Genomic DNA, 72,089 nt, shown 5'->3' on the forward strand with positions numbered 1-72,089 from the left:
GCAAAATCACGCAAGCGATCTTCGGCGATTCGGGTCATTCGGGTCACAAGTGACCCGATGACCCGGTAATAAATGGTGATCGGCGGTGTACAATTCACCGCCAATCACCTGATGTTGCTGGGGAGCGGTGACAATACTGTCACCCCCCCCCAGCAATGCTGCTATTGGCCGGCGATCGTCCAGCCAATAGCAGTGCGGCAGAGGAGGGGTTAACGTTCCCTTCCCGCTGCTGCACCCGCTCTCTGTGTTCAGTCAGTGGGTGCAGCAGTGAGGAGAAGACCCACTGACTTCTCCCCCATAAATTACTAAATTGCCCCAAAAAACCTTAAAAAAAAAAAAAGAAAAAAAACCTGATAAGACCTCTGGGGGTGTTTTGTCAAAAATGGGTCATAGGTCACTGAGTCACTATCATCGGGGACTTTTTTATGTTGCCTCAAATGTGCACCGCTCTCTCTCCACCTGAGCGGGTGCACATTTGAGGCAACAGGTTAGGTACGGCCACACACATTAGATTCCCAGAATGATGATTCAGAGCATAGGGTTTGGGGGGGGGGGGCATATTTTTTTTAGTTTTGGCTATGCTCTGGGTCATCATTCTGGGAACATATCCTGTTTTATAATTTTCTGGCCCACTGTTTCGGGCCTCTGTACCCCACTTGTCTACCCCAGTTACGGCCCGTTGTCCCCCATATTGTTCCCCTATTTTAGGGCTCAGTGCTCCCCCCTGTTACGCCGAGCGCTCCGGGTCCCCGCTCCTCCCCGGAGCGCTCGCAACATCCTCGCTACGGCAGCGCCCCGGTCAGATCCACTGACCGGGTGCGCTGCGATACCGCCTCCAGCCGGGATGCGATTCGCGATGCGGGTGGCGCCCGCTCGCGATGCGCACCCCGGCTCCCGTACCTGACTCGCTCTCCGCCGGTCCTGTCCCGGCGCGCGCGGCCCCGCTCCCTAGGGCGCGCGCGCGCCGGGTCTCTGCGATTTAAAGGGCCACTGCGCCACTGATTGGCGCAGTGGTTCTAATTAGTGTGTTCACCTGTGCACTCCCTATGTATACCTCACTTCCCCTGCACTCCCTCGCCGGATCTTGTTGCCATCGTGCCAGTGAAAGCGTTTCCTTGTGTGTTCCTAGCCTGTGTTCCAGACCTCCTGCCGTTGCCCCTGACTACGATCCTTGCTGCCTGCCCCGACCTTCTGCTACGTCCGACCTTGCTCTTGTCTACTCCCTTGTACCGCGCCTATCTTCAGCAGTCAGAGAGGTTGAGCCGTTGCTAGTGGATACGACCTGGTTACTACCGCCGCTGCAAGACCATCCCGCTTTGCGGCGGGCTCTGGTGAATACCAGTAGTAACTTAGAACCGGTCCACTAGCACGGTCCACGCCAATCCCTCTCTGGCACAGAGGATCCACCTCCTGCCAGCCGAATCGTGACAGTAGATCCGGCCATGGATCCCGCTGAAGTTCCTTTGCCAGTTGTCGCCGACCTCACCACGGTGGTCGCCCAGCAGTCACAACAGATAGCGCAACAAGGCCATCTGCTGTCTCAACTGACCGTGATGCTACAGCAGCTACTACCACAGCTTCAGCAATCATCTCCTCCGCCAGCTCCTGCACCTCCTCCGCAGCGAGTGGCCGCTTCCGGCCTACGACTATCCTTGCCGGATAAATTTGATGGGGACTCTAAGTTTTGCCGTGGCTTTCTTTCACAATGTTCCCTGCACTTGGAGATGATGTCGGACCAGTTTCCTACTGAAAGGTCTAAGGTGGCTTTCGTAGTCAGCCTTCTGTCTGGGAAAGCCCTGTCATGGGCCACACCGCTCTGGGACCGCAATGACCCCGTCACTGCCTCTGTACACTCCTTCTTCTCGGAAATTCGAAGTGTCTTTGAGGAACCTGCCCGAGCCTCTTCTGCTGAGACTGCCCTGCTGAACCTGGTCCAGGGTAATTCTTCCGTTGGCGAGTACGCCATACAATTCCGTACTCTTGCTTCCGAACTATCCTGGAATAATGAGGCCCTCTGCGCGACCTTTAAAAATGGCCTATCCAGCAACATTAAAGATGTTCTGGCCGCACGAGAAATTCCTGCTAACCTACATGAACTCATTCATCTAGCCACTCGCATTGACATGCGTTTTTCCGAAAGGCGTCAGGAGCTTCGCCAGGATATGGACTTTGTTCGCACGAGGCGTTTTTTTCTCCCCGGCTCCTCTCTCCTCTGGTCCTCTGCAATCCGTTCCTGTGCCTCCCGTCGTGGAGGCTATGCAAGTTGACCGGTCTCGCCTAACACCTCAAGAGAGGACACGACGCCGCATGGAGAATCTCTGCCTGTACTGTGCCGGTACCGAACACTTCCTGAAGGATTGTCCTATCCGTCCTCCCCGCCTGGAAAGACATACGCTGACTCCGCACAAAGGTGAGACAGTCCTTGATGTCAACTCTGCTTCTCCACGTCTTACTGTGCCTGTGCGGATATCTGCCTCTACCTTCTCCTTCTCTACTATGGCCTTCTTGGATTCCGGATCTGCAGGAAATTTTATTTTGGCCTCTCTCATCAACAGGTTCAACATCCCGGTGACCAGTCTTGCCAGACCCCTCTACATCAATTGTGTTAACAATGAAAGATTGGACTGTACCATACGTTACCGCACGGAGCCCCTCCTAATGTGCATCGGACCTCATCACGAAAAAATTGAGTTTTTGGTCCTCCCCAATTGCACTTCCGAAATTCTCCTTGGACTACCATGGCTTCAACGCCATTCCCCAACCCTTGATTGGTCCACAGGGGAGATCAAGAGCTGGGGTACCTCTTGTTTCAAGGACTGCCTTAAACCGGTTCCCAGTACTCCCTGCCGTGACCCTGTGGTTCCTCCTGTAACCGGTCTCCCTAAGGCCTATATGGACTATGCTGACGTATTCTGCAAAAAACAAGCTGAGACTTTACCTCCTCACAGGCCTTATGACTGTCCTATTGACCTCCTCCCGGGCACTACTCCACCCCGGGGCAGAATTTATCCTCTGTCCGCCCCAGAGACTCTTGCTATGTCTGAATACATCCAGGAAAATTTAAAAAAGGGGTTTATCCGCAAATCCTCCTCTCCTGCTGGAGCTGGATTTTTCTTTGTGTCCAAAAAAGATGGCTCCCTACGTCCTTGCATTGACTACCGCGGACTTAATAAAATCACGGTAAAGAACCGCTACCCCCTACCTCTTATCTCTGAACTCTTTGATCGCCTTCAAGGTGCCCACATCTTTACCAAACTGGACTTAAGAGGTGCTTATAATCTCATCCGCATCAGGGAGGGGGACGAATGGAAAACTGCATTTAACACTAGAGATGGACACTTTGAGTATCTGGTCATGCCCTTTGGCCTGTGCAACGCCCCTGCCGTCTTCCAAGACTTTGTTAATGAAATTTTTCGTGATCTCTTATATTCCTGTGTTGTTGTGTATCTGGACGATATTCTGATTTTTTCTGCCAACTTAGAAGAACACCGCCAGCATGTCCGCATGGTTCTTCAGAGACTTCGAGACAATCAACTTTATGCCAAAATGGAGAAATGTCTGTTTGAATGTCAATCTCTTCCTTTCCTAGGATACTTGGTCTCTGGCCAGGGACTACAAATGGACCCAGATAAACTCTCTGCCGTCTTAGATTGGCCACGCCCCTCCGGACTCCGTGCTATCCAACGTTTTTTGGGGTTCGCCAATTATTACAGACAATTTATTCCACATTTTTCCACCATTGTGGCTCCTATCGTGGCTTTAACCAAGAAGAATGCCAATCCTAAGTCTTGGCCTCCTCAAGCGGAAGACGCTTTTAAACGGCTCAAGTCTGCCTTTTCTTCTGCTCCCGTGCTCTCCAGACCTGACCCATCTAAACCCTTCCTATTGGAGGTTGATGCCTCCTCAGTGGGAGCTGGAGCGGTCCTTCTACAAAAAAATTCTTCCGGGCATGCTGTTACTTGTGGTTTTTTTTCTAGGACCTTCTCTCCGGCGGAGAGGAACTACTCCATCGGGGATCAAGAGCTACTGGCCATTAAATTAGCACTTGAGGAATGGAGGCATCTGCTGGAGGGATCTAAATTTCCAGTTATTATTTACACCGATCACAAGAATCTCTCCTATCTCCAGTCTGCCCAACGGCTGAATCCTCGCCAGGCCAGGTGGTCTCTGTTCTTTGCCCGGTTTAATTTTGAAATTCACTTTCGCCCTGCCGACAAGAACATTAGGGCCGATGCTCTCTCTCGTTCCTCGGATGCCTCGGAAGTAGAGCTCTCTCCGCAACACATCATTCCTCCTGACTGCCTGATCTCCACTTCTCCAGCCTCCATCAGGCAAACTCCTCCAGGGAAGACCTTCGTCTCTCCACGCCAACGCCTCGGAATCCTCAAATGGGGTCACTCCTCCCACCTTGCAGGCCATGCGGGCATCAAAAAATCCTTGCAACTCATCTCTCGTTTCTATTGGTGGCCGACTCTGGAGACGGATGTTGTTGATTTTGTGCGGGCCTGCACTGTCTGTGCCCGAGATAAGACTCCTCGCCAGAAGCCTGCTGGTCTCCTTCATCCTCTGCCTGTCCCCGAACAGCCTTGGTCTCTGATTGGTATGGACTTTATTACAGACTTACCCCCATCCCGTGGCAACACTGTTGTTTGGGTGGTCGTTGATCGATTTTCCAAGATGGCACATTTTATTCCTCTTCCTGGTCTTCCTTCAGCGCCTCAGTTGGCAAAACAATTTTTTGTACACATTTTTCGTCTTCACGGTTTGCCCACGCAGATCGTCTCGGATAGAGGCGTCCAATTCGTGTCAAAATTCTGGAGGGCTCTCTGTAAACAACTCAAGATTAAATTAAACTTTTCTTCTGCTTATCATCCTCAATCCAATGGGCAAGTAGAAAGAATTAACCAGGTCCTGGGTGACTATTTACGGCATTTTGTTTCCTCCCGCCAGGATGACTGGGCAGATCTTCTACCATGGGCCGAATTCTCGTACAACTTCAGAGTCTCTGAATCTTCTTCCAAATCCCCATTTTTCGTGGTGTACGGCCGTCACCCTCTTCCCCCCCTCCCTACTCCCTTGCCCTCTGGTTTGCCCGCTGTGGATGAAATAACTCGTGATCTTTCCACCATATGGAAAGAGACCCAAAATTCTCTCTTACAGGCTTCATCGCGCATGAAAAAGTTTGCCGATAAGAAAAGAAGAGCTCCCCCCATTTTTTCTCCCGGAGACAAGGTATGGCTCTCCGCTAAATATGTCCGCTTCCGTGTCCCCAGCTACAAATTGGGACCACGCTATCTCGGTCCTTTCAAAATCTTGTGCCAAATTAATCCTGTCTCTTACAAACTTCTTCTTCCTCCTTCTCTTCGTATTCCTAATGCCTTTCATGTCTCTCTTCTTAAACCACTCATCATCAACCGTTTCTCTCCCAAACTTGTTTCTCCCACTCCTGTTTCCGGTTCTTCTGACATCTTTTCTGTAAAGGAGATACTGGCCTCCAAAAAGGTCAGAGGAAAAACTTTTTTTTTGGTTGACTGGGAGGGCTGTGGTCCTGAAGAGAGATCCTGGGAACCTGAGGACAATATCCTAGATAAAAGTCTGGTCCTCAGGTTCTCAGGCTCCAAGAAGAGGGGGAGACCCAAGGGGGGGGTACTGTTACGCCGAGCGCTCCGGGTCCCCGCTCCTCCCCGGAGCGCTCGCAACATCCTCGCTACGGCAGCGCCCCGGTCAGATCCACTGACCGGGTGCGCTGCGATACCGCCTCCAGCCGGGATGCGATTCGCGATGCGGGTGGCGCCCGCTCGCGATGCGCACCCCGGCTCCCGTACCTGACTCGCTCTCCGTCGGTCCTGTCCCGGCGCGCGCGGCCCCGCTCCCTAGGGCGCGCGCGCGCCGGGTCTCTGCGATTTAAAGGGCCACTGCGCCACTGATTGGCGCAGTGGTTCTAATTAGTGTGTTCACCTGTGCACTCCCTATGTATACCTCACTTCCCCTGCACTCCCTCGCCGGATCTTGTTGCCATCGTGCCAGTGAAAGCGTTTCCTTGTGTGTTCCTAGCCTGTGTTCCAGACCTCCTGCCGTTGCCCCTGACTACGATCCTTGCTGCCTGCCCCGACCTTCTGCTACGTCCGACCTTGCTCTTGTCTACTCCCTTGTACCGCGCCTATCTTCAGCAGTCAGAGAGGTTGAGCCGTTGCTAGTGGATACGACCTGGTTACTACCGCCGCTGCAAGACCATCCCGCTTTGCGGCGGGCTCTGGTGAATACCAGTAGTAACTTAGAACCGGTCCACTAGCACGGTCCACGCCAATCCCTCTCTGGCACAGAGGATCCACCTCCTGCCAGCCGAATCGTGACACCCCCATTAACGCTCCTTGAGGGGGGGGTCCCACATCCTGGCTCCATATCAAGCTCAAGGTCCCTGACTGCGCTCCCACTCAAGCAAGACCTGCTGTGCATCCGCCAAGCCTAAATCATCAAAAAATAAGGTATGTCCTTACTCCAAAGAAATGTACCGTATTTATCGGCGTATAACACGCACTTTTTAGGCAAAATTTTTGAGCCTAAAGTCTACCTGCGTGTTATTCGCCGATAAGCTGCTGCAGTTCAATGATTTAAAGCGGGCGTTTTAAATCAATGAACTGCAGCGGCTTTGCAGGTGCAGAGACCTGCCGTCGCTGCCGGCTTCTCTGCCCCTGCCTGTCCTGGGGTCTAGAGCCCTGCTGCCGGCCCTTCTCTCCCCCTGGCTATCGGTGCCGCTGCTCCTTCTCTCCCCCTGGCTATCGGTCAGGGGGAGAGAAGGGGCAGCGGCACCCATTGCCGACGCCGCTGCCCCGTTGCCTCCCCCATCCCCGGTTGTATAATTACCTGTTGCAGGGCAACAACGCATGGGACGCACACCGGAGGCCTGAAGCAGCGCGGACCCGACCCCGGCAACAGGTACATTATACAACCGGGGATGGGGGAGGCAATGGGGCAGCGGCGCCGGCAATGGGTGCCGCTGCCCCTTCTCTCCCCCTGTTGCCCCATTGCCGGCGCCGCTTCTCTCCCCCTGGCTATCGGTGACGGCTATGGGGCGCCGGCACCGATAGTCAGGGGGAGAGAACGGGCAGCGGCGCAGATAGCCAGCGGGAGAGAAGCGGCGGCAGCAGGGCTCTAGACCCCAGGAAAGGCTGGGGGAGAGAAGCGGGCAGCGACGGCCTCTCTCCCCCTGCCTTTCCTGGGAGTGTATCAGGGTATACGAATGCACACACATGCACCCTCATTTTACCAAGGATATTTGGGTAAAAAACTTTTTTTACCCAAATATCCTTGGTAAAATGAGGGTGCGTGTTATAGGCCGGTGCATGGCATACCCCGATAAATATGGTATTTACAAATTGTGGGGTGTCTTTTCTGCTATTAACCCTTGGAAAAATGTAACATTTGGGGGGAAACACACTGTTGTGAACCCCCTGTGGGGTATTAAGGCTTACTTTACCCCTTGTTACATTCTTCAAGGGGTCTAGTTTCCAAAATGGTATGCCATGTCCTTTGCTGTCCTGGCACCATAGGGGCTTCCTAAATGCGACATGTCCCCCCCCCCCCCCCCCCATTTCAGCAAAGTTTGCAAATGTGACTCCTTCTCTTCTGAGCATTGTAGTTCACCCGTAGTGCATTTGACATCCACTTATGGGGTATCTCCATACTCAGAAGAGATGGGGTTACAAATTTTGGGGGGTCTTTTCTACTATTAACCCTTGCAAAAATGTGAAATTTGTGGGGAAACACACATTTTACATATGCAAAAGTCGTGAAATCCCTGTGGGGTATTAAGGTTCACTTTACCCCTTGTTACATTCCCCAAGGGGTCTAGTTTCCAAAATATAATGCCATGTGTTTTTTTTTTTTTTTGCTGTGCAGGCACCATAGGGGCATCCTAAATGCGGCATGCTCCCAGAGCAAAATTTGCTTCCAAAAAGCCAAATGAGACTACTCCTCTTCTGAGACCTGTAGTGCGCCAGAAGAGCACTTTTCACCATCATATGGGGTGTTTTCTGAATCAGGAGAAATTGGGCTTCAAATTTTGGGGGGTATTTTCTGCTATTACCCTTTTTAAAAATGTAACATTTTTGGGAAAACAAGCTTTTATGTAAAAAAAAATTATTTTTTTTACATTTGTAAAAGACATGAAACACCTGTGGGGTATTAAGGCTCACTTAATTTCTTGTTACGTTCCCCGAGGGGTCTAGTTTCCAAAATGGTATGCCATGTGTTTTTTTTTTTTGCAGTTTTGGCACCCTAGGGGCTTCCTAAAGGTGACATGCCCCCCAAAAACCATTTCAGAAAAATGTTCTCTCCAAAATCCCCTTGTCGCTTCTTCCCTTCTGAGCCCTCTACTGCACCCGCCGAACAATTTACATAGACATATGAGGTATGTGCTTACTCGAGAGAAATTGGGCTACAAATACCAGTAAAAAATTTCTCCTTTTACCCTTTGCAAAAATTCAAAAATTGGGTCTACAAGAACATGCGAGTGTAAAAAATGAAGATTTTGAATTTTCTCCTTCACTTTGCTGCTATTCCTGTGAAACACCTAAAGGGTTAAAACACTTACTGAATGTCATTTTGAATACATTGGGGGGTGTAGTTTTTATAATGGGGTCATTTATGGGGTATTTCTAATATGAAGACCCTTCAAATCCACTTCAAAACTGAACTGGTCACTGAAAAATAGTGAGTTTGAAAATTTTGTGAAAAATTGCTGCTGAACTTTGAAGCCCTCTGGTGTCTTCCAAAAGTAAAAACTCATAAATTTTATGATGCAATCATAAAGTAGACATATTGTATATGTGAATCAAAAAAAAAATTATTTTGAATATCCATTTTCCTTATAAGCAGAGAGCTTCAAAGTTAGAAAAATGCAAAATTTTGGGATTTTTCACCATGAAAGGATGCAAGTTGCCACAAAATTTTACCACTATGTTAAAGTAGAATATGTCACGAAAAAACAATCTCGGAATCAGAATGATAACTAAAAGCATTCCAGAGTTGTTAATGTTTAAAGTGACAGTGGTCAGATGTTCAAAAAACGCTTTGGTCCTAAGGTGTAAAATGGCCTGGTCCTTAAGGGGTTAAAGGGGTACTCCGGTGGAAAACTTTTTTTTTAAATCAACTGGTGTTAAACAGATTTCTAAATTACTTCTATCAAAAAATCTTAATCCCTCCAGTACTTATTAGCTGCTGAATACTACAGAGGAAATTCTTTTCTTTTTGGAACACAGAGCTCTCTGCTGACATCATGAGCACAGTGCTCTCTGCTGACATCTCTGTCCATTTTAGGAACTGTCCAGAGCAGCATATGTTTGCTATGGGGATTTTCTCCTACTCTGGACAGTTCTTAAAATGGACAAAGATGTCAGCAGAGAGCACTGTGCTCGTGATGTCAGCAGAGAGCACTGTTTTCCAAAAAGAAAATAATTTCCTCTGTAGTATTCAGCAGCTAATATGTAAGGATTCATATTTTTTTTAATAGAAGTAATTTACAAATCTAGAATTAAATAACAGTAAATACCAGCACTATGAGAATTTATTAAATAGATAAAAAAATTAAATGGTCAATAAAAAATGGTCACTCAAAAAAGTGATGATAAAAATCCTTGAAGTTCACTGGCATTCCAACAGGTAAAAAGAGGACGAGGAAACTGAAAATACAAATGTAATAGGTAAGAGACCTTCAGTTGCAGTGATCTGGCGTATGTGGATGGTGCTACTATGTCTCACATACCTAAAGAAGTGGAGGAGTTGAATGCAGGTGACAGAGGCAAGCGTTTGAGCCTATATTGATGAACAATCAAATTGTGTATAGTTAATTGTACTTGTTATGTATACATTAATAGATGGTGTTGTACAGTATTTTTAAATTCTAGCACTGAAACCTCTTTATGGTATACAGGGATCCATAAATAATACCGAGAAGCTGTATTTCTTAAATTCTTGGAAGCGCTGGTATACATATATATTGTTTAATTTACAAATCTGTTTAACTTTCTGGCACCAGTTGATTATAAAAAAAATATATTTTAAAAAATTTCCACTAGAGTACCCCTTTAAGCTAGGTTCACACAGAATTTCCGACCGGAATTCTGCTCAGGAAATTTTAGTTGGAAATTCCGATGCAGCCCCATTGCTGCACAGTGCATAGTATGTAATTTTGGTGGCGGACGTTCCGCCTCTGAAATTCTGCCTCCAAAAAAGGGTCATGTTCATTCTTCAGGTGGAATCCGCGCTGCAGACTTTGCCGTCTATGGGGGCGCCAATGTCTGTGCGGTCCTAGTGCCGGGCTCACCCAGAATCTTCGGGTAGATTTTGTCCAGCCGGATTTTTGGTAGTTGGAACCTAGCCTAATTGTTAAAGGGGTACTCCGGCAAAAACCTTTTTCTTTTAAATCAACTGGTGGCAGAAAGTTAAACATATTTGTAAATTACTTCTATTAAAAAATCTTAATCCTTCCTGTACTTATTAGCTGCTGAATACTACAGAGGAAATTCTTTACTTTTTGGAATGCTCTCTGATGACATCACGACCACAGTTCTCTCTGCTGACGTTATTATAATAATAACGCTTTATTTATTGTTGTCCTTAGTGGGATTTGAACCCAAGTCCCCAGCACTGCAAGGGAGCAGTGCTAACCACTGAGCCACCATGCTGCACTGTATTCGTGATGTCATCAGTGTTCCAAAAAGAAAGGAATTTCCTCTGTAGCATTCAGCAGCTAATAAGTACTGGAAGGATTAAGATTTTTTAATAGAAGTAATTTACAAATATGTTTAACTTTCTGCCACCAGTTGATTTAAAAGAAAAAAGGTTTTCACCGCAGTACCCCTTTAAGTTTCACGCAGTAGTTGATCAGTATTTTTTAGCCATTGAAGGGTAATAAGGCACATCCCTGGGAGTCTATGGCAGGGAAAGGTTCATTGGCAGATTGTTTTGTGGTTCAGGCAGGACCGGTTAACAAGAAAATCCTTGGTGTGTCCACATATTGCAGCTAATAAGCTTTACCAAAACAAATTACCAAATTCATTTTGGCTGTGGTTTACCACAAATGCCCAAAATAGTGGTAAATATGATGCATTTTAGCATGATTTCGCATGATGACGATAAAATGCCTCATTTTTACAGCAATTTTGGGAATTTGTGGCAACAACGTATATGGTTATTAGTTGCGGTATTGCAAATTTTCCTCAACGTGTAAACACAGCCTAAAGCTGGGAAGTGGTTAATTGGCAGATCCATGGTGGTCTAGTACAGTAAGTGGGAATGAAGCACAGATTTGGTTATCTAGAACAGAGAAAAGGTTAAAGGGTTTCTCCGCTCCCCAGCATCCGGAACTCAATGCTCCAAATGCTGCGTGTGTGCTTCTGTGTTAAAGCCCACCCCCTCGTGATATCACGCCCCGCCCCTTCAATGAAAGTCTATGGGAAGGGGGCGCGACGGTCGTCACGCCCTCCTCCCACAGACTTGCATTGAAGGGGCGGGATGTGACGTCACAGGGCGGGGTGTGACGTCACCAGGGGGCGGGCGTGAACGCGGAAGCCTGCACTTAGCGTTCGGAACAGTGAGTTCCGGACGCTGGGGAGCGGAGTAACCCTTTAATGGCCAAATCACTGGTGGTGTTATGTGGAGAAGGGGATTATGCCCCTTTCACACTATGCATTCATCCATTTTTAAAGATCTGTTAATGTATTTTTACCGTTATTTTGTGACGGGAGTAAGAACAGAAGAAATAGTGCATGCAGTAGTTCTCCCGTTACTTTCTCCTGTCACAAAATAACGTCTTTTATTAATAAAGGGCTATGATGGGTTAAAACGGATAAAGTAAAAATCACATAGACTATAACAGCCATTTAACGGCCGATTTTCAGGGTTTTCATAACGGAACATATAACGGATCTTTAAAAACGGATGAATGCATAGTGTGTAAGGGGTCTTATTGGACAGATCTCAAGTGTACTTGTGCAGATTTTGGTTCCATGGCAGCAAAGAGATAATTGGGATCATTTATGGTAGTCTAGGCTAAAGAAGTGGTTAAAGGAGTATTCTGGTTTCTGAAAATTTTATTTATACGAAACTCTCACCCCAAGGTATCCTGTATACTTCTATTCTTCTAAAAAAATTTAACATATTGTGATAAAGTTCATTATTTTCCATAATGTAATGATAAAAATTTAACTTTCATTTATTTTAGATTCATTGCATACCAACTGAAATATTTCAGGTCTTTTCTTGTTTTAATACTGATGATTTTGGCATACAGCTCATGAAAACCCAAAATTCCTATCTCAAAAAATTAGCATATCATGAAAAGGTTCTCTAAACGAGCTATTAACCTAATCATCTGAATCAACTAATTAACTCGAAAAACCTGCAAAAGATTCCTGAGGCTTTTAAAAACTCCCAGCCTGGTTCATTACTCAAAACCGCAATCATGGGTAAGACTGCCGACCTGACTGCTGTCCAGAAGGCCATCATTAACACCCTCAAGCAAAAAATTCTCAACAAATAGGCTGTTCCCAGAGTGCTGTATCAAGGCACCTCAGTGGGAAGTCTGTGGGAAGGAAAAAATGTGGCAGAAAACGCTCCACAACGAGAAGAGGTGACCGGACCCTGAGGAAGATTGTGGAGAAGGACCCATTCCAGACCTTGGGGGACCTGCGAAAGCAGTGGACTGAGTCTGGAGTAGAAACATCCAGAGCCACCGTGCACAGGCGTGTGCAGGAAATGGGTTACAGGTGCCGCATTCCCCAGGTCAAGCCACTTTTGAACCAGAAACAGCGGCAGAAGCGCCTGGCCTGGGCTACAGAGAAGCAGCACTGGACTGTTGCTCAGTGGTCCAAAGTACTTTTTTCGGATGAAAGCTAATTTTGCATGTCATTCGGAAATCAATGTGACAGAGTCTGGAGGAAGACTGGGGAGAAGGAAATGCCAAAATGCCTGAAGTCCAGTGTCAAGTACCCACAGTCAGTGATGGTCTGGGGTGCCATGTCAGCTGCTGGTGTTGGTCCACTGTGTTTTATCAAGGGCAGGGTCAATGCAGCTAGCTATCAGGAGATTATGGAGCACTTCATGCTTCCATCTGCTGAAAAGCTTTATGAAGATGAAGATTTCATTTTTCAGCACGACCTGGCACCTGCTCACAGTGCCAAAACAACTGGTAAATGGTTTACTGACCATGGTATTACTGTGCTCAATTGGCCTGCCAACTCTCCTGACCTGAACCCCATAGAGAATCTGTGGGATATTGTGAAGAAAAAGTTGAGAGACGCAAGACCCAACACTCTGGATGAGCTTGGGCCTCCATAACACCTCAGCAGTGCCACAGGCTTATTGCCTCCATGCCACGCCGCATTGAAGCAGTAATTTCTGCAAAAGGATTCCCGACCAAGTATTGAGTGCATAACTGAACATAATTATTTGAAGGTTGACTTTTTTTTGTATAAGAAACTTTTCTTTTATTGGTCGAATGAAATATGCAATTTTTTTTGAGATAGGAATTTTGGGTTTTCATGAGCTGTATGCCAAAATCATCAGTATTAAAACAATAAAAAACCTGAAATATTTCAGTTGGTGTGCAATGAATCTAAAATATATGAAAGTTTGAGAGGAAGTGACGGCGGCATGAGCTAGGGCCGCGCGCTCCGGGGCTCCGCCCCCGGCCCCTGAGCCCTCGGGACGTGGAGGCGAAGTGGACCCCGAGATGCCGATGGAGTAATGCTGCTAGGGCTGCATGCCTACCTAGACAGCCTGTGTGAGCTGGGAGCGCTGTTCCCTGGACGGGTCGTAGGAGGAGGGAGGAGCGACGCGAAGGCGTCTGCCAACTCGCGCGACGTGATGAGACGCGATGTTCTCCATGGGAGGCGATGGCGGTTTGCTGCCCGGCAGGAAATGGAGGTGGCATGGCTGATGCTTTCCCTCCCTTCGTGTGGTGTGGGGAGAGGCGACGGAGAGAAGGTGAGGGAGGTGTGAATTTCTTCAGCCAATACAGGAGAGAAGTGCCGGCCCTGTTCCGGAAGCCCACCCATGTGTTGAAGTTTAATATGGCAGTACGGTGCGGCGGCTTTTAGGTGGAGAAGCGCACATGTGGGGTCCTGCTGCTCTTTGCTGGGACTCTCTTAGGCTGGGCCAGACCCTCTCCTGTGGAAAGGAGAAACGATAAAGATCTGATGCCACATTGATAACAGTCACACGAGATCTAGCTTGGCAGCCTTTAAGCCGGTGAGTTATCCCCCCCTTCTGGGGTGGTGGGACATTTAAGTAGCCAGTCTCCCTGGATAGAGGAGCCTAACACAGAGAGAGACTGTTATGTAATCTATCCATGGATTTCCTTTAATAGGTTAAATCAGTCATTAGCATATCTGCATATTATGAACGGCAGCGGCCCTCAGTAATGGTCCCAGGTGGAATGGACAAAATTGGACGCCAGATATCCTGCCTGGTTATTCCTTTTGGTGACTTGGTGAGTGAAAGTCGTGGCAATGTATATGATGTACAAGTCCTTCCTCTCCCCCCCCGTGGTGGTTGGCACTGATCTCCCTTGTGATGTTCCTTGGTGGTTATGCATCGGAAGGGAGTTATAATATCTATAATCACAGGGGTAGTGGCGTCCCAACCCTGCCTTACCGAGGTCAAGCCCTAATGGACAATAGGGGGTCTTGGGGAACTGAATGTATTGTGTGTTGTGGGACTGGCGCCCCCCTCCCTCCTCTAGACATATTTTTAAACCACGAAAACACTGCTGCCCATAATGGAATCTCTATGGAATTTTAAGGAGTATGGCTAATATAACTATGGCCACGCAGATGTATCCATGGCCTGCTCTATTGCTAAAGTGATGTCCCTAGAAGACTTATCCCTCCCTCTCTCTCGCCCATATACAGGACTAGTCCGGATTCACGGATATAATCGATCGGTTGGGCCTTGGTAGATCCCCTTTTCCATGAAATCGGACTCTTGCTCTGGATCCAACAGAGGGCTTACAAGATCAGTGACTTTAGGGGGAGGCTGGACTATCTATCAAGGGGAGCTTGAATATGTTAATGATTTCTTAGTTGTATATTATTATGTTATATTTGGCGGTGGATACTTGCAGATCTAAGCGTATCTCAGAACTGTGTGGAGTCACGAATCCTCACCTTTGTATGTTGTAAATAATTGGATGCAAATTATTGGATGGGAGGGGCTTATGGTGTATAATTTTGTTAAGATAATAGGTGGCATCTGGGTGGGGATTCGTACACCTTGTAAGTATAAACCGAAGAGAAAAAAAACGGGAGAAATGGCCCCTAAGGTGAACCCCAGAAGATCAGGGGGTAGCTCGCCACAGAAAGATAAGGGGGCTATGGGGAAACTGGATAAAATATGGAAATCTCCAGCTGTGGGTATTAAAACCAGAACCCAGAAGGATCTCTCCCCTAGCAAAACAGGCTCTAGATACTCAGTTCTGGAGGTGGAAGAAATGGAGGACAGACAGACCGTGCCCCCTATGAGAACCCAGTTGTTGGAGGAGATCTTGGGAGGGGTAAAAAAAATCTAATTGTGCAATTGAGGAGATAAATAAACAACTGGGTGTGGTATCTACCGAGGTATCACTGATAAGACATGATATGTCTAAGATGAGAGATAGGATTTCCAGACTAAAGGAAGAAGCCCCAAAAATTGAAAAAAGGATCAATGTTCTGGAAGAGGAGGTCAATGATTTGAAGAAGGATAAGATATCCATCAAAGATAAGCTCACTGACCTTGAAGATAGATCTAGACGCTGTAATATAAGGATGGTGGGGTTCCCTGAAGGGGCAGAGGGGGGGGGGGACTCTGCTATCCAGTTCCTCAGTGGATGGCTGAGGGACGCGATAGGTGAAGGGCACATCGAACGAGCTCATCGGGTCCCAAGGCAGGATACCCCCTCCGGGGGGTCCCCCTAGGACAATCCTAATCAAGTTATACACCTCCCAGGATAGGGATATGATTCTTAGGAGGGCGAGAGAAATGAGGGACTTACAGTACAATGGGCAGAACATTTTTGTATATCTGGATTTCTCCTGGGAGACCCAGAGGAAAAGGGCATCCTTTCGGGAGATAAAAAGGCGGCTAAAGAGTGCGGGGGTGCCTTTTTCTCTTTTGTTTCCAACGAGACTCCGGGTAAGGTAATAATATTTGGAACCTCACAGGAAGTCTCAGATTGGATGGATAAAGAAGGCATGTAGTATAAGATATTATTGTGGCATTAGGGGTTGGAAGTATTAGTTGAGTATTAAATGTACGTCTCGGGGGGGAGGGGGGGGTGGGGGGGGACCTTTGGGGTGTCACTAGGATAGGAATGCATAGTAGAAGTACGGTGCATTACAGGGAGGGGGGGTGTGGGGGGGAAGGGTAGGGGGAAGGGGGAGGGATGGCATGGGAAGATGGAAAGAGGTGTTCCTTTTTTTTATTTTTTTTTATTTTTTATTAGGTTAATATGTCTATGCTTAAATTGTTAGTTTGGAACGTGCGAGGCATGTCGGATAGAATTAAAAAGTGTGCAATCTTTGATTATATTCGGAGGTGCCTTCCTGCGATCATATGTTTAGTCGAGACCCATAGGTCAAGAGATGAGCAGATACTACCAAGGAAGTGGGCCAAAGAAGAATACCATTCCAGACTCTCTTCGTACTCTGTGGGAGTATCAGTATGTGTCCATAGGAAGGTACCATTCGAAACAAAAAATGCAAAGGTAGACAAGTATGGTCGATACATATTTCTTCATGGAATGTGGGAAAATAGGGCCATTATTTTGGCCTTTGTTTACATTCCCCCACCTTTTAGAGTGGATGTTCTGAGGGACCTCGTGAGTTATAGCGAAAGTAAGACACATGCGGCATTATGGATAGTTGGAGATTTGAATAATGTACTGGACCCTAGTATGGACAGATACAAACTAGGTAGGAATGAAGGGGGGAGTGAAACCGCATTGGCGAGGTACTGTGGAGAGATGAATTGGGTTGATGGGTGGCGGAAATTAAATCCAGGAGTAAGACAGTACTCATGCTTTAGCACTTCCTATAACACTGCTTCCCGAATTGACCTATGCCTTTGTGATAAGAATGCGATGACCTGGACCAGTAGGGTGCAGTATAGAGCTAAAACCCTATCGGACCATTGCCCAGTGGTGGTGGAAATTGGAGGTAAGGCAATGGGTGGGAATAGGTTGGGCTTTCGGCTCAACCCCCACTGGAGAGAATTAGTGGGAGACCAGGACTGGTTTAGACAGGAAATAGAGGCATTCTGGGAGATTAATCATAAGTCAGCGAATCCTCAGGTAGTGTGGGATACCATGAAGGCATACTTGAGGGGCCTATATATAGGGCGAATTAATAAAAAGAAAAAGGAATTTTTACAGGAAGAATCAACACTGAATAGTAAAGTGGCAACATTAGAAGCAGGGATAGATGAGGATAGTGGGGGTGAATGGCTGTTAGAATTGAAGGCAGCCCAAGAGGAGTACAAAGAATATCTACTTAAAAAGGCACAAAACAAACTATTTTTTAGTGTGCAGTTTAACTTTTTGAGAAAGGGAAACCAAATAAGACATTGTCAAGATTACTTAAAAATCAAGGAGAGGAATGTGGTATTATGGCTCTGAGGAGGGTGGATGGCAGCATAACCACAGAAAGAGAAGAAATAGCTCAAATGGTTAGCTCTTTTTTCTCCAATCTCTATATAAGCAGCAACATTAATAGGGTTGATGTAGTGGAATTTTTGAGGGGAATTAATATTCCAAGTCTGACAGAGGATGCCAGGGATTCCTTGGATGACCCAATCTCCCTCCAGGAATTGGAGGAAGCACTGGCTTCAATTCAAGGGAATACATCCCCTGGGTCCGATGGTATTCCATTCCAGATATATAGGATATATTCAACCCTGCTACTTCCAAAACTGCTGGGTATCATTAATGAATCCTGGGGGGTGTTCTCCCTAAATCAATGTGTGAGGCTAATATCAGACTCATTAGGAAAAAAGATAAAGATCCTTTGGATCTGGGTTCATATCGCCCTATCTCCTTGCTTAATACGGATATAAAGATAATAGCGAAAGTATTGGCAAGGAGATTAGATAAAGTGGTGGAGGTAGTGGTGGGGAACGACCAGGGAGGATTTAGGTCAGGAAGAACGGTCCACGACAATATCCACTAGGTGTATGAGGCAATCCAGAGTGGATCCCGGGGCCCCCGCTCCATTCTGTCACTGGACGCTACTAAAGCTTTTGACAGGGTGGAGTGGGGATACCTTTGGGAAGTTTTGAAGAGGGTGGGGGTGGGCCCGAGACTTTTGAGTTATATTCAGTTATTGTATACTAATCCGGAGGCGAGTGTAGTGGTGGATGGAATCCCCTCCTACCCATTCAAACTAAGTAGAGGAACAAGGCAGGGCTGCCCCCTCTCACCCTCTTTATTTTTAGTTTATATTGAACCCCTAGCGGCTTGGATAAGAGATAACAATGTCTATGAGGGATTTGGAGTAAACGTAGAAATGAATAAAATCTTATTATTTGCAGATGATATCCTCCTTTTTGTAACTAACCCACAAGAAAAAATACATCGTATCATTAAGCTGTTCGAGGTATTTGCCCCTCTATCTGGGTTGGAGATAAACTGGAGTAAATCTACTATGCTCCCCCTGGATGAAGATATGGGGGAGATGGCGGGAAAACTATCCGTGCTAAAAAAAAACGAATGTTTCCCCTATTTGGGAGTAAAAATAGCAGCCACAAATGATAGGTTTGTGATTAACAATATACGCCCCCTATTAAATAGTCTAGTGAAGAGAGTAGAAGTATGGATTAAAATTTCTCGATGTCAGAAAGGATGGCGATAGTAAAAATGGTGGTCCTCCCACAGATCCTTTTTTTCCTTAGTGCCTCGCCAATGTGGATCGGCAAGGGCTGGTTCCGGAAGATAGAAGTGATACTGGGCAGATTGTTATGGGGAAGAAAAAGGGTCCGTTTTAAGTACAGATATTTTATGGCCCCTGGAGATAGGGGGGATTGGACATGCCCAACTTTCTTGTTTATTACTTGGCCGCGCAGTTGGTACGAGTCGTGAATTGGAGGAATTCTAGATATCTGGAGAAGATTGTAGTAGATAAGGAGAAAGAGAATATATATGAGGTGTTGGAATTAGATGATTATGAAGGGAATGGTTCAAATAACACGACGCTACTGCACAAATACAGAAAAGTATGGGAAAGATTAAAGGAATAATTACATATAGAAAATAGTTTTGGGTTCACACCTGTTGCGCCGAGCGCTCCGGGTCCCTGCTCCTCCCCGAAGCGCTCTCTCCCTGCAGCGCCCCGGTCAGACCCGCTGACCGGGAGCGCTGCACTGACATTGCCGGCGGGGGTGCGATTCGCATAGCGGGACGCGCCCGCTCGCGAATCGCATCCCAAGTCACTCACCTGTCCCGGTCCCCGGCTGTCATGCTCTGGCACGCGCGGCTCCGCTCTCTAGGGCGCGCGCGCACCAGCTCCCTAAGATTTAACCTCTTAAGGACCAAGGGCGTACAGGTACGCCCTTGGTCCTGCTCTCCTGATATAACGCGGGGTTACACAGTAACCCCGCGTCATATCGCGGCGGGCCCGGCGTCATAGTGAAGCCGGGACCCGCCTCTAATAGCACGCAATCGCGGCGCCCCGCGCTATTAACCCTTTAGCCGCGCGCTCAGAGTGAAACCAAAAGTGGCCGGCTAGCTCAGTCGGGCTTTTCGGGATAGCCGCGGCTAATCGCGGCATCCCGAACAGCTGACAGGACAGCGGGAGGGCCCCTTCCTCCCTCCTCGCTGTCCGATCGCCGAATGACTGCTCAGTGCCTGAGATCCAGGCCTGAGCAGTCATGCGGCAGAATCGTTGATCACTGGTTTCTTATGAGAAACCAGTGATCAGCATAGAAGATCAGTGTGTGCAGTGTTATAGGTCCCTATGGGACCTATAACACTGCAAAAAAAAAGTGAAAAAAAAAAGTGAATAAAGATCATTTAACTCCTCCCCTATTAAAAGTTTGAATCACCCCCCTTTTCCAATAAAAAAAAAAACACAGTGTAAATAAAAATAAAAATAAACATATGTGGTATCACCGCGTGCGGAAATGTCCGAATTATAAAAACATATAATTAATTAAACCGCTCGGTCAATTGCGTGCGCGCAAAAAAATTCCAAAGTCCAAAATAGTGCATTTTTGGTCACTTTTTATATCATTTAAAAATGAATAAAAAGCGATCAATAAGTCCTATCAATGCAAAAATGGTACCGATAAAAACTTCAGATCACGGCACAAAAAATGAGCCCTCATACCGCCCCATACACGGAAAAATAAAAAAGTTATAGGGGTCAGAAGATGACAATTTTAAACGTATTAATTTTCCTGCATGTAGTTATGATTTTTTCCAGAAGTCCGACAAAATCAAACCTATATAAGTAGGGTATCATTTTAATCGTATGGACCTACAGAATAAAGATAAGGTGTCATTTTTACCGAAAAATGTACTACGTTGAAACGGAAGCCCCCAAAAGTTACAAAACTGCGTTTTTTTTTCAATTTTGTCGCACAATGATTTTTTTTTCCGTTTCACCGTAGATTTTTGGGCAAAATGACTGACGTCATTACAAAGTAGAATTGGTGGCGCAAAAAATAAGCCATCATATGGATTTTTAGGTGCAAAATTGAAAGAGTTATGATTTTTTAAAGGCAAGGAGCAAAAAACGAAAATGCAAAAACGGAAAAACCCCCGGTCCTTAAGGGGTTAAAGGGCCAGTGCACCATTGATTGGTGCCTGGCCCAATCTGTCTGATTAGCTTCCACCTGTGCACCTGTCTATATAACCTCACTTCCCCTTTCCTTCCTTGCCGGATCTTGTTGCCTTAGTGCCTAGAGAAAGCTGCCTTCTGTGTTTACCATTACTGTGTTCCTGACCTCCTGCTATTACCATTGACTATGAACCTTGCCGCCTGCCCCGACCTTCTGCTACGTCTGACCTTGCTCTTGTCTACTCCCTTGTACCGCGCCTATCTCAGCAGTCAGAGAGGTTGAGCCGTTGCCAGTGGATACGACCTGGTTGCTACCGCCGCTGCAAGACCATCTCGCTTTGCGACGGGCTCTGGTGAATACCAGTAGGAACTTAGAACTGGTCCACCGACACGGTCCACGCCAATCCCTCTCTGGCACAGAGGATCCACCTCCAGCCTGCCGAATCGTGACAACACCCTTATGGGGTAACAACAAATATAAAGAATTGGTGGATTGTGAGTCAACTTTTTGGGATAGTAAGGGTATAAAACGATTGGAACAAATATTTGATAAAGGACAACTTTTTTCATTTGAGCACATAAAAAGGGGGTATGACATTAGTGACAATGATTGGCTGTATTACTGGCAGGTTAGCCATGCAGTCCATAACACGATAGATAAGGAGGTATATGTAGCACAGAAACACAATTTGATAGAAGCACTAACCCAAATAGAACACTTTAAAAAAAAAAGGAATATCCATTTTGTATAAGAAATTAAATAAGATTATTGGAGTAAGGGGGACCGATAGAATTAAAGAAAAATGGTCTGGGATAGTGGGTACTGTGTCTGAAGATGAGTGGGACATTATGGCCCAAAATATAAGTAAGGTTTCTCGTAATATGGAACATAAAATTACACAATTTAAGATACTACACAGGACCCACTATTCCGCGCTTCATTTATATAGGATAGGGGTGAAAAGTACGTCAGTGTGTTAAATGTGGTTTGGAAGAAGCGGATTATTTACATAGCTTTTGGTCGTGTGAGAAGATATCTGTTTTCTGGGAATCTGTAATAAAAGAGGTAGAAAGTAAAATCCCTGTGAAGGTACCTCGTACGATAGAGTTTATACTGCTGGGAGCTATTGGTAAGATGGGGAAATTTGAGTGTCTGCTACATCGGATTTTGTTCTTCGCCAGACTGACCATACTAAGAAATTGGATATCCCCTAACGAACTGCAGATAGAGGAATGGAAGGAAAGGTTAAAAATCATGAAAGATAAGGAGTTTAGATGGATGAGGAGTAAGAAGGGCCAAAGAGAATGTCGAAAAATTTGGAATGTGTGGTAGACTTAAACATAAACAATTATTTACTAAAAATTATTATTATTATTATTTTTTTCCCTCTTTCCTTTTCTCGGTGCCAGTAGGTGGGGTGGGGGGGTGCTTTAATAATGATTAGGTATGCTTCTCAGATGTAAACAAGTATAAGTATGGCTATTTGGCCGTTTGTCTTTTTTCTTTTCTTGATTGGTGACGTTGTTATATCTGAATGGTACAATGTATTTTTGAAAATTTTTATTATTAAAATAAAGGAAATAAAAAAAAAAAATATATGAAAGTTCAATTTTTATCATTACATTATGGAAAATAATGAACTTTATCACAATATGCTAATTTTTTTAGAAGAACCTGTATAGCTCACTAATATAGTGTTATCACAAATTGTACTGCCTCACTATGATTTTGCATTATAAGGCTGCATTCACACCACGTTTTGTACATATGGGTGCCGTATCCGGCGGGGGGAGGGGAAAACCGGGCGCTCCCGTACCCCAGCCGGATCAGCCCATGACTCCATTTACTTTAATGAGCCCACCAGAGTCAAACGGTGACTCCGGTCGGCTCAGTTTTGACCCGTATGCGGTTTTGTGACCGGACCTAAAACCGTAGTATACTACAGTTTTAGGTCCGGTCCAAAACCGCATACGGGTCAAAACTGAGCCGACCGGAGTCACTGTTTGACTCCGGTCGGCTCATTAAAATAAGAGGAGTCACGGCTGATCCGGCTGGGGTACGGGAGCGCCCGGTTTGCCCCTCCCCCCGCCGGATCCGGCATCCATATGTACAAAACATGGTGTGAATGCAGCCTTAGCCCCTGACAAGAGGTTGTGTCCTTTCATTGTCACTATCATATGTCTCTGGCACCCAGGCTCCTCCTACTCTCGCAAGCCAATGCATAATCATCTGCTCTCCTAGGAGGCTTGGCTGGATCTTGTCTCTGAGCTCTAGACCCTCCCCATGAGTGATGTCACTACCTCTGACCATACCCTACAGCTTACATCATCTTCCGGTCATTAACACATATACATCTTTATAGGGCTTTAGTCAGACATGGTGTTTTACTAGCAGTAATGTTATGTTTTTGCTGCAATTTTACAGAAAATGACCAGATCATTGTAAAAATATTTTAGCGCTATTTGCATAATACAGCCACACATTTTTATTTTGTGCTCCCTCTGTGTGTATCTTTGTCCTTCCTTACCTTATGTCTATCAGAGATGACCAGCTTTACAGAAAGCTGATTATATTGTGCCACTTATCTCTGGATATCTAATGCCAAGAGAAAAGGTAAGGAAGTGCTTATCTGTGTAACATATATTCAGCCTTTTCAGCAATTTTGATTCCAGCTTAGCTACCTCATCTCCCCTTGTAATGGGGAGTATTCAGACGAGTTATAAATACAAGCCTGCATTTAGGTACATATACACCCCTGTTAAATGTCAAAAAAAAAAATACAGGGTAAGTTCAGGTTTTTTATTTTTTCAAATCCTGGCAGCCTGGGCAGGATTTTAAAGAAAAGTTCTTTCTCACTTAAGGGTAGGGTCACACGTGCCGTATTTTGCTGTGTATTTTCGTACCTATTGAAGTTAATAGGAAGCAAAATCAGCTAAATAGTAATTTGCTACCCATTGACGCAGCAGCAAAATATAGCATGTGTGACCCTTAATGTCTTTCCACCTGTATATCTAAGGCTAAGTGTGTGATGTCCCAGTACGGGATATGCATGTCACAGTCGTATCAGCTTGAGTCCCTGCACGTCCCCAGGGCTCACCTGCACTGCACCCCCATAATCTGTATAGTTGTATATTATGTGTAAAGGACCTTTGATATGGTCACATGATAATGTTGTCACATGTTTTGTTACCCAGAGAGCACCAGACGACCTGCTGCTAGCCTATGGGCTCCTTGCTCAGCCCCCCTTTATAAGAGGGGAGGTACTACAATCTCTCTCTTGTGAGTCTGGTCAAGTCCAGACATCTCAGAGCCAGTGTCCAGCACATCTGGAGGCCTCAAGCCTAAATTACAGCCAGAAGTCAGTAAGTCAAGTAATCGCTGTCTGCTGTCACTATCTTCAGTCAAGTCTCTTCTAGTCAGCGTGGCTGTCCTAAAGTCTTTCAAAGTCACTGCAAGTCCCAGCAAGCTGTGAGGTCCCTGTTACTGGTCACATCTCTGGGATCCTGGCCTAGCTGTAAAGACTGTACCATCTGTCTAACTCATTAAAGCTACCGGTAACCCTGACCTGGCCTTGGAGTCTTATTTGCCCTACCTAACTAGGACTAGTGGTGCTACTGTTCGCTTGGTTCTCAGTAAAACCATGCCCTGGCATCACGAACATTTAGGGGTTAACATCATCTGCCCATGGGCTACAACATCTGCCCCATACACCTCACATCGCACCCCGCGGTGCACCACAAGTGCGCATCACTGAATGGTCTGTTGCACAACAGACACCAGCAGGTCCTGACAGGTCCCATTGACTTAACTGGGGTCTGTCTGGTGTCCGTTGCTTTGCACGATTTGAGCAGAGAGAAAAAAAATAAAAAATGTTTACAATATTTTTTCTCTGCTCAAATCCCACTATTTTGACAAATTTAGCAAACAGAGTTCTAAGGCTGATTTGAACAAGGCCATAGGGTTGGAAGGGGTTAAAGGTGTACTCCGGTGGAAAACTTTTTTTTAATCAACTGGTGCTAGAAAGTTAAACATATTTGTAAATTACTTCTATTTAAAAAAAATCTTAATCCTTCCAGTACCTATTAGCTGCTGAATACTACAGATGAAATTCTTTTCTTTTTGGAACACAGTGCTCTCTGCTGACATCTCTGTCCATTTTAGGAACTGTCCAGAGCAGCATATGTTTTCTATGGGGATTTTTTCCTACTCTGGACAGTTCTTAAAATGGACAGAAGTGTCAGCAGAGAGCACTGTGTTCCAAAAAGAAAAGAAATTCCTCTGTAGTATTCAGCAGCTAATAAATACTGGAAGGATTAAGATTTTTTAATAGAAGTAATTTACCAATCTGTTTAAAGGGGTTGTGCTCTGCCCTGACTTTCGGAGCTCCGCTCACAGCGTCCGTAAGTTCATTACTCCGAACGCTGTGTGTGGGCTTCCGTGTTCACAGCCACTGGGCGTGACTTCACGCCCGCCCCCTCGCGACGTCTCGCCCGCCCCCTCAACGAAAGTCTATGGGAAGGGGGTGCGACCGCTGTCACGCCCCCTTCCCATAGACTTTGGTAGAGGGGGTGGGCGTGACATCACGAGGGGGCGGGCGAGACGTCACGAGGGGGCGGCCGCGAACACGGAAGCCCGCACACAGCGTTCGGAGTAATCAATTTCCGGACGCTGTGAGCGGAGCTCCGAAAATTAGGGCAGCGCACAACCCCTTTAACTTTCTGACAACAGTTGATTAAAAAGAAAAAAAGTTTTCCACCAGAGTACCCCTTTAAAGAATCTGGTGTTGATACCACTGGACACCTTGAGGCCTGGATGGGCACAAGGGGACCTACACAGTAGTAGGCCGGAGGTTGCACTGTCATGGTGGATCAGCATATGTACGTGGGTTATATCATGAAGCGCACCAGTGCATACAACTTGCGGAGGGAGATTTATGAAAAACTGTAGGGAGAAACAGTGGAGCAGTTACCCATAGCAACCAATCAGATTCCAGCTTTCATATTCAGGGACCTTTTCAAAAATGAAAGCCGGAATCTGATTGGTTGCCATGGGCAACTTGTTTGTTTACACAAGATTTCATAAATCTCATTTACCTGTGCTTCACCAACATGGACGGCTGTTATACTACAAGTCATTTTAAGCATTATGAAAACCCTCAGTTTTGTGTCACAAAAGTTATATGACAAAACTCCGCTTATCAGTTCATGTTCTCCCTGGAGTCTACATCATCAACCTCCTGTTATGCGGAGCGTGCCCATAACCATGATGGCCGCTCAGCGACTTCCGGTGTACCGGCCGTCAGCTGGGGATTGGTCCGCAGCGCGCCTGCGTCACTGTATCCGTGCAGCTTGTTTATCTGTGACTGGGATCGGGCAGGTCAGTGTTGTTCATTGTTCTGTGTCTAATACTAATAATTGTGGGGTTACCTGTCGGAGTCACGTGGCTAATAATGCTGTGGGCCCTTTGTGCTGTAATGTGGCTAGTAACGCTGGGGACCCTCTGTGCTGTCCTGTGGCTAGTAGAGGTGTCCCTTTCCCTTTGTTATGAGACTTACATAGCTAAATATAGATACACAAGAGTGTAGGGGGGACCATGGGCTCATGTCAGCATTGTTCTAGGACAGGAGGTGGCATGTCTCCGGTGATGACAGGGTTAACACAGTATTTCCATCTGTGTCTCATGTAATGCACGTTTAACCCTTTATTTCCCAATGGTATGACACACCGGACCGCTGCCCACCCTGTGTATATGGATCTTTATTTGTTTGTGTATAGTAATGGCTTTGTGTAATACTTATACAGCGTATTGGCTTTTCTAGTGGTCATTTCTCCTAGTCATGTGATATCATGTGAGGGAATTAATCACATGAGCGTCCGCTCCTTATACCAGGAATCTTCTGATGCTATCACAGTTTGACTTGAAAACACGGACAAATGAAGTGTAAAATCTGCCATTTTTATTTGTCGCCTTTTAAAATACCGTATTGCTTGGTGGCTGTTGGCTGACCGGGCATGCTGGGAGTTGTAGTTTTGCAACATCTGCAGGTCCACAGTTTAGAGACCACTGTCCTACATGAATTGTATGAACAGCATCTCCCTCATAAATGCCTTTTATTGAAATGTTTCCTTTTAGAAGACTTTTTTTTATATAAAGATTACAGGGATTAAAGGGGAAAATGTAACTACAGACCCCCTAACTATATAACTACAGACCCCCTAACTATAGAACTACAGACCCCCTAACTATAGAACTACAGACCCCTAACTATATAACCACAGACCCCCTAACTATATAACTACAGACCCCCTAACTATATAACTACAGACCCCCTAACTATATAACCACAGACCCCCTAACTATATAACCACAGACCCCCTAACTATATAACCACAGACCCCCTAACTATATAACCACAAACCCCCTAACAATATAAGCACAAACCCCCTAACTATATAACCACAAACCCCCTAACTATATAACCACAAACCCCCTAACTATATAACTACAAACCCCCTAACTATATAACCACAGACCCCCTAACTATATAACCACAGACCCCCTAACTATATAACCACAAACCCCCTAACTATATAACCACAAACCCCCTAACTATATAACTACAGACCCCCTAACTATATAACTACAAACCCCCTAACTATATAACCACAAACCCCCTAACTATATAACTACAGACCCCCTAACTATATAACTACAGACCCCCTAACTATATAACTACAAACCCCCTAACTATATAACTACAGACCCCCTAACTATATAACTACAGACCCCCTAACTATATAACTACAGACCCCCTAACTATATAACTACAGACCCCCTAACTATATAACTACAGACCCCCTAACTATATAACTACAGACCCCCTAACTATATAACTACAGACCCCCTAACTATATAACTACAGACCCCCTAACTATATAACTACAGACCCCCTAACTATATAACTACAGACCCCCTAACTATATAACTACAGACCCCCTAACTATATAACTACAGACCCCCTAACTATATAACTACAGACCCCCTAACTATAGAACTACAGACCCCCTACCACTCCTGTGTATGGCATTATCTGCACCGCGTGATGGAAAACACTGACAGTTTGCATTGCAGGTTCCCATACTACGATTAATTTCTTCCATTACTTACCATTGCTAAGGGTGGGTTCACACCACGTTTTTGCAATACAGTTTTTTTTCAGGTTTTTGATAAAAAAAAAAAAAACGGATTCCTCAAAACCTGACTAAACTGTATCAAAACATGTGTACAAAGTTTTATCTGTATGCGGTTTGAAAAGTGATGTCCGGTTGCATCCGTTTTTTAAGAAAAAAAACGCATACGTTTTGAACTTTTCACTCCTTTCTGAATAAAGTTTCACTTGTTTGATTGAAATTCCAAGAAAAAAAACTGTGCAAAGTCAAAAACCGTATGCTAAAAACTGGATGGAACTGTACACACATACAATTCTGTACGGTTCCCATTGACTCCCATGTAAAAAAAAAAAACGTATACGGGTCAATACGGTTTTTCACCTGGATCAAAAACCGTGGTAGGCCACGGTTTTCTGTCCAGAAAAAAAAAGTGAAAAACCGTGTGGTGTGAAAAACGGAGACAACCGTATGCAATATGGTGCATACGGTTTTGAATGGAAAGTCTATGGCCACGGTTTGCTGTACAGTTGCATACGTTTTTTTTTTTTTTTTAAACCGTATCCAAAAGCTGTATAGAAAATCGTGGTGTGAACCCACCCTAACGTGACATGATGCGTATAGCACCTGCTATGCCACACAACCCTATAATGCGTTTTCACCCTTATCCCTATGTTCTGTATGGATCATATAAGGGGTTAGCACAGGCGCGTTCACTTTACTGTCTTCCCATACTTGGTCATCACGCCATAAACTCTTCTCTACTGTTCCAGCAATTGGTGAGGACCAAGCAGTCAAAATGGAACCTCTCACCTTGTTCAGTGTTTCCTAACCAGAGTGCCTCCAGCTGTTGCAGAACTACAACTCCCAGCATGTCGGAGTTGTTTGACTGGCTTTTTCTAATGAAAGCAATTGCAAAACCTATTGGTTATACACGCTTTACAACATATCAAACGTTTTTGTATCTGACAGTGCCCATTTAAAGGAGTAGTCCAGTCATGAAAAACTTATCCCCTATCCTAAGGGTAGGGGATAAGTGTCAGATAGCGGGGGGTCCGACTGCTGGGACCCCTCGCGATCTCTCGTACGGGACTCCGGCCCGATAGCGTGTGTCAACCACTGCACGAAGCGGCGGCCAACACCCTCAATACAGCGCTATGGCAGAGCCGGAGATTACCGAAGGCAGTACTCCGGCTCTGCCATAGAGTTGTATTGAGGGTGAATGTCAGCCGCCGCTTTGTGCGGTGGTCGACAAGCCCCCTTCCCGCGGGCTGCCAGGGCCCCATACAGGCCCCAGCGGTCGGACCCCCGCTATCTGAAACTTATCCCCTATCCTTAGGATAGGGGATACGTTTTTCAGGACTGGACTACTCCTTAAAAGTCCTTTTTCATTTTGTGGTTGCATACATTATTTTGTATGTCTTGCATTGTGTGGTATAAGTTTTGTAATATTAAACATTGTGTTTTTACTCGTAGGCTGGTCACAATGTCTGGTTTTTTTGACGCCATGCGCTGTTCAGAGTGCATAGACTGGGGAGAAAAGAGAAACACAATTGCTTCTATTGGAGCCGGAGTACTTGTAAGTTAGATTTATTAACCTTAGGGAAAATAGTGATGCATGTGGCACTAATTTTCTTTTCAGGGGATTGGGGTCCAGTGGGTGCCACCAGTGTCCACTATATACAGAAGCCATAGCACTGATATTAAAGGGGTAGTTTCACATTTTACTTGTTATCTCCTATCCAAAGGATAGGTGATAAGTGATTTTTTTTTTTTGATTGAAAGAGCTTTATTTTCCGTTCAGTCATTACAAGTCATACAATAAATTACAGTCACACAAAGCATGATAGTACAATACTCAGCAAAGGTTCCCTAAGCTATACATCGCACATCATGCTACTCTAACACTCCGCTCAATCCTGTAATAGAAAGCACAAGAGATCGAACAACAAAACAATACAATCTGTGATCGGGGTAGGGGTGTGGGCCACTATGTGGGGGTGGGGGGGGGGCGGATCACAGGGCCAAACTGCTGGGCTGTATCTTCAGGGAGACATGGGAGAAGGAGAGGGGTCTTCACTCCTCTTCTTCCTCATCAACGGCCGGGCTGTCCAAGATGGAATAGTCTCTAAGCAGGTTCTTGATGAACCTGCGGCAGTCCCGGACGGACATGTTTTCCCTGTTGATCACGAGGCGGTTCCTGGCAAGCCACACTGCGTCCTTAAAACAGTTCTTAAGGCGCCAGGCCTCCTGGATGGCCTCCACGTCGTGGGTCCCAGGTGTGAACAGACCTCCAACACGGTAAATGCTAGGCTACTTTTTAGGTGGTGCTATCTTGTGGTTCACACAAATCAATATGATCCAAGAAAAGAAAAGATGCACTCACCACGACCGGTAGCAGAAAAGCTTCTTTTAATATTGCAGTGTAGTAACAAGCAAGACCCTGGGAGCCAGTGCGGGAGTATGTGCAGGACGCTGCAGACGTCTCAGGTGTGACAGCTGTTTCACCCGCGCATGCAGACTTCGTCAGATCACTATGGGTGGTCTGACGAAGCCCACATGTGCGGGGGAAACAGCTGTCACACCTGAGACATCTGCAGCGTCCTGCACATACTCCCGCACTGGCTGCCAGGGTCTCGCTTGTTACTACACTGCAATATTAAAAGAAGCTTTTCTGCTACCGGACATGGTGAGTGCATCTTTTCTTTTCTTGGATGTTAAAAATATATAAATATTTATCCTTTTTATCCCTGACCTGCAGAATAAGGCTAACTCCCTGACCTGAACGGCCCTAAAAATGGGTCGGAGCACAACAGACTACACTGTCACCAACGGGTCCCAACGGATCCTATTGACTTGAATGGGGTCCGTTGGGGATCCGGTAATTTAGCAGAATTTATTGGAGAAAAAATGTAAATGTACTATTTTCTCCACATCCGTCATTTCAACAGACTTGCCGACGGAGCTCTGTATAACGGAGCCCAACGGCAATGTGAACGACCCCTAACCATGCCATTTTTTTCAGTAAATTCTGTAAGGTCTAACCCCAACAAATGCAAGTTTTTTTTCTATGTTACCCCACAATGAAAAGCACTGTTTAAATGAACTGTTGCCAAAAAAATCACTAGAGTAGGAAGGTGTCCGGGTATATGCTGCAGTCTGCGGTAGGGATCGACCGATTATCGGTATGGCCGATCCATCCATCCTTCCTGTAGTGTCCGGCGCCATTCCGGGTGGAGGGTGAACCGGTCCGGGCTGTCCTTCTCCGGGGGTCCTCTTCTCCACTCCGGGCAGGCTCCAGCCTAGTATGCTGCATAGACGCCGCTACGCTGTGACGTCAGGTGCGTCGCTGCGCATGGGCGTCACTGCGCAGCGGCGTCTATGCTGCGTTACTAGGCCGGAGCCTGCCCGGAGTGGAGAAGAGCACCCTCGGAGAAGAAGGACAGCCCGGACCGGTTCACCCTCCACCCGAAATGCCGAACACTACAGGAAGGATGGATGGCCCGGACCACCCTGACAGGTAGGGGAGAGAAGCGGGTGGCGGTGGCGGCCTATGGCACCGCAAAAGCCACTGCAGTGCATTGATTTAAAGCGCCCGCTTTAAATCAGTGCTCTGCAGCGGTGTCGAGGGGGGATAAATAGCCGATAACTTATACCGGAATATCGGTATAAGTTATTGGCTATAGGCCCTAAAAAAACGATATCGGTCGATCCCTAGTCTGCGGTACTTCCATCCTCTTGTCTACCATGTACACAAGCTGTAAAAGAAATTTCTATCTGTAGTGGAATCCGCTGCCTCTCTATCCATCAGATTGGTTGAAGTCTGGCTCACATAGACACCAGAATAACATATATAAAACAAGCAAAGCACTGGGGGGGGGTGGAGTATTTATAATACAAGTACAGCATTAATGTGATTATGGCATATGTCTAGTTTTTCACAGGTTGGTGGATCATCATTGATGCTGCTGTTAAATATCCTAATGAAAAACAACTGCATCACTCATACCATGCCTGCGGGGTCATAGCGACTGTAGCATTTTTAATGTAAGTCACCACACTTTTCTTCTTTTGTTTTAAAAGTTGTTTGTTTTTGTCATTTAAAAAAATTTTTTTTTTTTTTACATCATTCAAAATTTTTACTGCATACATCCATCATTAGAATTGAAGAATGTTTAAAGGAGTATTCCAGAGAAATGTGTTCCCTATTTAAAGGAGATCTGTAGTGCAATATAACTTATTCCCTATCCGGGGGGTCTGAGCGCTGGGGCCCCCTGGGATCTCCTGGACGGGGCCTCAGCAGTATGCTCGAAAAGGGGCGTTCCGTGACACGGCAGCCGTCACGCCCTCTCCATGTACCTTATAGAGATACATGGAGGGGGCGTGTTTGCCGCGGCTTTCTGCTGGGGACGAAACTTCACTTCCTGCAGACTGCAGCGGCCATGTCCAGGAGATCCCGGGGGGCCCAGCACTCGGACCCCCCGCGATATATGACCTATCCCCTATCATTTGGATAGGGTATAAATTATTTTGCACTGGAATACTTCTTTAACTGTTCAGGGCAGAGTTGAATGGGGAAAAAAACTATGAGTAGGATTTTAGCAAGAGAAAAAGAACAAACAAGTCCATAAAGAACATAAATAAACAAATCATCAGACATGTTCCAGTAAACAGCGTAAAGTAGTATAAAATACAATAATAATAGGATAACAAGGCATGAGTACAGTAGGTTCTAAAATGTAAGACATTGGGAACTACCATGAATAATTGATCTTTGTGTTCTCAAGTATATGGGTAAAGAACAAGGGGGAGGCACAAAAGGGAGAAAAAAATATGGGAATAGAAAAAAGGATGTTTACTGAATGAATCTACCAATTAGATACCCACAACATTCTCAAACAGTGGGGACATCCATGACCTCTGCTACTCAAAAAGTCACTTACTCCGCTGCTCAGCGTTTGGAACAAACTGTTCCGAACGTAGGAGCCGTCCCCGGGAGTTCGTGAGGTCATAGCCCCACCCCCTCATGACATCACACCCCACATGGGGGAAAGCTATAACGTCACGAGCTCCTGGCGCCGGCTCCAGCGTTCGGAACAGTTTGTTCCAAACGCTGAGCAGCGGAGTACTCCTTTAACGTTACAAATTCATGAAGTTGATCATCCTATTTTGCAGGATAAATGCAGTGTCCAATGGCCAAGTTCGTGGTGACAGCTATAGCGAGGGATGTATGGGACAAACAGGTAATAACAAGCATTCTGTATGTTGTACATTTGTTTGTGTATATGGTTTGTGACATAAAACTTTATCAATTAGCTTCATTTATTTTGTACCAACTTGTTTAGCACCAAAAACCTCATGTGTGATCTTTGGGCCTGTGAGCATTCCTGTTATGTAACTTTTACAATGCGGGAAGCTATTCTCACTCATGCAGTAAATGTATAGTGCAGGAAAGGTCCAACTCCTGATATTCCCATCAGCTGATTGAAGGGGCCATGATGCTTTGTTTACTAGAAATAACTTTAAACATTTGTAGTGGCTGTGCCTGGTACGACAGTTCTGTCCCATTCACTTAAATGTGACTAAGTTACAGAGAGCTGCAGTACCATGGCCTGCCACTACAAAATGTATGAAGCTATGCCTAGTAAACAATGAAGAGGCTGAGCAGAGCACCATGGCCCCTCCAATAAACTCATCAGTGGGGGGTGCTGATTGTCAGGCCCCCACCGATCGAATATTTATCTCCATCAATACAAAGTTTTCAGAAAACCCCTTAATATGTGCATGTTCTGTACTATGGATAAAGCATCAGTTCATAAAGTGAACAATATTAGTTAGAAGCCATATTTAAAGGGGTACTCCGGTGGAAATTTTTTTTTTTTTTTTAAATCAACTGGTGGCAGAAAGTTAAACAGATTTTGTAAATTACTTCTATTAAAAAATCTTAATCCTTCCAGTACTTATTAGCTGCTGAATACTACAGAGAAAATTATTTTCTTTTTGGAACACAGAGCTCTCTGCGGACATCACGAGCACAGTGCTCTCTGCTGACATCTCTGTCCATTTAGGAAGTGTCCAGAGCAGCATATGTTTGCTATGGGGATTTTCTTCTACTCTGGACAGTTCTTAAAATGGACAGAGATGTCAACAGAGAGCACTGTGCTCGTGATGTCAGTAGAGAGCTCTGTGCTCCAAAAAGAAAATCATTTCCTATGTTGTATTAAGCAGCTAATAAGTACTGGAATTTTTTAATAGAAGTAATTTACAAATCTGTTGATTTAAAAAATAAATAAATAAATAAAGTTTTCCACCGGAGTACCCCTTTAACCCCTTAAGGACACATGACGTTCTCATACGTCTCCATTTCCGAGTCCTTAAGGACACATGACGTATGAGAACGTCATGTGTTTTACCGGCCCCCCGCAACCATCTGGAGCGGAGCCGGTCCCCGATGCCTGCTGAAATCGTTCAGCAGGCATCGGGGCATATCGCCCAGGGGGGTCATGATGACCCCCCATGTCGGCGATGGCCGCAGATCGCTGGACAATTCAGTCCAGCGATCTGCGGCGGATTCCGGGTCAATCGGGTCTCCAGTGACCCGGTGACCCGGAATTATTGGCTGATCGGGGCCGTCAGAGACGGCCCCGAACAGCCAGAGCCAGCAGGGGTGAGGTAGCACTGGTGCCACCTCACGATCGCCCTGATTCGTCGGCCAGATTACCGGCCGTCCAATCAGGGCGCCTGCTGCGGGTGTCACTCCCGCAACCCGCTCTGCCCCTCTTCCGGAGGACGTGAGCGGGTGCGGGACGTGCACCCCGGGTGCTGGGGACCCCGATCCCCGGCGCCCCTGTTGGGATCGGGGCCCCAGGAGCAGCGGCGGCGGCGGAGACGACGAGGGACTGACCTGTGCGGCGAGGATCGTTGGAGGTGAGTGACAGCCTCCTGCTGTTGCTTAGCAACAGCTCCCAGCATGCAAAAAGGGCATGCTGGGAGCTGTAGTTATGCAACAGCAGGAGGCAGACCACCACAACTCCCAGCATTCCCTTATGGGCATGCTGGGATTGTAGTTTTGCAACAGCTGGAGGCACATTCTTTCTATGGAAAAGTGTACCTTCAGCTGTTGTGTAACTACAACTCCCAGCTTGCACAATCAGCTAAAGTGCATGCTGGGAGTTGTAGTGGTGCATCTGGTGGTTGCATAACTACAACTCCCAGCATGCCCGTTGGCTGTCGGTGACTGCTGAGAGTTGTAGTTTTGCAACAGCTGAAGGCACACTGAGTTAAGTAGCAAACCAGTGTGTCTCCAGCTGTTGCATAACTACAATCCCCAGCATCCCCAGCCAAAGTAGTATGCCTCCAGCTGTTGCATAACTACAAGACCCAGCATGCCCTTCCGCTGTCCGTACATGCTGGGGGTTGTAGCTTTTGCAACAGCTGAAGGCACACTGGTTGCAAAACACTGAGTTTGTTACCAAACTCGGTGTTTCACAACCAGTGTGCCTCCAGCTGTTGCAAAACTACAACTCCCAGCATGCACTGATAGACCGTACATGCTGGGAGTTGTAGTTTTGCAACAGCTGGATGTTCCCTCCCCCCCCCCCCCCCCAATGTGAATGTACAGGGTACACTCACATGGGCGGAGGATTACAGTAAGTATCCGGCTGCAAGTTTGAGGAGCGGCAAAATTTCTGCCGCAGCTCAAACTGCCAGCGAGAAACTACTGTGAACCCCCGTCCGTGCGACTGTACCCTAAAAACACTACACTAACACAAAATAAAATAAAAAGTAAAAAACACTACATATACACATACCCCTACACAGCCCCCCTCCCCAATAAAAATGAAAAACGTCTGGTACGCCACTGTTTCCAAAACGGAGCCTCCAGCTGTTGCAAAACAACTACTCCCAGTATTGCCAGATAGCCGTTGACTGTCTAGGCATGCTGGGAGTTTTACAACAGCTGGAGGCACCCTGTTTGGGAATCACTGGCGTAGAATACCCCTATGTCCACCCCTATGCAAGTCCCTAATTTAGGCCTCAAATGCGCATGGCGCTCTCACTTTGGAGCCCTGTCGTATTTCAAGGCAACAGTTTAGGGCCACATATGGGGTATCGCCGTACTCGGAAGAAATTGCCTAACAAATTTTGGGGGGTATTTTCTGCTATTACCCTTTTTAAAAATGTAAAATTTTTGGGAAAACAAGCATTTTAGGTAAAAAATATATATATTTTTTTACATATGCAAAAGTCGTGAAACACCTGTAGGGTATTAAGGTTCAAACTACCCCTTGTTACGTTCCCCGAGGGGTCTAGTTTCCAAAATGGTATGCCATGTGTTTTTTTTTTTGCTGTCCTGGCACCATAGGGGCTTCCTAAATGCGGCATGCCCCCAGAGCAAAATTCGCTTTCAAAAAGCCAAATGTGACTCCTTCTCTTCTGAGACCTGTAGTGCGCCAGCAGAGCACTTTTCACCCCCATATGGGGTGTTTTCTGAATCGGGAGAAATTGGGCTTCAAATTTTGGGGGGTATTTTCTGCTATTACCCTTTTTAAAAATGTAAACATTTTGGGAAAACAAGCATTTTAGGTAAAAAATATATATATATTTTTTTTACATATGCAAAAGTCGTGAATCACCTGTAGGGTATTAAGGTTCACTTTACCCCTTGTTACGTTCCCTGAGGGGTCTAGTTTCCAAAATGGTATGCCATGTGTTTTTTTTTGCTGTCCTGGCACCATAGGGGCTTCCTAAATGCGGCATGCCCCCCAAAAACCATTTGTCGCTCCTTCCCTTCTGAGCCCTCTACTGCGCCCGCCGAACAATTAACATAGACATATGAGGTATGTGCTTACTCGAGAGAAATTGGGTTTCAAATACAAGTGAAAATTTTCTCCTTTTTATCCCTTGCAAAAATTCAAAAATTGGGTCTACAAGAACATGCGAGTGTAAAAAATGAAGATTTTGAATTTTCTCCTTCACTTTGAGGCTATTCCTGTGAAACACCTAAAGGGTTAAAACACTTATTGAATGTCATTTTGAATACTTTGGGGGGTGTAGTTTTTATAATGGGGTCTTTTATGGGGTATTTCTAATATGAAGACCCTTCAAATCCACTTCAAACCTGAACTGGTCCCTGAAAAATAGCGAGTTTGAAAATTTTGTGAAAAATCGGAAAATTGCTGCTGAACTTTGAAGCCCTCTGGTGTCTTCCAAAAGTAAAAACTCATAAATTTTATGATGCAAACATAAAGTAGACATATTGTATATGTGAACCCAAAAAAAATATATTTTGAATATCCATTTTCCTTACAAGCAGAGAGCTTCAAAGTTAGAAAAATGCTAAATTTTCATTTTTTTCATGAAATTTTGGGATTTTTCACCAAGAAATGATGCAAGTTACCATAAAATTTTACCACTAAGTTAAAGTAGAATATGTCACGAAAAAACAATCTCGGAATCCGAATGATAACTAAAAGCATTCCAGAGTTATTAATGTTTAAACTGATAGTGGTCAGAATTGCAAAAAACGCTCCGGTCCTTAAGGTGTAAAATGGCCTGGTCCTTAAGGGGTTAAGAATGTGTGTTATGAGTTTAAATAGTCTGTTTGCTTAGTAAATGTGATATGACCTTTTTTCTTTTTGTGTTTTCCATTCTCACGCGTATAGGTGCTCGAATTTGGCTTTTCTCAGGTTTTATGTTGGCCTTTGGCTCTCTGATTGCTTCCATGTGGATACTGTTTGGTGGTTATGTAGCCCAAAGTAAGTATGATAAAAGCTATAAGTGCACAAATGCACCACTTTCACAGCAACACCAAGCCACAGAAAATATACTTGTTACAAACCTGTCCCACAATTTTTTTTTCTTTTTCTCAAATATAGAAAAAGTAAAAATGGCCGCACATGCACATGTATGCTGGGTCTGGCACATCCACATGTATGCTGGGCTGGGTTGTTCCTCCCATTGGTATTGGTGTCATGGTAGTTACATTTTAAGTTAGGGACTTAACTTGCATTGCATTATTTGCCCATGAAGTGACAAGTGGGTTTGCACACCTTGATCAATATGTATACTAACTATATAATGTTAGTTTTTGTAATTTTGGCTGAGAAGCAGTAGATCAGCGTACACCATGTGGATGTGCAGCCAGGTCTTTTCTCTATCGGCTCCATTGGGGGACACAGACTGTGGGTGTATGCTGCTGTCTCTAGGATGTGTGACACTATGGTAATAAAAAAAGGTCGGCTCCTCCCAGCAGGATATACCCGCCTTCAGGCCCTGAGCTAATCAGTTTAAGCTTAGTGTCTGAAGGAGGTGGACATGGTCTGGAATTCTCCAGATCAGGTCTTCTGATATTTAGTTTTCCTAGCATAGGGACGTGTTAGTTTTTTATTCCTTTTTCTTTCCTGTTTTCAGGTGGGGACTCAGGGACTCCGGTTCCCTGTTTCCCCATTGCGAGTAAGGGGGCACAGACATTGCGTATATGCGCTGTTCACCCCACCTCGCCAACGGTCAGCGCCTGGGTTGGTACCTCATGCGTCCGGGTCCCCCTATTTCCCTGCTCGCCTCGCTCGCGCATAGCAGCCAGGCGTGATGCAGGTAACTAAAGCTGACTGAAGACTCCATTAGGTAAGTTCTTCTGACTGAGGTAAGTACTTTCCCCCCTTTTCTCCTTAGGTACGGTCTTGCAACCTCTGGAGACCCCCTGTTTTTGGCCCACCTTTCAGGTTATGGGGCTGACTTATACAGGGGCTGGACTTTTATTCTGGGGGAGCAGTGGCACCTTAGGGGGCATGTCATCTATGTTTTACATTGGGCACTTCACTGTGTGTGTGTGTGTATGTGGTTACTGGCGGCTGTGTCTGCAGCACCTTATAGGCGGCTGACAGCCGCGGCGCTGGTACGGGCTGGGCGCTCTCAGCGCCGGCTTACTTTCACTTCTCCGGCAGTCTCTGCTGGCGTATAGGCCGCCCGCTCTATTCCCCGAGCGCATATGCGGCTGACATGTGCGCTCGGTACAAGGAGCGGGCGCCATTACAGCTTCTTCCCACAGGGCTGTCGGAGCTCTTCAGAGGCGCGAAGTAGCCTCCAATCAGCGCCGTGGGCATGATTTTCAGTTAAGAGGGGCCAATTAGTCAGTGCCTCTGCTTCAGGCACGCCCTTCTCTCTCTATTGGCTAGCCTGTTTCTTACACTCTAGCTGCACAGAGCCGAGTTCTCCTCACTGCAGCTGCCAGGGGACACAGACTAGGGTGAGAAAGTTCCTGTCTCTTTTCTCATTATGTCCGTACCCAGAGCTGTTCCTCCCTCTAAACAGAAACCTGCTTCATCAGTGACTTATTTTGGTTTGCCCTGCCTGCTCCACTGCTCCCCCAGACCCCCTGTTACCCCCTGATGCCCTTTCGGTCCCGGTGGATTCAGCCCCTCCACCAGCCTGGGATTCTTCCCTGACCCAGTATATGGCAGACTTGACCCAAGTCTCCCGTTTGGTGGCTGAGGCCTCCCGGGAAGTGGTGTCCGCCTTGAAAGGGTCTTCCTTGCGCAGGGCCTCTGAGAGGGCCCGCTCCTCGTCCCCACATACTTCACGCTCTCACAAGCGTACTAGGGGTGCCTCGTCTGACTCTTCCATTGAGTCTTCAGATAGACGTGGGTGTTCCCCTCGTGGGTCCGGCCCCCCCTGTCATCTGGGCACAAACGTCGCTCCTCCAGAGGACGTTCTCGGAGTCACCGCTCTGCCACGCCAGAGCCGTGTACCTGGTCAGGATTGCCCCCCTCCAGGACTGCCTCTACTCGTTCACATTCTCCTGGTGAACTGGCGGACGAGGCTTCCGAGCCGGCATCTGACTCAGAGGACCGCTTGGATTCAGTTGAAATGGTGAACTCATTGGTGACAGCCATAAGAGACACCTTTCACTTAGAGCAGTGTTTTTCAACCACTGTGCCGCGGCACACTAGTGTGCCATGACATAGTGTAAGGTGTGCCGTGGGAAAAACACCCGCCGGGTGTTTTTGCCGCGGGACATCTCTGTGTCCCGAAAGTTGCTTTCTGGACACAGGGATGCCTCTATTAAGTACCTGCGGCCCCGCATTTACTTTAAAAACGCGCGGACCGACAGGAGGTAGCGCGCGAAGTGACGTCACTGACGTCCCATACGTGCGCCCATAGCAACAATCGCGGAGGACCGGAGGAGCAAGGACGCGCGCTGTCAACTTGGTAAGTGTTACCAGCGGCGCGTCTCCTTCGGTGTTCCGAAGTGGGGCAGTACACAGGCATACAGCCTTCAGTAATACACTGTATGACTGAAGGCTGTATGTCTGTGGGGGGACTATACTGCACCTAATGTGGGGAAACTATACTGCACCTAATGTGGGGGGGACTATACTGGGCCTAATGTGGGGGAACTGTACTGCACCTAATGTAGGGGAACTATACTGGGCCTAATGTGGGGGGACTATACTGGGCCTAATGTGGGGGGACTATACTGGGCCTAATGTGGGGGGACTATACTGGGCCTAATGTGGGGGGACTATACTGGGCCTAATGTGGGGGGACTATACTGGGCCTAATGTGGGGGGACTATACTGGACCTAATGTGGGGGAACTATACTGGACCTAATGTGGGGGGGACTATACTGGGCCTAATGTGGGGGAACTACAACCTAATGTGGGGGTAACTATACTGCCAACCTAATGTGGGGGAAAATAAGATATATGCAAGATAAGATATATGCAGTGTGCATAGGAATTTGTTTATTACTTTATTTGTATTTGTATATTACTTTATATATAGTCAATATAGGCCAGTGTTTCCCAACCAGTGGGCCTCCAGCTGTTGCAAAACTACAATTCCCAGCATGCCCGGACAGCCAAAGGCTGTCCGGGCACGCTGTGAGTTGTAGTTTTGCAACAGCTGGAGGCACACTGGTTGGTAAATACTGATATAGGCACAGAGTAAAATGTTTTTAACATTTTCTAATGGTGGTGTGCCTCGTGATTTTTTTCAGGAAAAAAATGTGCCTTTGCACAAAAAAGGTTGAAAAACACTGACTTAGAGCAGTGTCTCCCAACCCAGTCCTCAAGGCACACCAACATTCCGGGTTTTTTCAGTTACTCCATTGGAATAGAACAGGGAAAAATTAAAATCCTGGACTGTTGGTGTGCCTTGAGGACTGGGTTGGGAAACACTGACTTAGAGGACCCAGGATCTTCGGATGTCACTCCAGGAGTATCCTTTCATCGTGCTAAGCCAGCACCTCAAAGGTTCAGCTCTCACGCTGACTTTGACAACATTCTGGAATCTGCATGGAAACATCCAGACAAGAGGGAATCAAGACGATTCAAGAACGTTATCCATTTGACAAGGACTTTGTCACTAAGGTGGTTTCCCCTCGCTCAGTGGATCCACCAATCTCCCAGATCTCGAAGGCGACTACACTGCCACTGGCAGATGCCGCTGCCTTCAAGGATTCCACGGACAAGAAGGTAGAATCCTTAGCCAAGTTTGCCTCTGAAGCAGCTGGCTCTTCTCTTCTTCCCATCTTCGCCTCGACATGGGTGTCCAAGGCCCTGACGGAGTGGTGCCAAAAGCTCCATCAGGATGTCTTAGCGGGATCCCCCCCCCCCCCCCAGAGGATCTATCTGCTCTGGCTCTCCACTGCTCTACAGCTGGGGACTTCCTGTGTGCAGCTTCCATGCAGTCAGCCCGTTGTTCTGCATTTGCTGTGGGTCACCTAGCAGCTCTTCGCCGCTCTATGTGGCTTAAAGCTTGGAATGCGGATGCCGCTTCCAAAAGGTCTGTCACTGAGCTTCCTTTTACGGGTGGCTGTCTTTTTGGAAAGCGCCTTGATGAGATTATCTCTGAGGCGACGGGAGGTAAGAGTTCCTTGTTGCCTCAAAATAAGGCTCGCCCTACTTCCCAAAGGAAGTCCTCTTCCTTTCCGACCTTTGGCTCCAGCAAAGGGTCTGGGCAGGCACCTTCACGGGACAAGAAGGCTCCCTCGTTCCGGGCGCGGCATGAAGTGAGGCCCCCACCCGCGGTTTCTTCTCGGGTGGGAGGTCGTCTTACTTTTTCGAGACATCTGGACCTCACACATTCAGGACTCTTGGGTCAGGGACGTGGTGTCCAACGGTAACCGAATCAAATTCGCCTCCCTTCCGAGGGATCGCTTTTTTCGATCCCGGGCCCCCCCCCCGGTCTCCTTCTCTGGCGAAGCAATTTTGAGAGGCATTCCAGTCTCTGCTTCTCCAGGGGGTTATCGTTCCCGTTCCTCCAGGGGAACGGTTTCGGGGTTTCTATTCAAATCTTTTTGTGGTTCCCAAGAAGGACGGTTCTGTGCGTCCAATCCTAGACCTCAAGCGTCTCAACCGCCATCTTCTTAACCGCCACTTCCGAATGGAATCTCTCCGTTCGGTGGTGGCGTCCCTGGAACAAGGGGAATTTCTTTCATTGGTGGACATAAAGGATCCTCAGTCGGTCCTCACCCGACCCCGGCGAGTGGTCTCTACATCCAGAGGTCTTCGCGCAACTCTGCGACCTCTGGGGCATTCCGGACATGGACCTCTTCGCGTCCCGACACAATCGGAAGATCCTTCCTTTTTTGTCCAAGTCCCGGGACCCTCAGGATCTGGCAGTGGACGCCCTAGTGATTCCTTGGGCGGAGTTTGCCCTACCCTATCTGTTCCCTCCCCTTCCGCTCCTTCCCAGGGTTCTGAGGAAGCTCAAAATAGAGGACGTCCCCGCCATTCCGGTAGCTTCAGATTGGCCCCGAAGGTCATGGTGCGCCGACGTAGTCAGGCTCCTGGACGACGTTCCACTGCGCCTGCTCTCCGTCCGGACCTGCTCTCTCAGGGTCCTCTTTGCCACCCCAATTTACAGTCGCTGCATTCGCGGTTTTGAGGGCCCGCGGGTTCTCTTCCCAAGTCATTCACACCATGCTCAGGGCTCGTAAGCCCTCCTCCGCAAGAATTATTTTCGTTTATGATTATTTTATTTATAATTATTGTCGTTGGTATGAAGCTCAGGACTTATCCCCTGTAACCTTCTTGGTTCCCTGTCTTCTCTCCTTTTTGCAGTCGGGTTTGGAACTGGGGTTGTCTCTCAGTTCCCTTAAAGGTCAGGTTTCGGCCTTTGCTATTCTTTTCCAGCAGTCCCTGGCTTCTAATTCTCATGTCTGGATCTTCCTTCAAGGAGTGGCGCATGCTGTTCCTCCTTATCAGTCACCCTCTCCCCCTTGGGACTTGAATTTGGTTCTGAGTGCCCTCCAGGGTGCACCCTTTGAGCCCCTTAGAGAGGTGTCTCTCCGCCTCCTTTCTTGGAAAGTGGCGTTTCTTGTTGCTATCACCTCCATCCAGAGGGTGTCTGAATTGGCAGCTCTCTTCTGCCGTTCTCCGTTTCTAGTGATCCACCAGGACAAGGTTGTTTTCCGGCCAGATCCTTCCTTTTTGCCTAAGGTGGTTTCGGCCTTTCATCTCAAAGAGGACATTGTCCTCCCGTCTTTTTGTCCTGCTCCTTCTCATCCTAAGGAGCGCTTACTACACAAGCTGGATGTAGTTCGGGCTGTTCGGTCTTATCTCTCCATCACTTCTTCGTTTCGTCAGTGTGATTCCTTTTTCGACCTTACGGAAGGTCGTCGCAAGGGACAACCTGCTTCCAAGGCCACCGTTTCTCGGTGGATCCGGTCTGCCGTTTCGGAAGCCTATCGCTGTAAGGGGAAGATTCCTCCTTTCAGGGTTGTGGCTCATTCTACCCATTCTGTTGGGGCATCCTGCGCTCTCCAGAAGAGAGACTTGGCCTCGCAGATTTGCAAGGCGGCTACCTGGTCGTCTTTGCACACTTTCTCGAGGTTCTACCAAGTTCATACTTTTGCATCGGCTGATGCTAGTCTGGGTTGTAAAGTGTTACAGGCGGCAGTGGATTGGCTGTCTGCCTTACTGCTTATCTGCCCACCCAAGGGACGGCTTTGGTATGTCCCATGGTCTGTGTCCCCCAATGGAGCCGATAGAGAAAAGGAGATTTTTGTTTTCATACTCTTGAAAAAGCTAGGTCCAACTAGCGAAACGTTGAGCCAGAGGAGGAGATTTTAGCTCAGTCCCATTGTTATAAAATGGATGGATCACGGTGTGCAGTGACACTATGTCTATAGACGGTGTCAGAGCAGAGTACTGAAAACTGAACTCCGTGATTAAGACCATCCTGCATAGAATGCATTAAAAAACTTTACTAATAGGGACTGTAATTTTATACACATATTGCCACCTAGTGGAAATTTTTGAGCACCTTTTAATATTAATTTGTAATCATTAAAAGCTAAGTTTTAGACCGTAGAGGGTCTCTATTCAGGGTTTCCCTGAGGGGACATACATCCCCAAGGTTGTTGTTTGGTATATAAGTGCCCGTAGACCCTCTAGGGGGTATTTGTGAATTTACCATATTAGTTTAGTCGCACGTCTCTGCACCCTTTCCATCTCCGCAGTGTCCCTTTTATGGACAGGCGACCAAAACCAAATAGCATATTCCAGGTGAGGCCGTACCAATGCTTTATAAAGGGGGAGTATTATGTCTCTGTCCCTTGAGTCCATACCTCTTTTTATACATGACAATATCCTGCTGGCTTTGGAAGCAGCAGCCTGACATTGCATGCTAGTCTGTAGTCTGTGATCTACAAGTACACCCAGATCCTTCTCTACCAGTGACTCTTCCAGTTTAATCCCCCCCTAAGCCATACGACGCATGCATGTTATTAGTAACCAGATGCATAACTTTACATTTATCCACATTGAACCTCATTTGCCAAGTGGATGCCCAGACACTTAGTCTATCCAAGTCATCTTGTAACCTATACACATCCTCTATAGACTGTACCGTGCTACAAAGCTTGGTGTCATCTGCAAAGATAGAAACAGAGCTGTTAATGCCATCCTCTATATCATTGATAAATAAATTAAACAACAGCGGGCCCAGTACAGAACCTTGGGGTACACCACTAATTACCGGGGACCAATAAGAGTACGAATCATTGACCACCACTCTCTGGGTACGATCCATGAGCCAGTGTTCAATCCAGTTACAAACTAAAGTTTCCAAGCCCAAAGACCTTAACTTACCTGTCAGACGACTATGAGGGACAGTATCAAATGCTTTAGCAAAATCCAGAAACACTATATCCACAGCCATTCCTCTGTCAAGGCTGTGGATATGTATTCCTGTATGTAATCCCTTATAAGTCCTTCAAACAATTTACCCACAATGCACGTTAAACTTACCGGTCTATAGTTTCCTGGGGAAGACCTCGAGCCCTTCTTGAAGATTGGTACCTCATTCGCCGTGTGTCAGTCCCTTGGCACAATACCAGACACCAGAGAATCTCTAAATATCATGAACAAGGGTACAGATATTACTGAACTTACCTCTCTAAGAACTCTTGGGTGTAGTCCATCCGGCCCTGGAGATTTGCTTACATTTACTTTACTTAACTTACCTTGTACCATCTCTACTTTAAGCCAGTTCAGTACATTACATGATGTGTTACCAGCACTGACCTGGCCAATGTCAGCTCCTTTTTCCATAGTGTATACAGAACTAAAGAACCCATTCAGTAGCTCCGCCTTCTCTTGATCGCCTGTGACAACCTCCCCATTATCATTATTAAGGGGTCCTACATGCTCTGTCCTTGGTTTTTTTGTATTTATATATCTAAAAAAATATTTAGGATTAGTTTTGCTTTCTTTGGCCACCTGTCTCTCATTTTGAATTCTTGCTGTTTTTATTACATTTTTACAGATTTTATTAAGCTCCTTGTACTGTTTAAATGTTATAGCTGACCCATCAGATTTGCATTTTTTGAAGGCAATTTTTTTGTTGTTTATTGCTCTTTTAACATCATTTGTCAGCCATGTAGGATTTAGTTTTAATCGTTTATATTTGTTCCCCTTTGGTATATATTTAGCTGTATAGTTATTTAGAGTTGATTTAAAGATGTCCCATTTACCTTCTGTATCAGTATTTGACAACACCTCCCCCCAGTCTATGTCCTGTAATGCAGCTCTCAGCCCAGGGAAATTTGCCTTTTTAAAGTTATATGTTTTTGCCTTCCCCGCCTGTCTTTGTTTTCTACATTTTAAGTCAAAAGTAACTATATTGTGGTCGCTATTACCAAGGTTTTCCCGCACAGTTACATTACCAACCAGCTCTGCGTTGTTGGAAATGATCAGATCCAACAAGGCATCACTTCTTGTTGGGTCCTCCACAAACTGGCCCATAAAATTATCCTGCAATAAATTTAGGAATTTTCTCCCCTTTGTAGTTTTAGCCAACCCCGGACCCCAATCTATATCTGGATAGTTAAAATCTCCCATTATTACCACTGTACCTGCCCGGGCGGCCCTCTCTATTTGTTTATGAAGCCGAACTTCTATCTCTTCAGTGATATTAGGGGGTCTGTAGATTACACCAAATACTATTTTTTCAATATTTCTCTCCTTTTGTAATTCTCCCCACAGTGATTCCACATCCTCAGAATCATCACACACTATGGCATCGTTCACACTGACTTTCATACCACTTCTTACATACAGACAGACTCCACCACCTTTTCTGTTCATTCTATCCTTGCGAAACAATGTAAACCCCTGCAGATTGACAGCCCAGTCATGCGAGGAGTCCAGCCATGTCTCAGTGACCCCAACTATATCAATATGTTCCTCCAGTATCAAGGCCTCAAGATCCCCCATTTTATTTGCTAGGCTTCTGGCATTTGTGAACATACACTTTACATTTCCATTAAGTTTTACACATATAGTCTCACTAATGGGATTTTCAGAGTTATTGGGGTTAATGTTATTATTTGAGTTATAAGGGCTAATTATACTATTTAAGTTATTGGGGCTAATGGGATTTTTTGAGTTATTGGGTCTAACGTTATTTTTTAAGTTATTGGGGCTAATGGGATTTTTTGCGTTATTGGGTCTAACGTTGTTATTTAAGTTATTGGGGCTAATGGTATTTTTTGAGTTAATGGGGCTTATTGTAGTTATTGAGTTATTGGGGCTAATGGAATTTTTTGAATTATTGGGGTTACAATTTTTACAATTTTAGTAACCCTTTAAGTGTAAAAACCTTTAGAGGTTCCTGTAAAATAAAACATAGCTAAAAATCATCTGCATGGAACATGCAGGGAATTAGAGAAAACAAAGGCCACAACTGAATTGTAGACACATTGGAGTGTGACTATCTTTCTCAAGTTGTGTACACTGCAATCAATTTTTGTATACATTTGCATGAAAAATTGGGCAGTATTTCTTTTCATTTGCATAGTTTTTCTGGAGGGTTTGCGCATGCAACATAATACATTGATTGCATAAATTTTTAAAAGAAGGCGCAACCGAAGAACAAACGTGCATCAATAAACATCCCACATCCTACGCCACCTAGGGAGGAGAGTATACCTGCGCAATTATTTGCTGAAAAATAATTTTTACACAGATGATAAAATGTAACTAATCTATTAACAATGGTTAAATGCCAGCTGGATGTTCCTATTGTAGGATTATCACATGACAAAAGTTTCAAAATAGGCCCAGATTTATAAAACAGTCTGGTTTTGCCCATAGCAACCAATCACAGCTTTCATTTTACCAGAGCTTGCTTGCAAATATATGAAAGCTGAGCTTTGGTTCTTATGTGCAAAACCAGACCGTTTCTTTCCTCAGGCAGATTGTACCCATCATAGTGCATCATGAAGGTCACCTTGTAAATGGTTTTGCTTTCCTTGCAGATGCTGAAGTGGTGTATCCCGGTATAGCTGTTTTTTTTCAAAATGCTTTTATATTTTTTGGGTGAGTAAATATGTTTATTTCCATTCTTGTTCTTAATCCCTTTGGCGACCTGCATTGTACATGAATGGTGCTGGTGATAAGTGCCCAATGCCATGCATTTATGCTGATTTGATTGCAGGGGCACATCGGTTGTGCTGGTGCAATTGCAGCATCCTGTTAAGGCACACCTAAGGGGTTAAGCTACATGATACTATATAACACTGTGTTTATTTGTGTTAACGTTTTTGACAGTTTAAAAAAAAATCTATATACCTGCTTAAACAGAACCTGTCATTATGAAAAACCTTTGACATGTCAAAAGTTTTCATCAAAAGTTTTCATCTGCTGAACAGAATGAGCTGAGAGAAGTTCACCTTCAGCGCGTTCCCTCCCGGCTCCATGTCATGTGATCGAGACACAGAATGGCCATTTAAAGGGGTTTTTCAAGTTGTGTTTTCAGTGATGTACTCAGCCTAGGGTAAAAAATGAACTATATGCTTACCTTCCTCACTCCCACCTCTGCTGCCATTCTTCCAGAGCCAGTCCTGCTGCACAGTGCTTGCTGTGTTTGAGTTGGCATGTGTCCTGCCCGCTCAGCTGCCACAGCAGTGGATGTGATCATACCAGATCAGCCAAGTGTGTAAATCACCTTCCCCTCATGCTGCCATGGCAGTGCTTCCTTAATCTCCAGCTGGCCCCAAGGATGACATGTCAACATATTGCTGTCAGAAGCTAGTATAGAGAAACTGGAAGGAGACCAGGGAAAGCATGGCCACAGGAATGCCAGGGGATCAGTAAGGTGAATAGTGTTAAACTATTTTTTGGAAAATAGGATATGCTGTGAATTCCTCCTTTTCCGTAATGAATATAATGGTGAAAATTTGCAACAAATCCATGCATTTTTCACAGCAGACATAGACATGCTGCAGACTTACAAATCCACACTGCAGGTAATTGACCATATAGAGGCTTTCTGCTGCATGTGGATGAGATTTGTTAAAGGGGTACTCCGCTGTTCAGCGTTTGGAACAAACTGTTACAAGCGCTGGAGCCGGCACGGGGAGCTTGTGACGTCAGCCCCGCCCCCTCATGGTGTCCCGCCCCGCCCCCTCATGACTTCACACCCCGCCCCCTCAATGCAAGTCTATGGGAGTGGGCTTGACCACAGGGCATGACATCATGAGGGGGCTGGGCTATGACGTCACGAGCTCCCAGCTCCAGCGTTCAGAACAGTTTGTTCCAAATGCTGAGCAGCGGAGTACCCCTTTAAAACACTACATTCCTGACACTGTAATCTGCAGTGGGTTTTTCTGGTTCACTAGTAAGCTTATTCATCCTATAATACTTCCGTCTTTTTTTTATACTAACATTTAACATTAATTCATTAGTGCTGGGCGATATACCGGTACATACCGAATACCGGTTTGTTCTTTCTGTTCGATATGAATTTTTCCCTATACAGCAATACCAGTTGCCCCCCCCCCCCCCCCCAGAATGAATGAACTATCAGCCGCTGCGCTGACCCCACATTGGGGAACTAATGATATGTGACCCTTGGACACTGCTCCCCCCCATCCTCCTGTGAGCCGCCGCTGCTTTAAATGAATGAGTTGCGTGCCGCAGCGCTGGAAATGATTAATAAAGGGTATTATGAACTAGGACAAAGTAACAAGGGTGGCAGAATTGATTTCCATCTGAGAATAGACCACTAAATTAATTCCAACCCCACACAGACATGGCCTGATGTGACAGAGGAGTTTGTGGGCATTTGCAACCATTGTGATCCATATAATTTACACTGCTGCACAGTGCAGGACCACGTTTAGGAAACTCTGTCTCAAGATAACTTGTTAAATAGCTTGTATTTTTCTTATATTATGCAATTTCAAAATATGCCTCCCATTTTGGCTACATATTGTTAAACAAGAACAAAAACATTTAGTGCGACAAACAGCAAAAGGGACAACTAGGGTAGTGGCGAATACTTGTTGATAGCATGTTATTTATGCGAAACTTATATTCTTTCAATTTCTGAATACTGAATATATTTTATGCTCTTTTACAGGGGACTGGTTTTCAAGTTTGGTCGGACTGAAGATTTATGGCAATAAATGTTACCCAAAATATCACTTTGCACATTTTCTAATACACATTCCCAGTAAACTTATACACTCATTGACAAAAAAATAATGTACCCAGATAGCAACGTTGGATTGCTGTAAAACATTACATACAGTTATGTCTAAGGCAAATATGTAAACAAGTACAGCCGTGGTCTGCTTAGATGCTCAGTCTTGCTCCAATAGGGTGTAGAAATGCACCCCTTGCTACTTTTAGGGCATGTTACTCTTGGTGAAAGATTGACTGGTAGACATGCACTACACTTTGTTCACTTGACGGTCTTGTAGGTCACATCATTGGACTGATAGAAGCAGTATGGTCATTTCGACATATTGCCTGCCATTTATGCTGTTCTGGCTAAGCCACTAGGAGGTGTGGGGATCAGTTATAATGTGAGGGCACGCACACACAGTAAACAGGCTCCGGCCGTCCCAGGCAGATTACCATTAGAGAGAGGGTCGATCTGCCAACAAGAACAAGCAGTTTAGTTGTTTACCGTTTTGTTGTTGTTGGCCACCATCCAGACACAGGGTGTGCCTGGACCATTTGAAAATGCTTAGCAGAAGCAAATTTGGTATTGAACCACCCATTACATGTTCTGGAATTGGCAACCATCCGCTGTTTCCTTATTTTACAGTGGTGTCCTGAACGAGAAACCTAGACTACGACGGACTGGAACCGTATAGTCTAGTGTTGAATCAAGGTTTTGTTTAGGATCCCACAGTGGTCGGGTTTGAGTTTGGAGGCCTCATGTGGGCATCAATCCTGCCTTTGCTGTTGAGCAACACACAGCTTCATCTGCTGGAGTGATGATCTGGCACCCCTGGTAGTGATACTGGGGATGTGCAGAACATCCTGTTGGCTACATGTGCTGCCTCATATGGTAGGGACTACACAACACAGAAATTTCTCCACCAGATTGCAACACTTTCTTGGCCTGCCTAGTCGCCAGATTTAATGCCATTCAAGCATTTATGAGACCGACTGGGACAACATTTTTGGCAGCCTACAAGTGTGCAGGATGTACAGGTCCAGCTGAAACATCTGTACAAACATGTGCCATAGGATGCCATACCGAACCTGTATGCTTCTAGGCCCAACTGTATCTCATCTTGTATCCAGGCTAGAGGTGGCTCAATATATTTATCCTTTTGCTATAATATTGTAATAACTTACACCATCATTACAGTTACACATTAAAACTACTGTTTTACTTGAGGCCAACAACTCCTTGGTGCATTATTTTATTTTCTGCCAGTGAGTGTATAAGACCTTTTTAAGACCCCAGACTCTTTGCTACTCATGAATGTTGAATAAATACATTTATTGCAAGTTGTTAACTTTATGCAAATCTTTGCATTTTGTGTTTAAAATACTCTCTTGAGTCTATTTGTGGTTTTTGTAAGAAAAATAAAAGAAGCGTTTAATAAAACTTGTGTTTAAAAATGGTTTACAATTTCATTCATAAAAACAGAACCAGATAAAGAACACACATTTCTTTTCATTATATCTTTTCATGTGACACCGTTGAAGAAATGACCCTCTGCTACAATGTAAGGTAGTGAGTGTACAGCCTGTATAATAGTGTGTAATGTTGTGTCCCCTCAAAATATCCCAATACAGCCATTAATGTCTAAACCATGGTAACAAAAGTGAGTCCACTTTGGAAATATCCAAATTGGACTCAGTTTCAATATTTTGTGTGTGGCCTCCATTATTTTCCAGCACTGCCTTAAAGGGGTACTCCGCCCCTAAACATCTTATCCTCTATCCAAAGGATAGGGGATAAGATGTCTGATTGCAGGGTTCCAGCCGTGATCTCTCCTGCAGCTCCCCCGTTCACCAGCTGCACGGAGCGAAGAACGCTCCATGGCTGACAGACAATACAGGGGCCGGAGTATCGTGACGTCACGGCTCTGCCCCCTCGTGACGTCATGCTCTGCCCGCTCAATGCAAGCCTATGGGAGGGGGCGTGATGGCCGCCACGTGACCCCTGTGATCAGACATTTTAACCCCTATCCTTTAGATAGGGGATAAGATGTCTAGGGGCAGAATACTCCTTTAAGTCTCTTGGGCATAGGGTTCACATCTTGCCACTGGAGTCCTCTTCTAGAGCTGGTGGATGTTAGAGACCGTTCATTTGAGGATGCCCCTCAGATGCTCAATAGGATCTAGGCCTGGGGACATGCTTGGCCAGTCCATCACCTTTACCCACAGCTTTTTTAGCAGGGTAGTGGTCATCTCGGCAGTGTGTTTGGGATTGTTATGTTGAAATACTGCCCTGTAGCCTAGAGAGGGGATTATGCTCTGCTTCAGTTTGCCACAGTACATGATGGCATTCATGTTTCCCTCAATGAACTATAGCTCCCCGGTGCCAGCAGCACTTATGCACTCCCAGACCATGGCAATCTCTCCACCATGCTTAACTGTAGGCAAAACACACTTGTCTTTGCACTCCTCACCTGGTTCCTGCCACACACACTTGACACCATCTGAACCAAGTTTATCTTGGTCTCATTGGACCAAAGGACATGGTTCCAGTGATCCATGTCTTTTGGTCTGCTTGGTCAGCAAACTGTTAACAAGCTTTCTTATGCATCATCTTTAGAAGAGACTTCCTTATGGAATGACAGCCATGCAGACCAATTTGATGCAGTGTGTGGTGTATGTTTTGAGCACACACCCCCTCCTTCAACCTCTGCAGAAATGCTGGCAGCACTCAAACATCTATTTTCCAAAGACAACCTCTGGATATGATACTGAGCATGTACACTCAACTTCTTTGGTTGACCATGACGGGGCTGTAGCTTAGTTCCAGAATCTTGGTCTGATAGCCTAGGCCATCTTTGTGTAAAGCAACAATTCTTTTTATTTTTAGATCCTCAGAGAGTTATTTACAATGAGGTGCCATGTTGAACTTTCAGTGATCAGTATTAGAGAGCGTAAGAATGATTACACCAAATTTAAGACACTCCATATTCACACCTGAAACCTTGTAACACTTTTATTATTTATTTATGTATTAAGTCACATGACATCGGGGAGGGAAAATGGCTAATTGGGCCCAGTTTGGACACTTAGGGGTGTACTCATTTTTCTTATCATGGCTTAGACATTAACCCCTTAACGATGTATGACTTAAATGTACGTCCTGGTGAGGTGGTACTTAACGCACCAAGATGTACATTTACGTCCTATACATAACCGTGAGCATTGGAGCGATGCTCGGGTCATGCGTGGCAGGTCCTGGGTGCTGATAGCAGCCAGGAACCCCCCAGTAATGGCCGATGTCTGCCATTAACCCTTCAGATGCCGTGATCAATACAGATCATGGCATCTGCAGCGCTGCGGTCACTAAAATGGATGATCGGATCGTCTGCAGCGCTGCCGCGGCGATCCGATCATCCAGGGCGGCAGACGAAGGTCCCCTCACCTGCCTCTGCTGCCTTCCATGGGTCTTCTGCTCTGGTCTGAGATCGAGCAGACCAGAGCAGAAGATGACCGATAACACTGATTAGTGCTATGCCCAATGCATAGCACTGAACAGTATTAGCAATCGAATGATTGCTATAAATAGTCCCCTATGGGGACTATTAAAGTGTAAAAATAAAAGTAAACAAATATGAAAAATACCCTCCCCAATAAAATTTTCATTTCACCCCGTGTAAAAAAAATTAAAAAATTTGATAAACATATTTGGTATCGCCGCTTGCATAAATATCCAAGCTATTAAAATATAATGTTAATGATACCGTACAGTGAATGGCGTGAACGTAAACATTTTTTTTTTTTAAAGTCCAAAATTGCTGCCTTTTTTATAACATTTTATTCCCCCCAAAAAATGATAAAAAATGTACCGTATTTATCGGCGTATAACACGCACTTTTTAGGCTAAAATTTTTAGCCTAAAGTCTGTGTGCGTGTTATACGCCGATACACCCCCAGGAAAGGCAGGGGGAGAGAGGCCGTCCCTGCCCGCTTCTCTCCCCCTGCCTTTCCTGAGGTCTAGAGCGCTGCTGCCGGGCCTTTTCACCCCCTGGTTATCGGCGCCGCTGCCCGTTCTGTCCCCCTGACTATCGGTGCCGGCGCCGATAGCCAGGGAGAGAGAAGCGGCGCCGACAGCCAGGGGGAGAGAAGGGGCAGCGTCACCCATTGCCGGCGCCGCTGCCCCGTTGCCTCCCCCCATCCCAGGTGGCATAATTACCTGAGTCGGGTCCGCGCTGCTCCAGGCCTCCGTCGTGCGTCCCCGGCGTCATTGCTATGCGCTGAACGGCGCGGCGCATGACGTCAGAGCGCCGCGCCGTGCATAGCAACGACGCTGGGGACGCACGACGGAGGCCTGGAGCAGCGCGGACCCGACTCAGGTAATTATGCCACCGGGGATGGGGGGAGGCAACGGGGCAGCGGCGTCGGCAATGGGTGCCGCTGCCCCTTCTCTCCCCCTGGCTGTCGGCGCCGCTTCTCTCCCATTGGCTATCGGCGCCGGCACCGATAGTCAGGGGGACAGAACGGGCAGCGGCGCCGATAACCAGGGGGTGAAAAGGGCCGACAGCAGCGCTCTAGACCCCAGGAAAGGCAGGGGGAGAGAAGCGGGCAGTGACGGCCTCTCTCCCCCTGCCTTTCCTGGGGGTATATCGGGGTATACACGCGCACACACGCACCCTCATTTTATCATGGATATTTGGGTAAAAAACTTTTTTTACCCAAATATCCTTGGTAAAATGAGGGTGCGTGTTATAGGCCGGTGCGTGGTATACCCCGATAAATACGGTATTAAAAGTTTTATATATGCAAATATGGTATCAATAAAAAGTACAGATCATGTTGCAAAAAATGAGCTCTCATACCGCCACTTATACGGAAAAATGAAAAAAGTTATAGGTCTTCAAAATAGGGGGATTTTTAACGTACTAAAAGTAAAAAAGTTTGCGATTTTTGCCACAGTAATAGAAAAGTATGTTATCATTGGTATCATTTTAATCGTATTGACCCAAAGAATAAAGAACACATGTAATTTTTACCGTAAATTGTATGGCGTGAAAACGAAAATGTCCGAAATTTGCAAAATTGCGGTTTTCTTTTTAATTTCCCCACACAAATAGTATTTTTTTGGTTGCGCCATACATTTTATGGTAAAGTGAGTGATGGCATTACAAAGGACAACTGGTCACACAAAAAACAAGCCCTCATACTAGTCTGTGGATGAAAATATAAAAGCGTTATGATTTGTTGAAGGTGAGGAGGAAAAACCTTTAACCCCTTAAGGACAGAGTGTTTTTCTGTTTTTGCACTTTCATAACCCTTTCAATTTTGCACCTAAAAATCCATATGATGGCTTATTTCTTGTGCCACCAATTCTACTTTGCAGTGACATCAGTCATTTTACCAAAAAATCTACAGCGAAACCGGAAAAAAAATCATTGTGCGACAGAATGGAAGAAAAAACACCATTTTGTAATTTTCGGGGGCTTCCATTTCTACGCAGTACATTTTTTGGTAAAAATTACACCTTCTCTTTATTCTGTAGGTCCATACGAATAAAATGATACCCTACTTTTATAGGTTTGATTTTGTCGTACTTCTGGAAAAAGTCATAACTACATGCAGGAAAGTTTATACGTTTAAAATTGTCATCTTCTGACCCCTATACCTTTTTTATTTTTCTGTATACGGGGTGGTATGAGGGCTCATTTTTTTGCGCCGTGATCTGAAGCTTTTAGCGGTACCATTTCAATATTGATTGGACTTTTTGATAGTTTTTTATCCATTTTTTCATGATATAAAAAGTGGACAAAAATACGCTATTTTGGACTTTGGAATTTTATTGTGCGTACGCCATTGACCGTGCGGTTTAATTAACGATATATTTTTATAGTTCGGACATTTCCGCACACGGCGATACCACATATCTTTATTTTTATTTACACAGTTTTTTTTTTAAATGTGAAAAGGGGGGTGATTCAAACTTTTATTAAGGAAGCGGTTAAATGATCTTTATTAACTTATTTTTTTGAAGAGCTATAGCCCCCCGAGTGGCTACTACACTGAACCGATCTCATACACAGATCATTGCCGTGCATTGACACGGCAAAGATCAGTGTTATCGGCGGTCAATTACTCAAGCCTGGATTTCAGGCTTGGAGCAATTAATCGCCAATCAGACGCTCAGGAGGCAGGTAAAGGGACCACCGCTCACGTTCTAGCTGATCGGGACATCGCGATTTCACCGCGATGGTCCCGATCAGCCCGACTGAGCTGCCGGGAAGCTTTTACTTTCATTTTAGACACGGCGATCAACTTTGAAAGCCACGTCTAAAGGTTTAATAGCGCACGGCACAACGATCGGTGCCGCACACTATTAGCCCAGGGTCCCGGCTGTCATTAGCCTTGGGGACCGACCCGGTATGACGCGGGGTCACAGGCCAAAATGGGCTGAGTCCTTATGGGTCAAAGGAGTAGTCCAATCCTGTTAAACGTATCCCCTATCCTAAGGATAGGGAATAAGTTTCAGTTCGTGGGGGTCTGACCGCTGGGGGCCCCCCACGATCTCCTTTACGGGGCCCTAGCAGCCCACAGGAAGGGGGCTTGGTGACCAACACATGAAGCGGCGACCCTGTACAGAAGATTGCGTGGGGCCCCAGCAGTCGGACCCCCCACGATCTGAAACTTATCCCCTATCCTTAGGATAGGAGATACGTTTTTCAGGACTGGACTACTACTTTAATGGCTGTGTGTAGAGTTATTTTGAGGGACACAACATTAAAGCATTAGTGTCATTAGTGTAAGAAAAAAAAAATGCTGAAATCAGTGTAGTAATGTGCCCTAAGACCTGTATGCATAATAATATGCATGTGTTAATATGTAAAATACCTTTTGATCTATGTATTCCTGTGATGAGTCTTTTTAAATTTCTCTGAGAGGCTGAGGGCATTTACCCTGGAGCATGATGAGCTCCTCTCCTCCTTCCTCCTCTCCTCCCCTGTCATGAGGTTTGCACAAAATTTTTACATTTGCAAAGTTTTCTACCTAAATGCATGCTCTATATAACTCTAAGGCAGCAATGTGAAACTATATGATTCAAGGACAGAAAAACCAGCTTTGTGACAGAAGTGCAAGCTTTTTATAACCCTAAAGCAGCCACGTGGAACCTATGTGGGGCAAATACACAATAAATAAGTCCATAAAATGACCAAAGAGAAACCATTTTGCATGTAAATAATTTAGCACCTTGTATTACTTCTCATTGTCTGCAAACTGTCTGGATCTCACAGGGGTTCAGCTCATGCTGTTGAAAGCTGGATTACACACTGCTCTGAGGAACAGAATGGAGATAACCTCACCTCCCTCCCCCTCCCCTTAGATATTTTGGACCTTTTTTCTCGACGGACCAAAAAAGGCTGTATTTTCAGGGATCGTTTGCAAAATTAAAGAGACAGAGACCCCTAGTGGCCATTTTTTAAACCATTTTTTCACATGTTTTAAAAAAAAAAAAATTTTATGAAGTAGATTAGGAAAATGCTTAGTTTTTAAAGGGGTACTCCATGGGAAAACATTTTTTTTAAATCAACTGGTGCCAGAAACTTAAACAGATATGTAAGTTACTTCTATTTAAAAATATTAACCCTTCCAGTACTTAGCTGCTGTATGCTCCAGAGGAAGTTCTTTTCTTTTTGAATTTCTTCTCTGCCTGACCACAGTGCTCTCTGCTGACACCTCTGTCCATGTCGGGAACTGTCAGACTGAAAAGGATTCCAGAAAGAAATACAACTTCGTGTAGAGCATACAGCAGCTGATAAGTACTGGAAGGGTTAAGATTTTTTAATAAAAGTAATTTTGAAGTATGTTTAACTCTCTGGCACCAGTAATAGTACTGGAGTACCCCTTTAAGGAAGTATTAAATGGAAAAAAGTTGTTTCTAACAACAGTAACGCATTAAACACTATTATACAGGCTGTGCACTTACTACATTACATTGTAGCAGAGGGTCATTTCTTCAGTGATGTCGCATAAAAAGATATAATATAAATATTTACAAAAATGTAAGGGGTGGACTTCTTTTGTGAGATACCGTAAAGCTAAAACTTCAAAACATCTTTAATTCACTTCATTCTTTGACCTTCCATATCCTAATACTTTTTTTATACTAAGTAGATGTCTAAGTTGATGTGGAGTGGGCACTTCCTTCCAGATCAGGATATAGATGATTTTCAGTCTGATTCAGGATGTTTAACCCTCTAAGTACTGCAGACAATAGCGACCACAGCATTTTGCATTTACAGGTGTCAGTCCTGTTGTATTTCCAATGAGCCACCCTCCAACATGCTAATTGGTTGTTATGGCAGCCAGACTCTCACATGATGAATGCCATAAATAGAACTAAATGTCAGAGTTGCAAATTTTGTACTACTAAAAACTGCAGATCATTCTGCAAACAAGCATTCACAATGCACTCTGTACAGAAAATAAAAAAAAGATTTAGGGGTTGGGGACAGACCCTGGAAGCCATTGCAGGATATGTTCTCCGGCTCCCCTTTTCCTGGCTATTGCACCCGGCCTGCTAGCCCCAGTATCCCTTATAGTCACCTACTGAACCCTGATGAAATGGGCTACAAGGGGTCTCCCAAACCCCTCCTGAAGTCTTAGGGCCCATTCTCACTACCGAAATTCCAAGCAAAATAAATTTCTGGTTTAGAAGCCTTTGTGTTCCAGGGGATTTTGCTGCACTGTGCACACTGCAGAAATTCTGCAGCAGATATTACAATTCGGTAGGTGATGAAGGGGAGGTTAGAGACAGGTCAATAGTTAGCTGCGCAGGACGGGTCCAGAGATGTATTTTTCAATAATGGGGATATGCCTGAATGTTTAAAGGAGGAGGAAAAGATACCACAGAAGAAGAAAAGGTTAAACATTTTAGTTAAGTGATTGGTGATAGTGGGGGAGAGAGATTGGACAAGGTGTGATGGTACAGAGTGCCTAGTGCAGGCAGTGGGGCGAGAGGAGCCTGAAGACTATGAATAACCCTGGGGAACACTGGGGGCGCATCTCTTGTTGAGTCACACTGCCATCAGTGGTGCACAGCGGCCATCTTTGAAGCCGGGCACCAGGTAAGGCCATCCATAAGAGCCTGCCAGCTTCCTCATATGAGACGGTGAGCTGTATCTCTCCCAAGCGGGCCTTAACTCCCCTCTCCTCCTATATTTTTTACAAATGGGGCATCCAAAACACATCCAATGACATTTCCGAAATTTCCTAGCTGGGATCTCTAATTCCACAAGGGCATATTGAATTATATAGTCCCTTTACAAGTTACTCTACAAGGCTGCTGCCATCTAGTGGATTTTTTGATGTACTGCTAAATTGGTTGTTTCTCTGCATTATATTGGTCTGCACTGTCCTGCATCATTACTTTGCACTGAAAAACCATTGGTCTATTTTTTTTTTTGGCCTACTTGGGGGTAAACATCATGGTCGTAAATGTTGGCACCCCTGAAATTTTTCAACAAAATGAAGTATTTCGCACAGAAAAGGATTGCAGTAACACATGTTTATTCCCTTTTTCCCTTTGTGTGTATTGGAACTAAACCAAAAAAGGAGGAAAAAAAGCAAATTGGACATCATTTCAAACTCCAAAAATGCGCTTGACAAAATTATTGGCACCCTTGACTTAAAGGGGTTATCCAGGAAAAAACTTTTTTTTATATATCAACTTGCTCCAGAAAGTTAAACAGATTTGTAAATTACTTCTATTAAAAAAAAATCTTAATACTTTCAGTACTTATGAGCTGCTGAAGTTGAGTTGTTATTTTCTGTCTAAGTGCTCTCTGATGACACGTGTCTCGGGAGCTGTCCAGAGTAGAAGCAAATTCCCATAGCAAACCTATTCTGCTCTGTGCCGTTCCTGAGACAAGCAGAGATGTCAGCAGAGAGCACTGTTTCCAGACAGATAAGAACAACTCAAATTCAGTAGCTGATAATTATTGGAAGGATTAAGATTTTTTAATTTAAGTAATTTACAAATCTGTTTAACTTTCTGGAGCAAGTTGATCTAAAAAAAAAAAAATTTGAGCATTTTTTTGCAATTCTGACATTTGTCACTTTAAGCATTAATAACTCTGAGATTCTTTTACTTTTCATTCTGATTTCGAGATTGTTTTTTCGTGACATATTCTACTTCATGTTAGTTGTAAATTTTTGTCGATACTTGCATCATTACTTGGTGAAAAATTCCAAAATTTCATGAAAAAATTGAGAATTTTGCATTTTTCTAACTTTGAAGCTCTCTGCTTGTAAGGAAAATAGACATTCCAAATAAATGATATATTGATTCACAAATATAATATGTCTACTTTATGTTTGCATCATAAAATTGATAAGTTTTTACTTTTGGAAGACACCAGAGGGCTTCAAAGTTCAGCAGCAATTTTCCAATTTTTCACAAAATTTCTAAATCTGAATTTTTAAGGGACCAGTTCAGGTTTGAAGTGGATTTGAAGGGCTTTCATATTAGAAATACCCTATAAATGACCCCATTATAAAAAACTGCACCCTCAAAGTATTCAAAATGACATTCAGAAAGTTTGTTAACCCTTTAGGTGTTTCACAGGAATAGCAGCAAAGTAAAGGAGAAAATTCTAAATCTTCATTTTTTACACTCGAATGTTCTTGTAGACCCAGTTTTTGAATTTTTACAAGGGGTAATAGGAGAAAAGCCCCCAAAAATTTGTAACCCAATTTCTCTCGAGTAAGGAAATACCTCATATGTGAACGTAAAGTGTTCAGTGGGCGCAGTAGAGGGCACAGAAGGGAAGGAGCGACAGTGGGATTTTGGAGAGTGAATTTTTCTGAAATGGTTTTTGGGGGGCATGTCCCATTTAGGAAGCCCCTATGGTGCCAGAACAGCAAAAAAAAAACAAATAGCATACTATTTTGGAAACTACACCCCTCAAGGCATGTAACAAGGGGTCCAGTGAGCCTTAACACCCCACAGGTGTTTGACGACTTTTCGTTAAAGTCGGATGTGTAAATGAAAAAAAAATGTTTTCACTAAAGTGTTTTTTCCCCCCAAATTTACCATTTTTACAAAGCGTTATGGGAGAAAATGCCCCCCAAAATTTGTAGTGCAATGTCTCCCGAGTACGGAACTACCCCATATGTGGCCCTAAACTGTTGCCTTGAAATACGACAGGGCTCTGAAGTGAGAGAGCGCCATGCACATTTGAGGCCTGAATAAGGAATTTGCAATAGAGGCGGACCCGGTTACCTACAGTAAAACCCTACAGCAGTGTTTCCCAAACAGGGTGCCTCCACCTGTTGCAAGACTCCCAGCCTGCCAGGACAGTCTATGGCTGTCCGGCAATACTGGGAGTTGTGGTTTTGCAACAGCTGGAGGCTCTGTTTAGGAAACACTGCCGTATGAGACATTTTTCATTTTTATTGGGGGGGGGGGGGTGGCAGTGTAAGGGGGTGTTTATGTAGTGTTTTACTTTTTATTATTTGTTAGTGTAGTGTTTTTAGGGTACATTCACACAGGCGGGGGTTCACAGTAAGTTTTCTGCTGGGAGTTTGCCGCAGCTCAAACTTGTAGAAGGAAACCCACTGTAAACTCCCGTCCGTGTGAATGTACCCTGTACATTCACATGGGGGGGGGCACCCCAAACCTTCAGCTGTGGCAAAATGACAACTCCAAGAATGCACTGACAGACCGTACATGCTGGGAGTTGTAGTTTTGCAACAGCTGTAGGCACACTGGTGGGGAACCACTGAGTTAGAAAATAGGTCTCTAGCTCGGTGATTCCAACCAATGTGCCTCCAGCTGTTGCAAAACAACTCCCAGCATGTACGGTCTGTCAGTGCATTCTGGGAGTTGTAGTTTTGCAACAGCTGGAGGCACATGGGTTGGAAACACTGAGTTAGGAAACAGACTCAAGCTCAGTGTTTCCCAATCAGTGTGCCTACAGCTGTAGCAAAACTACTATTCCCAGCATGGCCAGACAGTCAGGGATGGCAGGCGTGTAGTTCTGCAATATCTGGCCCTTCATATGTTGCAGAACTACAACTCCCAGCATGCCTGGACATTCTTGGCATGCTTGGAGTTGTAGTTATGCAACAACTGGGGAAGAACAATTTGGAGACTGCTAAGTAGTGGTCTCCAAACTGTTGCCCTCCAGATTTTGCAAAACTACAACTCCAAGCATGCCCAGACTGTCCAGGCATGCTGGGAGTTGTAGTTCTGCAACATATGAAGTGCCAGATATTGCAGAACCAACACCAATGGTCCCATTGGGTTATGGGTTCAATAGTAAATTTTCCAATCCCCTTCTGGGAGGAGATCCTCCCTTCCGGGGAACAATACCCTGTCTGTAACCCAATTAAAATATAACTTTTATTCTTATTACTTAAAAGGTCTATCTGTGATTGTGAAACTTATATATATTTAAAATTATCAGGAGAGACAGTGTGTCTTCTTGTGTATGCCCACTTGGTGGTGCTATAGTGCTGGTGTAGGAGTTATCTTGTTTCTCACTGTGTGTGGTCAGTGTATCACTCTGCCATCACACAGTAACTCCGCACCCTTGATACACACTGTCTTCCTGTCTAAAATCTTGATAAATTGCTCTAACGTTTCGTTAGAAAACTAACTTCTTCAGAGAGCTGCCTAATATGGCGTTCAGCGTGCGGCACTGCCTTTTATAACTAGTGTTGAGCGGCATAGGCCATATTCGAATTCGCGAATATTCGCGAATATATGAACGAATATTCGTCATATATTCGCGAATATTCGCATATTCGTTATATTCTCGTTTTATTTTCGCATATGCGAAAATACACATATACGAAAATTAACATATGTGTAAATTCGCATATGCGAACATTAACATATGCTAATTTTCGCATATGCGAATTCTCGCGCGCCAGTCTCATACAGTGGTATTACAGCCTTCTTTACACCACACAAGCTGGAAGCAGAGAGGGATGATCACTGTGGTGTGTACTGTGAAGAAAAAAAACAAAAAAAAAACTGAATATTCGTAATTACGAATATATAGCGCTATATTCGCGAAATTCGCGAATTCGCGAATATGCGATATTCGCGAATAATATTCGCATTGCGAATATTCGCGAGCAACACTATTTATAACCCTGTATCGGCGCATCACTTCCGATGCGCCGAATGAAGGGTTGGGGTCCAATCAGGATGTGGTTGGCAATCCGTATGTTCCGGCCGCCATTTTCGCGCATGCCCCGTCATCTTATGATCCCGGGCATCTTCTTTTCGCTATTGCGCATGCGCATCCTCTCGCGCGTGCGCAGTGCTTTCTGTCCCGTTCTCAGTGGAACGCAAGCTCCGTCTCCTGACACGCAAGCCCCATCTCTATTCTCTATGCGCGCATATGTCCCTGATCGATCCCATTTCTCATAGGGGGTATTCTATTCTTCATATCCTTCATAAACTTAAGCCTTCCTTGACTGTTTCTTGTATGTATATTCTCTCTCTGTATGTGTATGCTAGGTGATCTAAATTTTTGAGGCTTTTTTCTTTTATTACTTTCATTCTCGTTGTAGATTTTGTTATACATCATTTAATCATTCCTTATAGTAGTTTTATTTTGATAGATTTTCTGTATTTTTATAGTGGTTTTATCGATTTTATGTTTTTCCATTGTGTCTCATTTGCTCCTTAGTTACTATGATTCTATTAAATTTAACACATCTAATCATTCTTAATTTTCGTTTTTTATTGGATCTTATATGGCCATTTTCTTAGCTGATATTGTATTAATTTTTATGTATCTATTTTTTATATTTTTATTATTTTCTATTGATTTTATCTCTTATTAATCTAAGGGGGGGGGAAGGGGGGGGAGGAGGGAAAGGGGAGGTGTGGTGGGGTGGGGAGGGGGGAGGGGTTTGGTTTCGCGTCCCTGTAGTGGGGATATGTCATCCCCCCTATATATATCAGATCGTAATTATAACTTGTAATTCCTCTTAGTATTCTCATGCCTCCCTAGTATAGATCTATCACCATATGTTATCCTTTTCTTCTTCCAGTCATGTCGGCTAAAGTGAAGGTAGTTGCCAGCACGTGAAAAAAGTGTTCACAAATTCACAGAATAATCTCTATAACATTTTTGTTACTTTCAATGTTTATATACACAGGCATCACACAAGGGTGTGAAGGAAAAACCTTCATTCAATCCTCCAGGATTTTTACTGTTGAGGCGAAAGATCCATTTCGCCTCCTCTTTAAGTAGAGTCTGATTTATATCTCCTCTTCTTGGGCCAATTTCATATTTCTCCAGGCCCCAAAATTTTATCTCATCCAACTTATTACCATGTTTTGTTCTCATATGCCTCGCTATAGGAGTATCCGTCCCTGTTCTAATTGTACTGATGTGCTTGCTAATACGTTTTCTCAACTCCTGTATAGTTTTTCCAACATATAGTTTGGGGCATGTACATCTTGCTACATATATTACATTCCGGCTGCTGCAGTTTATGAATTTCCTAATATCGTATTTTCTCCCATCCTGTGGATTGGTAAAATTCTTGGTTTTTGTCATAAACTTGCAGGAGGTACAGTGACCACAGGGGTATGATCCCTGTGGGGGGGCCGGTAACCATGTCCTCGGTCTTGACTCCTCTCTTCCTTCTTGGTGGTGGCTGTGAACAAGCAGGTCTCGCAAATTCTTCCCTCGTCTGTAGGTAATACTTGGTCTTTCTGTTAGCGTCTCATTCAGATCCGGGTCCGATTTAAGAATCCTCCAGTATTTTGTCAAAATTGTCCTAACCTTCGAAGCATAGGCATCGTACGTGCCTATGCATCTAATGGTAGGTTTTCCAGTCGGTACTTTCTTTGGTCCCAATATGATCGCACGGTCACTTCGTTTTGCTCTATTGTAGGCCCTTCTCATACATCTCTTCGGATACCCTCTTGCGGTGAATCTCTCCATTAGGTTACTACTTTCTTTCTGGAAAGTGCCATCCTCTGAGCAATTACGTTTTGCTCGTAGGTATTGACCTACTGGGATGCTTCGTTTCAGGCTTTCAGGATGCCAGCTCTTCCAATGTAAAAAACTATTGGTCGAGGTTGGCTTCCTGTAGATATCCGTTTGGATCCGCTGGTTCCTATCTATATAGATAGTCAGGTCCAAAAAGTTGATACTACGTCCCCCAACCTCTGCCGTAAATTTCATGCCAATATCATTGTTGTTAAGTTCATCCACAAACCTCCCGAACGGCCCATCACCATCCCGAACGGCCCATCAAAGGCCCATCACCATCCCAAAAAATTAAAATATCATCTATGTATCTTCCCCAAAAAAGAATGTGCTCCGTGTATTGTGAAAAAACGTCACTAAAAACAATCGTGCTCTCCCACCACCCTAAAAATAAATTAGCAAAAGACGGTGCACAGGCTGTCCCCATGGACATTGGATATTGCAGAACTACACGCCCAGCATCCCTGACTGTCTGGCCATGCTGGGAGTTTTAGTTTTGCAACATCTGGAGGGCTACAGTTTGGAGACCACCTTATAGTGGTCTCCAAACTGTGCCACTTCAGATGTTGCAAAACTAAAATTCCCAGCATGCCCAGACAGTCAGTGCATGCTGAAAGTTGTAGTTTTGCAACATCTGGAGGACCACAGTTTAGAGACCACTATACAGTGTACCACTATACACTATACAGCATGGCCAGACAGTCAGGGATGGCAGGCGTGTAGTTCTGCAATATCTGGCCCTTCATATGTTGCAAAACTACAACTCCCAGCATGCCCAGGCAGCCTTTGGCTGTGTGGGCATGCTGAGAGTTGTAGTTTTGGAGCTTTTAGAAGACCACAAAGAAGATCATTTACCGCGATCTTCACTGCAGCCTCTTTCTGTTGTCCATACTTAGTATGGCACACACAGACACACAATATGAACTTCTCTCATTTTTATCTGCTTTCAGGTGTGATAGCAAAACATGTGTTACTGCAATCCTTTTCTGTGAAAAATACTTCATTTTCTTGATAGCTTTCAGGGGTGCCACCATTTACGGCCACGACTGTATATGATGAAATTCTGATGTAACTTTGCCTACCAGTCTTCCTATGTCACCATCGACAGGCAGCACTGCTGCTTTTTACTCTGAGTGGTAAAGTCAGTGGCATTGGGCCCTCCACTGGTTTTAATTGGATACTCCTAGAGCCCCCTGCGGAGTTTTCTTTCAGCTCTGAAGTTATATACTTGCATGTTGGAACTTATCAAGTTTGCAACAGGGCCCCCCACACCCTCAGTGGCGTGACTTATTACTTCTTTCTCTTAGATGTACAGTCTGAACTTTGCATTTCCTCCAATTTAACATCCTTTCCTACAAGACTCTGAGAAGTCGCAATAATGGAAAGATTTGTGAACTTAACCTTCCTCAAATATGCGGTAAAAGGGTTGGAGACCAAAGCTAAAAATGCACCAAAGCCTTTCTTGCCGGTGTATGGAAGAAAACTGTGATCTGTGATAGAATGTGACACTACAGCACTGAAAAGTGCTGAGTCATCTAGTGTCACATTCTACTGCAGATCACAGTTTTCTTCTCTACACCGGAACGTGAGGTGACAGTTCTGCCTGAGCATTCTTGCAATCTAAGACTATTGCTGCTCTCCTCATGCCTACATTCAACAACAGATATTGCATCTTAAATGAAAGATCACTGTCTCTTATGTGAAGCCGCTGGCAAGTTCCCCCTGGTGCCTAACTCTCAAGATGGCCGGCTTGCGCCACTGATGATAGTGTGGCTCAACAAGATATACTCCCCCAGCGATCCCTGGCTGCCTAACCAGGTATGCTGAAATGAATGTGGAAAGGGCTCATTGAATTATTCCTGAGCATTTAGGCCCCAACACTCAACCCCGACAAGTCATTTTTAAGGTTCAAGACTACCATAACAAGCTACATCTGCTGAGGCCCCACACGTCCATGCCCTCTCTTCAGTATGAAGGACATTCCTTGCTTCTGTTTCAAGATTTCTCAGCGCAAACAGAAACCAAAACAAAATACCTTCTATATGCTAAGAACTTCACAATAGAATGTATAGTTTGCTCTTCTCTATCGTGAATTGGTCCTTATTAATTGGAAGCCGTCCTTCTCTGAAGATCCTGACCAGGTTCTTAACCTCTTAAGGACCAATGACGTTGTGGAACGTCATGGCACCCTGGGCTTTAAGGACCAATGACATTCCACAACGTCATGGCTTTTTCCGGTCCCTGCCGCTCGCCGGAACGGCATTCCTGCTGAAATCCTTCAGCAGGCATGCCGTGCAAATGCCGGGGGGGTCCCGGGACCCACGCATGTCGGCGATCGCCGGAGATCGCTTGCGAAATCACGCAAGCGATCTTCGGCGATTCGGGTCATTCGGGTCACTTTTGACCCAATGACCCGGTAATAAATGATGATCGGCGGTGTACAATTCACCGCCAATCACCTACCGTTGCTGGGGAGCGGTGACAATTCTGTCACCGCCCCAGCAACGCTGCTATTGGCCGGCGATCGTCCGGCCAATAGCAGAGCGGCAGAGGAGGGGTTAACGGCTCCTTCCCGCTGCTGGACCCGCTGTTTTCATTCAGTCAGCGGGTGCAGCAGTGAGAAGAAGACGTTGATCCACCCTCGGAGCCGGAGCCCCCTCAGGAGCCTTAGATTAGGGAAAGCTGAGTGCAGGGACAGGTAGGAGTCTAATAGGAGTCTAAAAGTTATATAAAAGTAAAAAAAAAAGTTAAAAAAAAGTAAAAAAAAAAAAAAAGTATCCCCCCCCTCTGACCCCCTAATAGGTCCCCAGGGTCCTATTAGGGTCTGATTCCTGACCCCGGGACCTATTAGGGGTTCGGGAGCTGCGTGTGCCATTCCCCTTTTTTTTTTTGGCACAGCTTTTTTATTTTTTTATTTTTTTTAATAAAAAAAAAATCCCCCCCTGACCCCCTAATAGGCCCCCCAGGGTCCTATTAGGGTCTGATCCCTTACCCCGGGTCCTATTAGGGGTTCAGGGAGCTGCGTTTGCCACCCCTTTTTTTGGGGGGCCGCAGCTTTTTTTTTTCTTTTCTTTTACTGTTGTACACTTTTTACACCAAGCACCACACAGTACATACCAGTACATACCTGTACATACCTGGAGTTATAGGCGCCAGGATCGTCCCAGGCCAGCACTTTCCAGGTGAGGTCCCCCACAGTGGAAAGAAGGGACGATCCCAGAAAAGATGCAGAGTGTGTTACAGGAGGGGGATTCGGAGGGGCACCAGGTACCAATGTGACACTTGCCCAGATAATCTGGGCCTCTGCATAGGCTGCTTCAGGGAGTATCACACTTCCATGGAGCCCTAAATTTTCCCTTTTTATTAGAATTTTCCATAATTTGACCAATGTACCAAGTCCAGAGTACATTCCAAAATATAACCCCCATAAATCACTAAATTGCCCAAAAAAACCTGAAAAAAAAAAACCTGATAAGACCTCTGGGGGTGTTTTTTCAAAAATGGGTCATAGGTCACTGAGTCACTATCATCGGGGACTTTTTATGTTGCCTGAAATGTGCAGCACTCTCTCTCCACCTGAGCGGGTGCGCATTTGAGGCAACAGGTTAGGGACACATTACATTCCCAGAATGATGATTCAGAGCATAGGGTTTGGGGCGGGCATATTTTTTTTAGTTTTGGCTGTGCTCTGGGTCATCATTCTGGGAACATATCCTGTTTTATTATGTTTTATAATTTTCTTGCCCACTGTACCCCATATTACGGGCCTCTGTACCCCACCTGTCTAACCCAGTTACGACCCGTTGTCCCCCATAGTGTTCCCCTATTTTAGGGCTCAGTGCTCACCCCATTAGCGCTCCTTGAGGGGGGGTCCCACATCCTGGCTCCATATAAGGCTCAAGGTCCCTGACTGCGCTCCCACTCAAGCAAGACCTGCTGTGCACCCGCCAAGCCTAAATCATCAAAAAATAAGGTATGTCCTTACTCCAAAGAAATGTATTTACAAATTGTGGGGGGTCTTTTCTGCTATTAACAGTTGTAAAAATGTAAAATTTGGGGGGAAACACATTTTAGTGAAAAAAAAATATATATTTTTTTACATATGCAAAAGTTGTGAAACCCCTGTGGGGTATTAAGGCTTACTTTACCCCTTGTTACATTCCTCGAGGGGTCTAGTTTCCAAAAAGGTATGCCATGTGTTTTTTTTTTTTGCTGTCCTGGCACCATAGGGGCTTCCTAAATGCGACATGTCCCCCCCATTTCAGCAAAGTTTGCAAATGTGACTCCTTCTCTTCTGAGCATTGTGGCGCCCCTGCAGTGCACTTGACGTCCACTTATGGGGTACCTCCATACTCAGAATAGATGGGGTTACAAATTTTGGGGGGCTTTTCTACTATTAACCCTTGCAAAAATGTGAAATTTGTGGGGAAACCCACATTTTTGTGAAAAAAAATATATATTTTTTTACATATGCAAAAGTCGTGAAACCGCTGTGGGGTATTAAGGTTCACTTTACCCCTTGTTACGTTCCCCAAGGGGTCTAGTTTCCAAAATATAATGCCATGTGTTTTTTTTTTTGCTGTCCTGGCACCATAGGGGCTTCCTAAATGCGGCATGCCCCAGGAGCAAAATTTGCTTCCAAAAAGCCAAATGTGACTACTCCTCTTCTGAGACCTGTAGTGCGCCAGCAGAGCACTTTTCACCCCCACATGGGGTGTTTTCTGAATCGGGAGAAATTGGGCTTCAAATTTTGGGGGGTATTTTCTGCTTTAACCCTTTGTAAAAATGTAAAATTTTTGGTAAACCAAGCATTTTCGTAAATAATTTTTTTTTTGTTACATATGCAAAAGTTGTGAAACTCCTGTGGGGTATTAAGGTTCACTTTACCCCTTGTTACGTTCCCCAAGGGGTCTAGTTTCCAAAATATAATGCCATGTGGTTTTTTTTTTGCTGTCCTGGCACCATATGGGCTTCCTAAATGCGGCATGCCCCCAGAGCAAAATTTGCTTCCAAAAAGCCAAATGTGACTACTCCTCTTCTGAGACCTGTAGTGCGCCAGCAGAGCACTTTTCACCCCCACATGGGGTGTTTTCTGAATCGGGAGAAATTGTGCTTCAAATTTTGGGGGGTATTTTCTGCTTTAACCCTTTGTAAAAATGTAACATTTTTGGGAAACCAAGCATTTTCGTAAATTATTATAATTTTTTTTTACATATGCAAAAGTCGTGAAACCCCTGTGGGGTATTAAGGTTCACTTTACCCCTTGTTACGTTCCCCAAGGGGTCTAGTTTCCAAAATATAATGCCATGTGTTTTTTTTTTTGCTGTCCTGGCACCATAGGGGCTTCCTAAATGCGGCATGCCCCCAGAGCAAAATTTGCTTCCAAAAAGCCAAATGTGACTACTCCTCTTCTGAGACCTGTAGTGTGCCAGCAGAGCACTTTTCACCCCCACATGGGGTGTTTTCTGAATTGGGAGAAATTGTGCTTCAAATTTTGGGGGGGTATTTTCTGCTTTAACCCTTTGTAAAAATTTAAAATTTTTAGGAAAACAAGCATTTTATGTAAAATTATTATTATTTTTTTTACATTTGCAAAAGTCATGAAACACCTGTGGGGTATTAAGGCTCACTTATTTCCTTGTTACGTTCCACGAGGGGTCTATTTTCCAAAATGATATGCCATGTGTTTTTTTTTTGCTGTTTTGGCACCCTAGGGGCTTCCTAAAGGTGACATGCCCCCCAAAAACCATTTCAGGAAAATGTTCTCTCCAAAATCCTCTTGTCGCTTCTTCCCTTCTGAGCCCTCTACTGCGCCCGCCGAACACTTTACACAGACATATGAGGTATGTGCTTACTCGAGAGAAATTGGGCTACAAAGACAAGTAAAAATGTTCTCCTTTTACTCATTGCAAATATTCAAAAATTGGTTCTACAAGAACATGCGAGTGTAAAAAATGAAGATTTAGAATTTTCTCCTTCACTTTGCTGCTATTCCTGTGAAACACCAAAAGGGTTAAAACACTTACTGAATGTCATTTTGAATACTTTGAGGGGTGCAGTTTTTATAATGGGGTCAGTTGTGGGGTATTTCTTATATGAAGACCCTTCAAATCCACTTCAAAACTGAACTGGTCACTGAAAAATAGTGAGTTTGAAAATTTTGTGAAAAATTTGAAAATTGCTGCTGAACTTTGAAGCCCTCCGGTGTCTTCCAAAAGTAAAAACTCATACATTTTATGATGCAAACATAAAGTAGACATATTGTATATGTGAACCCCCAAAAAATGTATTTTGAATATCCATTTTCCTTAGAAGCAGAGAGCTTCAAAGTTAGAAAAATGCAAAATTTTCATTTTTTCATAAAATTTTGGGATTTTTCACCATGAAAGGATGCAAGTTACCACAAAATTATACCACTATGTTAAAGTGGAATATGTCACGAAAAAACAATCTCTGAATCAGAATGATAAGTAAAAGCATCCCAGAGTTATTAATGCTTAAAGTGACAGTGGTCAGATGTGCAAAAAACGCTCTGGTCCTAAGGTGTAAAATGGCCTGGTCCTTAACCCCTTCATGACCCAGCCCATTTTCACCTTCATGACCTGGGCATTTTTTGAAAATCTGACCACTGTCACTTTAAACATTAATAACTATGGAATGCTTTTACTTATCATTCTGATTCCAAGATAGTTTTTTCGTGACATATTCTACTTTATGTTATTGGTAAAATTTCACTGATATTTGTATCCTTTCTTGGTAAAAAATCTAAAAATTTCATGAAAATTTTGAAAATTTAGCATTTTTCCAACTTTGAAAGTCTCTGCTTGAAAGGAAAATGGATATTCCAAATAAATTACATATTGATTCACATATACAATATGTCTACTTTGTGTTTGCATAAAAAAATTGACAAGTTTTTACTTTTGAAAGACACCAGAGGGCTTCAAAATTCCGCAGCAATTTTCCAATTTTTCTCAAGATTTTCAAAATCTTAATTTTTCAGGGCACAGTTCAGGTTGGAAGTGGATTTTAAGGGTCTTCATATTAGAAATACCCCATAAATTATCCCATTATAAAAACTGAACCCCCCAAAGTATTCAAAATGACATTCAGTAAGTGTTTTAACCCTTTAGGTGTTTCACAGGAATAGCAGCAAAGTGAAGGAGAAAATTCTAAATCTTCA

The 72,089-nt window shown here is 44.9% G+C and overlaps 1 protein-coding gene and 1 long non-coding RNA gene across 2 annotated transcripts; one reads left to right on the top strand and one right to left on the bottom strand.

Annotated features, from left to right (window-relative positions):
• Window positions 1-9,547: 9,547 nt before the first annotated feature.
• LOC130356048 (uncharacterized) lies at window positions 9,548-26,044 on the bottom strand. Its single transcript, XR_008888755.1, has 3 exons — window positions 25,905-26,044; window positions 9,764-9,813; window positions 9,548-9,680 (listed from the first exon to the last, which is right to left on the bottom strand). It is a non-coding gene; the product is annotated as an uncharacterized LOC130356048 (long non-coding RNA).
• A 4-nt stretch (window positions 26,045-26,048) lies between these two features.
• Window positions 26,049-51,356, top strand: TMEM50A (transmembrane protein 50A). The gene is made up of 7 exons (XM_056557070.1): window positions 26,049-26,187; window positions 29,454-29,556; window positions 31,912-32,024; window positions 33,153-33,220; window positions 37,643-37,735; window positions 47,747-47,807; window positions 49,852-51,356. The coding sequence occupies exons 2-7, from the start codon at window positions 29,464-29,466 to the stop codon at window positions 49,895-49,897; spliced, it is 474 nt and encodes a 157-aa protein (XP_056413045.1). The 5' UTR covers window positions 26,049-26,187; window positions 29,454-29,463; the 3' UTR covers window positions 49,898-51,356.
• The last annotated feature ends 20,733 nt before the right edge of the window (window positions 51,357-72,089 follow it).

The sequence above is a fragment of the Hyla sarda genome, chromosome 2 (genome assembly GCF_029499605.1).
Source record: "Hyla sarda isolate aHylSar1 chromosome 2, aHylSar1.hap1, whole genome shotgun sequence".
NCBI lineage: Eukaryota > Metazoa > Chordata > Amphibia > Anura > Hylidae > Hyla > Hyla sarda.

Coding starts and splice junctions, on each gene's coding strand:
- TMEM50A (XM_056557070.1), top strand. CDS start 29,464: ATGTCTGGTTTTTTTGACGCCATGCGCTGTTCAGAGTGCATAGACTGG. Junction 29,557..31,911: donor CTATTGGAGCCGGAGTACTT/GTAAGTTAGATT, acceptor GCATATGTCTAG/TTTTTCACAGGTTGGTGGAT. Junction 37,736..47,746: donor TGGTGGTTATGTAGCCCAAA/GTAAGTATGATA, acceptor CTTTCCTTGCAG/ATGCTGAAGTGGTGTATCCC.